General features: G+C 33.1%; 5 protein-coding genes across 6 annotated transcripts in view; 3 read left to right on the top strand and 2 right to left on the bottom strand.

The window, feature by feature from the left end:
• The first annotated feature begins 20,057 nt into the window (after positions 1–20,057).
• Positions 20,058–23,456, top strand: LOC130811279 (protein NETWORKED 2A-like). The gene is made up of 2 exons (XM_057677509.1): positions 20,058–20,349; positions 20,483–23,456. The coding sequence occupies exon 2, from the start codon at positions 20,485–20,487 to the stop codon at positions 23,245–23,247; it is 2,763 nt and encodes a 920-aa protein (XP_057533492.1). The 5' UTR covers positions 20,058–20,349; positions 20,483–20,484; the 3' UTR covers positions 23,248–23,456.
• Positions 23,457–32,469: 9,013 nt separating this feature from the next.
• LOC130809904 (NADPH--cytochrome P450 reductase) lies at positions 32,470–44,691 on the bottom strand. Its single transcript, XM_057675760.1, is given in 19 exon segments — positions 32,470–32,924; positions 33,800–33,913; positions 33,997–34,119; positions 34,195–34,272; positions 34,365–34,514; positions 34,661–34,757; positions 34,848–34,909; positions 34,911–35,000; positions 35,121–35,204; positions 35,293–35,518; positions 35,975–36,067; positions 36,494–36,688; positions 36,792–36,861; positions 38,729–38,765; positions 38,845–38,928; positions 39,047–39,104; positions 39,200–39,276; positions 39,395–39,454; positions 44,122–44,691. Coding segments are annotated over 19 exon segments (2,076 nt in total). The 5' UTR covers positions 44,419–44,691; the 3' UTR covers positions 32,470–32,843.
• Positions 44,692–46,563: 1,872 nt separating this feature from the next.
• Positions 46,564–49,593, top strand: LOC130811410 (protein MAIN-LIKE 1-like). The gene is made up of 4 exons (XM_057677708.1): positions 46,564–46,788; positions 47,364–48,737; positions 48,825–49,244; positions 49,321–49,593. Exons 2-4 carry the CDS (start codon positions 47,367–47,369, stop codon positions 49,477–49,479), a joined length of 1,950 nt encoding a protein of 649 aa, XP_057533691.1. The 5' UTR covers positions 46,564–46,788; positions 47,364–47,366; the 3' UTR covers positions 49,480–49,593.
• On the bottom strand, positions 49,578–51,289 carry LOC130810874 (uncharacterized). The gene is made up of 4 exons (XM_057676999.1): positions 51,030–51,289; positions 50,061–50,675; positions 49,818–49,839; positions 49,578–49,690 (listed from the first exon to the last, which is right to left on the bottom strand). Exons 1-4 carry the CDS (start codon positions 51,060–51,062, stop codon positions 49,578–49,580), a joined length of 783 nt encoding a protein of 260 aa, XP_057532982.1. The 5' UTR covers positions 51,063–51,289.
• Positions 51,290–64,254: 12,965 nt separating this feature from the next.
• LOC130810626 (glutamate receptor 2.8-like) overlaps positions 64,255–66,873 on the top strand; it is a 9,997-nt gene continuing 7,378 nt past the window's right edge. For both annotated transcript variants that reach the window (XM_057676759.1, XM_057676758.1), the window contains exon 1: positions 64,255–64,620. In XM_057676759.1, coding sequence (XP_057532742.1) covers positions 64,350–64,620 — 271 coding nt within the window. In that variant the 5' untranslated portion in view covers positions 64,255–64,349. The remainder of the gene's footprint in view (positions 64,621–66,873) is intronic.

Below are 66,873 nucleotides of genomic sequence, written 5' to 3'. Positions count from 1 at the left end.
AGCAGTTAACTCGAGGGAGGCAGCACAGGCGTCGGATGTGGTCATAGGTACGTTTTGTATTAATACAAAATCCGTTAAAGTACTTTTTGATTATGGTGCATCGTGCTCATTTGTTTCAAAGTCTAGAGTTAAGGACTTAGAATTGGAAAACCCCGAGGAAACATCTTTTTCAGTCGCTACTCCTTCTGGGGAGATTTTTCATTGTAATACGTTGTTCCGTGAAGTGCCGGTTAAGATAGGGAAATTAGAATTTCCAAGTGACTTATTTTCTCTAGAAATGGATGATTTAAATGTAATTCTTGGGATGGATTGGCTAAGTAGATATAAAGCAATAATAGATTGTGAAGAACAGTCGGTGACTTTAAGTGGATCCAGGGGGGAGAAGGTTAAATATAGGAGTCTTCCTAAGGGACCGAGGATAAAAATCGTATCGTCATTGAAGGTTAGGAAGTTAATCAAGCAAGGGAAACCGTGGTTTCTGTGTAGTATAAGTAAGGTGGAGGAGCGGGAGCTGCGGCTTGAGAACATTCCGATGGTCTGTGATTTTAGAGATGTTTTTCCAGAAGAACTTCCTGGTATGCAGCCAAGAAGGGACGTGGACTTCTCGATTGACTTAATCCCTGGGACATGGCCAATTTCAAAAGCCCCTTACCGAATGTCCCCAAAGGAGATGGAAGAATCGAAAGTCCAATTGGAGGAGTTGTTAGAGAAGGGTTATATAAGACCCAGTGTGTCGCCTTGGGGAGCTCCGGTGTTGTTTGTAAGGGAAAAGGACGGAACGATACGTCTCTGCATTGATTACAGAGAACTCAATAAGGTCACTGTTAAGAATAGGTGTAACACCCCGTAATTTATCGGGTTTAAGAAATAATATAATAAAATAAAATAAATACGTATTATTAAATTATATTATTCCACATAGATAATTTTAAGAAATAAAGTGAGTTAAATTTTAACGGTAACGAGTTTTATCGCGTACAAGGCTATCGCGTAACGGTTCTTTCTATTTTAACAATAATATAATAATGACTTAATTAATTAATTAAATTAAATAAAAAAAAATAAAAATTGAGAGGGGAGTGAAGGGGTGGCCGGTTGTGGTGAGGAGGAATGGGAGGAGTTTGTAACTCCTCTCATAAGTGAGTATTATGGCACATTAAGCTCACCTCTTAAGTGCCTATTAATCCTTAAGCATCATTTGAGTTTCCTCACTTTTCCTAAGCTTTCAAAGTGAACAAAATTCAGAAAAATTTCCTCTTTTCTTGCTCTTGTTTCGGTATTCAAGAAAAAAAAAAAAAAAAACTTTGTTCAATCCAATCTTCAAATCAAAGGGTAAGTAAGTTGAGTTGTTATTTATAAATTTTATTTATAAGAAATTCTAGTATGAGATTATCAAATATTTCTTTCAATATGATGATATCCTATGACTTATTAGGAGGATTGAGTATTTTATATAAGTTTTCTTTAATAATCCTTTGATAAAATTGATTTGTTAAAAGGGTTAAATCATATTTCTGTTATGCAAAATTTTCCTTGATTTACATTCTTTAACAAAGTTTAAATTTGTTATAAGAATAAAGTCTATTCAAATGTTAAATTGAATTTATTTTACGATTTATATTTCTCTAACAAGATTTTAGTTTGTTAGATGAAATTTTAAGTGTGTGGATTACGTGATGTAAGTATCCATGAGTTTACAAATCCTTTAACAAAATTTGATTTGTTTAAAGGATTGTCCTTATATATATATGTTCGGTTTAAAATAAAAAAAAAATGTTGGTTTATGATTCTCTATAAAATTTAAATTTGATAAGAGGATCAAATATTTAATTTACTTATCATGGTTATGAAATTTTAAATGTTCTTGAAGATCTTGAGGATGAGTATGACTAAAGTTGTTAGTTTATGTTTTGATGATGGTTTAGATCGTTGATGGGATTTGATGTATTGTTAGATGTGTGGAAATATCAAGTGGATTGTGTGATAGGAGATTTGGTTTTATTTGTTTTATCTTAGTAAAATGTAAATTCGATTTTTGGTTAGGAATATTTTGGTATGGAGATTTAAAAAGGATTAAATAATTTAAATAGAAAAAAATATATATAAAATAAAAATAATTTAAGTAGAAGGAGTTTCGGACAGCAGCTGCTGCCTCGGTAGTGGCGCCCCGATCCGAGTGTTGGGTGTGTTTTGTTGTTGTTTTATCTAATCGATGCGCTTTAAAACTCGTTAAAACGCTTAAAATAATTAAAAATAGTAATCGGATGCTAGAAATTATGAAAATTGGTACCCAAGGTAATTGATGCGTTCCGGACGCAGCGGTGAAGTCGGATTTTTAATTTGAATTTTCTAAACTGTCCGATTTGGCCATAAAAGTTTCTGGTCAGAATGGGAATTTTGGAGCAATCATGAGTTGGATGAAAACATTTGAAATTATCAAGTTTTTGTGATATTTTAGTAGTATGGAGTGGATTGTGTGTGTAAACCCGTTATTAAACGTGGTCGTTTTGTGTGTTTGTTAATTAGGACCTCGATTCATAAGAGGGTGAAATTCCTGTCGTGCTTAAACGTCGTTTGGATTTGCAGTGTTTAAAGGTACACGCTTAGACCATACTGTTTATATGGTTGTGCAAGTAATGTTGTTTTATTCCTAATCAAGGCATTGTAATCACATAAGGATTAGACACCTCAAATAATATGAAATAATTATGTGGAAATTGAGAATTTATGGATATGTTACCCAAAAGGGTTAACAAATAATTTGGAAAACTATCAACTATTTTTCCCATGGCATTCAGGGATCTTTATGGTCACCATGGGGGTATGCATACTTAGCCTTTGGCGACCCGAACAGGACGGGCAACGTCTTAGGTAGGTGGTTGCCTTGGGATTTGCTCTCCCAAGTGTATTCCACCAAAACAAATTTGGAATATGACTTGTACGACCCGAACAGAACGGGCAACGTTACAAGGTTTGGAAATAATGAATAAAGATTACATAATAGAGCCTTTGCATGCTAGGGTAAACACAATGCTTGTATTCAACCTGTTTTGTATATGTATGAAGTCTCTGACGTGTATTGGTTGTTCTTTGGAACCTGCTACGTGTTATCATATGACGTGCAGCAGGTTAACTGCAGGAGGGGGCTGGAGTGAGGATTCAGCTTAGAACCCGTAACTATCAAGTCTAGACTTACTTTGTAATGAGTCTAAATACCTCAGTTTATGTAAACAAAGTTTATGATGCTTTCTTTTTATTTCGTACAACTTTTAGCTAGTCTAGAGGCCGGTGGGCTCTCGAGTTGTATGTAAAGACTTCCGCTGTTTTGTTTGGTTTTGTTTTGTTTGGCGCTGTTTTCTTTGTTGACCATATTCCTTTACCGTTGGAACGTTGACGATCCGAGTAAGGATGTGTTTATTTGTGTCCGTAAGTGAACCGGATTCATGTTTTCACATGATTTTCCGGGTCACTTTAACCGGGCCGTTACAATAGGTACCCATTACCACGGATCGATGATCTTTTTGATCAGTTACAAGGGGCATGAGTCTTTTTCAAGATTGATCTGCGGTCAGGGTATCATCAGTTACGTATTAAGGAGGAGGATATTAGTAAATCAGCTTTTAGAACCAGATATGGACACTTCAAATTCACCGTGATGCCTTTTGGGTTGACCAATGCACCGGCAGCATTTATTGGGTTGATGAATCAGGTTTTTAACGCGTATCTCGATAAGTGTGTGGTGGTGTTCATTGATGATATTTTGGTATATTCTAAGAGCCGGGAAGAGCATCGAGAGCATTTAAGGATAGTCTTGCAGATTCTGCGAGAGAATCAGTTATATGCTAAGTTTTCGAATTGTGAATTTTGGTTAGAGCAAGTGGCTTTTCTAGGTCACATTGTTTCTAAGGAAGGAATTTCTGTTGATCCAGCAAAAGTAGCAGCTGTTCGGGACTGGTCTACACCTCGAAATGTTACAGACTTTCGAATTTTCTTTGGATTAGCAGGGTACTATCATCGTTTTGTGAAGAATTTTTCTCGTATCGCTCGTTCGCTAACATCCTTGATGAAGAAGGAGAAGAAGTTCGAATGGACTGAGGAGTGTGAGAAGGCATTTCAGTTGTTGAAGGAGAAGTTAACTACAGCCCCTTTGTTGACCTTACCTGATCCATCCTTGGAATACTCTGTCTACAGTGACGCTTCCAAACATGGATTAGGTTGTGTTTTAATGCAAGATAGGAAAGTGGTGGTGTACGCTTCGCGTCAAATAAGGACTCATGAGGTGAATTATCCAACACATGACTTGGAATTAGCGGCTGTGGTTTTCGCATTGAAAATCCGGCGACATTATCTTTACGGTGTCAAAGGCAAGGTCTTCACGGATCATAAAAGCTTGCAATTTTTGTTCACTCAATCCGAGTTGAATTCGCGGCAACGACGTTGGTTAGAACTTATCAGTGATTATGATTTGGAGATTTCCTATCACGAAGGCCGTGCGAATGTAGTTGCTGATGCTATGAGTAGGAAATCGAGGCATTCAGTCTCAGCGTTAATAACCTCTGAGGAGTTGTGTAAGGAGTTTGGGAGAATGAACTTAGAGATAATCCAAGAAGGGGAATCGGAAGCCAAGTTGAGTGCATTGTCTATTCAACCTACCTTTTTCGAAGAGATTATGGCTAAGCAACTGGAAGACCCAAAGTTCATTAAACTTCGGGAGCAGATCAGTGAAGGGAGAGCTGAAGGTTTTACAATTCATGAGGACGGTAGTCTGCATTTTAAAGGACGGTGGTGTGTACCGGATGGGTGTGACTCTTTGAAGGAAAAATTATTGAACGAAGCCCATTATTCTAGATACTCGGTTCATCCTGGTGGAGATAAGATGTATCAAGATTTAAAATGCATATTTTGGTGGTCAGGTATGAAAAAGAATATTGCAGATTTTGTTTCCAAGTGTTTAAGGTGTCAAAAGGTTAAGAGTGAACATCGAAGACCAGCTGGGTTACTGCAACCTTTAGAAGTCCCGGTATGGAAATGGGATGACATTTCTATGGACTTCGCGTTAGGTTTGCCACGAACTAAGGCTGGTAATGATACTCTTTGGGTTATTGTGGATAGGCTTACTAAGTCTGCAAGGTTTATTCCGATGAACTGTAAGTGGGATATAGAACAACTTGCTCGTGCTTACATTAGATATGTTGTTCGATATCACGGAATACCTCGTACTATTGTCTCCGATCGTGATACTCGATACTTGTCACATTTTTGGAAATCATTACAGCAGGCTTTGGGAACCACTCCTCTTCATAGTACGTCTTTTCACCCTATGACAAATGGTCAAACTGAACGTGTCAATCAGATACTGAAAGACATGTTGAGAGCAATAGCCATGGAATGGCAAGGTTCATGGGATGAACATTTGGATTTAGTAAAATTCTCTTATAATTACAGTTATCAGGCAACGATTCAAATGGCCTCGTTTGAAGCACTTTATGGTCGTAAGTGCCGTAGTCCTGTATGTTGGGATGATTTTACTGAATCTGTCACCTTAGGACCTGATATGCTTGTGCAAATGACTGAGAAAGTAAAGTTAATTCGCCATAAAATGAAGGCAGCCCAGGATAGACAAAAATCGTACGCCGATCTCCGACGTCGGCCTGATGAGTACGAAGTGGGCGACAAAGTTCTACTCCGTGTGTCTCCGATGAAAGGTGTGGTTCGTTTTGGTGCTCGTGGGAAGTTAAGCCCGCGTTTCATTGGTCCCTATGATATTGTGGAGCGGATTGGGAAGTTAGCTTACCGTTCAGCGTTGCCTAATGCGCTGGGTAAGGTTCATGACATTTTTCATATCTCCCAGTTAAAACGTTATGTTGCGGCTTCTTCGCATGTCTTAGACCCGGAGCCGTTAGAACTTGATGAGAGCCTAACCTATGAAGAGCAACCTGTTCAGATTTTAGATAGAAAGGTTCGCAGTACTCGGCGAAAAGATGTTGCAATGGTTAAGGTTCTATTGTCAAATCATCGGTCACAAGAGGCAACTTGGGAAACAGAAGCTTCCATGCGAGAGAAGTATCCGTACCTTTTCCCTCAGGTTAGTAAGTTACGGGGACGTAACTTTTTAAGGGGGTAGGAAGCGGTAGGATTTTTCGCGCATTGAGTTATTTTGATCTATTTCTTTTGATGTGTGCTTGTTTTGTCGTTTTTGTGTGTGTGATTGTTGTATGTTTTGTGTTTGTACGTTGAGGTTTTGGGGTCAAAACCTTTTTAAGGGGGATAGTCTGTAACACCCCGATATTTTTCCGATATGTTAAATGATTTACTAGTAATATTATTACTATTATTCTTTTTTAGAAGAGTTTTTTTTTTATTTCTTTTGTTATTGGGTTAGATCATGAGATTTCAACTTTTAAGGCAATTAAAACCATTTTAAGCCCAAACCTTTTTCCCTAACCTATCTTTAATAAAAAAAAAAAAGAAAAAAAAAAGAGGGAAGTTGGAGAGTTGGCCGGCCATATGGGGAATGATGGGAGATTTGTAACCCCTTGTAAGAATATTGAAAGATAAAAAATTATTGCCTTAAATAATTGTTTCCTTAATTTCTTTATTTCCTTAATCTTCCTAATTACCTTAGTCTCATCATTAGCATTCTTCTTTCAAAACTCTTAGAAAACTCAAGGAAAAAAAATATTCTTCTTCAAACTCCCTCTACTCACGCCTAGTATCATCATTTTGTTCATCAATTGGTGTTTTGTTCTTGTACAAATTGTGAGTAAATTTTTAACCTAGTTTTATTTTTAAGTTTTAATCTAAATTTCTATGATTTTTTTTTATGTGTGTTATTTTATAATTTATGATTTGTTTATGATTTAAAATTCATGTATGAAAGTATGACGTATTTTTCTATCTAAATTAATGTATGGTTTTAGGGTTTTAGATATGTTTATATGTGTGTAAAGGATTTCTTTGATGGATGATTGAAAAGTATATATATATATATATATATATATATATATATATATATATATATATATATATATATATATATATATATATATATATATATATATATATATATATATATATATATATATATATATATATATATATATATATATATATATATATATATATATAAAGATGCTCATAGAAAAAAAATGTATGTGGTGTTAGAAATTTATTTTTATTGATTAATAGGAGGAATTTATATTGTTGGTAGAGAAATATACATGTATATATGTGATGTGTATGTGTGTGTACATTTGTGTAAAAAGAATTATTTTTGAGGAAAAAAATAATAATAATTAATTAAAATTTATTTTGTAGATGATCATGAAAATTGTGTAAATTTTGTTGTTTAGATTTAATAGGAAATAAAGCATTGAAATTTATATTTTTTGTGATAAAGAAAAATGAAATGACAAAATCCCGTAGGTTTTGAAAATGGTGAAAAAAAAAATGTGTTTTTGGAACATTTTTGGCTTTGAAATTAGGTTAAAAATACTTATACTATGTTATAAATTATGGAAGTTTGTACCCGGGGGTTTTGACGCCTTCCGGACGCAACGGGGAAGTCGAATTTTCAGTTTGACAGTTTTAAATTGTGTTTCTGGACAGATTATGTATGCTGTCCTGTTTTGTGCATTTACCATGTTATAGTATGTGATGGATGTTCATGTTGTGTGTGGTATTCTAGGTATGGGTGTAATTGTATATGTGTGTTATGGATGATTTGAGGAAAATGTGTGTGTGTGTGCTTATTTCCCGAATACGATTGAACCTTGTAGGAAGTCGATTCGTGACCGGAAATTGATTAAGACGCTTGTGAGTTGGATATTTTGCTTAAGGTATGTACACGCAGCGAAGTTCGCATTTAGTCCGATGTATCATATAATAATGGTATACAAAAGTAAAGCATGGATATATATAGTATGAATAATGTTATCTTTCCGAATAAATAATTTTTGATACATTGTTTGATAAGCAGAGGTTGTATGACCTCACTAACCTTAAAAGTGGACGTAGTATGACGTCAATTGGTGGAAATGAAATACTCGCGGTACATGGAGGCATTATGAGCCACCGCGGGGGTATGCATACTTAACCATAGGCACCGAAGTAAGGCGAATGTCTATGGTAGAGACTTGCTTAGGGGTTAGCTCCCCCTAATGTAATGTCTCACTTATGGAGATTGGAGTTGTACCGGCAGTATGGCTGGATAGTACAGCAGTATGGCTGACTAATCTTTATATGAAATAATTATTCTTTACTAGCATGATCGCTGCGTACTTTTTCTGCAAATTGACAGCTTTTAAATTAAAACTTTCTCTTGTTGTTAATATTTATTTGGTATGCGACGTTTGCTGACGTGTACTTTTGGTCTTAATGACCCTACGATGATGTTGATTCCTATCTGGGCAATGACTAGCAGTAAGTTAAGTTGCAGGTCTGGGGAGTGAGGATTGACCCTTGGAGAAATAAATTATTAGGATATAGAAGTCTTGATAAGAACTTCTAATTAAGTTTAAAGAACATTTGGTTTTATGAAGCGATTTTCGTTCTCAAGTTGTAATAAGTAGATTTAACTTTTCGTTCTTATCCGCTGCTAAGAATTTCTTATATCTAGTAGTTCATAATAACACTAATAGAACTCGATCCGCAAGCTTCCCTTAACTTCAAATCCGTTTTAACTGCCTTCTAACATCCCGGTTTGACTCGGATAATATTTATTTCGTTTTTAAAAAGGTCATCTTCTCTTTTCGTACGACCCGAGTTATTCCTAGATGTTACAGTTTACCCACAAAAAAAATCATAGGGCAAAATAGCAGAACCCCAATACACACATGCATACCATAAAAACGCATACACAAAATCATCATAAGTTAAAATGAAAAGATGTATCCATACGAGAGAATGGTCCTGCGACATCAAAATCAGACGCCAAATCATCATCAACTAGTGATTCTTTATCTGAGGAAGGGAATAAGTTTTCAATATAACAATCTTGCGGATCTAGTTGTAAATCAAACAAACCTCCAATTTCTTCATCCTCAGAAGTTAAAATTTCCCCCCAGTTAGGATCCGATTCAACAAAGCTCATAGGAGATAGATGAGCTCGATTGTAGAAGTCAAATCAAGGATTAGGAGGACCAATTAGATCACTGTCTTGGGATAAAGACAACCAAGAAAGACAAGAACTTGGTGACTCTATATTCAAAAACCCAAAAGAATACACAAAAAAACCCAGATTTGAAAAAACCCCAAACATATTAGAGTTTCAATCGAACACCAGAAAAGAGAGAAGAAAGAGAGGGAAAAGGGATATGTTGAAGGAAAATAAAGATGAAGATGAAGGACGATAATTAGTAATAATGGGAATGAAGGAGGACGATGAAAATGAGAAAGAGAGAGAGAGTTAGGGTTTCAGGTAGTGGGTTCAAGATGGGGGAGATTGATTTTAAAAGGGAGAGAATCATTAAGGGTATTAATGAGGGATTATGTAATTAATCAATTTGGGCAACTAGTATAAGTGGAGGTATTTTCGTAATTACGTGTGTGAACTAAGGACATTTAGATAAAAAATTAAGTGTAAAAAAAAGAAATAAGACAATTAGAGTGAATTTACCAAATAAGAAAATGTCCCAAAAAGAATGAGAGAGAGTATTAGTTTCTAAAACGTTGATAAAGTTTTTTAAACTTTCATTCATTTATTAGTAGTTAGTACTGCTGCTTCCAGATGCTTCCTATGCTTCCGTCTCCTCTCCACTTTCAAACCCTAATTTAACACACTAACTAACGGCGCCTTCTCTCTTTTCTTCTCAATTTTCTTTCATCGAACTCTCAAGTTCTAATTCTAGATGGATTCAAGTGTAGAATCTTGTAATTTAAGTATGATACTCTCACTATAGATATTTTCTTCATAAATAGAGATTATTTATTCGAATTTTTGTCTAATTTTTATATCATTGAATTGATTTTTTTGTTTTATTTGATTTGTTCCTTTGGTGTTTGAGTACAAATATTTGTTATTGTTTTTCAGAAATTTAGTTCTTTTTTTTTCGATTTTTTGTTAATTTGATCCTTTGGTTTAAGTTTTTATTTTTTTTTTATATTTTGAATTTTTCTGTTGAATATTTTATTGACTAATTTTTCCAGTAATTTATTGACCGTTGATTTGTTCTTGTAATGTCATTTAATTAGGTTTTTCTTATAATTTGTTGATTGTAAGTTTAGTAGTTCAATAATTTTTGTTTGAATTAATGTGTATGTTTGGAAATTTAACAAATTGCTTTAAAAAAATCGTGGCCGGACCAGACCAGACCGTTCTAGAATGGTTTGGTCCGATTCGTCTAATGTTTTAACTAGTCTGGTCTGGTCTGAAAATTTTCCAAATCAGAATTTTTGATTTTGTTTGATTTTAGTGTAAAATCAAACCAGATCGGATCATGTAGACCCCTATTCTAAGATATAAATTTCATGCCCTACAACCACAAGAAAAGACTAATTCGGGGTGATTTTCCGAAAAGCCCCACAACAAACGCTCAACTCAGTTTGGGAACGATGATAAGAAATTAAACAAAAAATATTTTGTAGAGATGAATTGCATACAAAGTTATTTAAACATTTTAACCTAACAATCTTCTATTACTTTATACAAATTGAACGACCAAAATATGAAGCTTTTCAACATTAAAGTTTTTAAAAACGAAATATTCATCAAGTCATTTGAAAATAGATGTTCTTAAAAGTTTTGTTAGTGGTATTTTCCCTCTTTTATGACCGTTTCTATAAAGTTTTAAATTTACTTATGTTTTTAAGTATAACCTTTTTCAATGAAAAGTAGACCTTTCGAATAAATGTAGTGGCAAAAACCTCATACAATGTTTAGGCTATGTAGACTTGAGCCCACACCATATACAAGTACATTGTTCTACTTGAGTTTAATAATCCTTTCATAGAACATATAAAGTATATTTTCATAAATACAAAGTAAACCTTTTTAAGAACCATTTTTGTAAGCTTTTAATTAATTTACTCATAATTCAAGTGTACCTTTGATGTTCATTAGTAGGGCCCTGTACATGTAAAAGTAAATATTTTAAGGAAATGGTTTTGCAAAAGCTCAACCTTATTTTGGCTATGTGGGATTTGAACCCACACCAGGTATAATGTTATACATTGTTTTATTTATTTTGAGCTAACAACATTTTAAAGAATATATAATGTATACCTTTATAAATAAAAATAAACCTTTATAAACTGAAAGTAGAATTCTACCCACAAAAGCAAATCAAGCATTACTAGTAGCACATAATTTTATTTTTTTTTAGAAAGATTTTCTATTATTCGATGAACAAAATGGAAAACAAACGGGGACATGGATTACTCACTTGAAATTATCAAGAGTAAGCATGCTAATTAAGGGTGAAAGTTATTTGGATAAAATTCAAAAATCAAATCAAACCAAACCGAATAAGAAATTTGGATTGATTTTTTTCAAAAATAATTTAGATTTGAATTGAAAATTCAAAAACGGAATTATTTCGAGTTGGATTTGGTTTTGCACTTGGGAAACCCAAAAAACCGAGCTGCACCAAATTTCAATTAATAATGTCGGCCCATTTAGTATTAAGCCCCAACAAAATAGTCAAGCCTTCAAAAAGGAAAAATTTGAAAAAAAATAAGATTATTTAACAACTTAATTCCAAAAATAAGCTCTGTGAAAACTTATTTCCCAAAATAAGCGTCCGTACATCCAAACCTAGGTTCGGCAAGAGTCGCTGTTAGTAACAGCGAAAGAGAAAAAAAAATTAAAAGCCTAAAGTCGCTGTTACTAACAGCGACTTAAAAAAAATTAAAAGCCCAAAGTCACTAACAGCGACTTAAAAAAAATTATTTATTTATTTTTTTTATTTATTTTTTAAGTCACTGTTAATAACAGCAACATGTCCCATTTGACATGACCAAGTTTGTGCAGCAGCATAACCTACATTTTAGACAATACAAAGGGAAATACTAAGATGGGGCCATTTGTACATGCTTGTATCGGCATGAATGAACTTGTCCAATAGATAGAGTTCCAGGATTGCATATGGAGAGAATGAGATGTATAATCCCTCCTTGAATAAAGTAAAAGGACCAGAGGAATCATAACCTTAGTACTAGAAACTTTTCAAAACTTACCACAATTTTCAATAAGTTTGGAAGTATTTCATCTCTTGGACGACATAGAATTCAATAATCTCTAATAATCTGGAAGCAACGACTGAAAGAACAATAATAAAAAGACATACAAAAAGAATTGTTGTCATCTTGAGGACCAAGTAGCCAATTCATCATAATTTTGCATACGTAAGAAAATCGTGCTTACTAACAATTAAATTCTGTAGCTATTTTAAAGAAATTGACTATAACATAAAACGACATCATACATAGAAAATATGTCATACCTTTGGAATTGAAGAAGTATCTTCAGTCTTGTTAAGCTTCATACCAGCAAAGATTTCATATATCAAACAACCTGAAAGATAAAATGAACAATTTTAGAAATGCAAACACATATAAGTAATAAATTAAAATACAACAAAGAAATGCATGATTTATTAATGTACTAGAACAGTAAACATTTAATAAAAAACCTTAACCACCCAATAACAGCGACTTTGAGATAAACTGAAAACTTAAAACGCATTAAGTCATTGTTACTAACAGCGACCTAAAAATATATATATATATATATATATATATATATATATATATATATATATATATATATATATATATATATATATATATATATATATATATATATTTTGAGTCGCTATTAGTAACAGCGACTTTGGCCTTTTAATTTTTTTTTAATTGCTGTTAGTAACAGCGACTTTGGGCTTTTAATTTTTTTCTTCTCTTTCACTGTTACTAACAGCGACTCTTGCCGAACATAGGCTTGGATGTACGGATGCTTATTTTGGGAAATAAGTTCTCACGGAGCTTATTTTTGGAATCAAGTTGTTAAATAATCTTATTTTTTTCAAATTCTCTCAAAAAGGCTAATGTAATCCTAAACCCTTTTACAATTTTCACGCCTCTCTCCCTCTTCTTTTCTCTGTATTCACTTTCCTTTCCTCCTCAATTAAGTACCTTCCTACTTGATTATATATATATATATATATATATATATATATATATATATATATATATATATATATATATATATATATATATATATATATATATATGATAAACTTCTGGTGAGGTGAGAACCTTGAAACTTAAGTATAACCGTTCCATCATCTTCCAACAATTATCATATAACTCGTCTCTTCCACAGCTATATACAACTTAAGTCATTCGATTAATAATTGAATGATTTAGATTCGATGGGCTATAAAACCTTAGAACTGAAACATAAATCCACTTGTTCGATTTTTCTGTACTTAAAATGAAAAAAATACCTATTATACAATTATTGGTTACAATTTCATCAAATTTTTTATGCTTATTCTTGTTTTGTTTATCATTTGATTTGAAATGAGTTAATTTGCGTGATAGTTTTCATTTACCTTTCATTTGAGGTCACAAAGAGATATATTTTTAGTCTAATACTGTTGAAAAAGAGTGACTCGAACAAGTTACTCCGGGGGACGCGTAGAACTCCGCGGGGCGCGGAGTTGACTCTGCCTCAGGTCCGCGGGGCGCGGAGTTGCTTCTGATCTCACTCTGCGGCTCGCGTAATGGCGGTTTCTTGGCACGTTTTTGGCCGGTTACTCTTAGTATTTGACGATTTTTTGTATTTTCTTAACCTAATTCCTTTTTATTATGAGGTATACTATATAAAGGCCTCATGTAATTAGAATTACGAAGTAGATGCAACGCAAAACACAAAGTGAGGAAAACTAAGAGAAAAACTAATTCATCTTGTAATCTCTCGGTTTATAGTGAAAAGTTTATTCTCGGTGCTGGTGGATGTAGCTATCACGTTGATAGTGAACCACGTTAATTTATCGGTGTGATTTTCTTTATTGTTTGTTTGAATCTTTATTGTTTCATTATTGTTTTTCGATCTTTGCTTCCGCTGTCGCACAACAATTGGCATCAAGAGCTTAGGTTTAATCCTAGGAAGAGTTTTTGAAGGAAACAATGGTAGGAGATTCTACAATAAGGATTGAGAAATTTAATGGGAAGAATAGCTTTGGGCTATGGCAGATTAAGATGAAGGCGTTATTAAAGCAGTTGCAGATTTGGCGTCCGTTGATCCCAAAGAGTGCGGCGTCTACGTCGGGATCTGGAAACGGATGGACTGATGAACAGTTAGTAAAGATGGAAGAGAAGACTCATTCTACCATCTTACTAAGTCTTGATGATCATATCATCACGGAGGTTGCTGATCAGGAGACGGCCGCAAAATTATGGTTAAAATTGGAGTCACTATACATGACAAAATCTTTAACCAACAAATTACTACTGAAACAACGGTTGTTTAGCCTCAGGATGCAGTCAGGTACGCCATTAAGGGATCATCTAGAAAATCTTAATTCTATTTTACTAGATTTGCGTAATTTAGAAGTTAAGATAGATGATGAGGATACAGCTTTAATATTGCTTGTTTCTCTACCGAATAGTTATGAGAACTTTGTGGAGTCTTTTGTGGTTGGCAAAGACTCGTTGACCCTAGAAGAGGTGAAGGCAGCACTTTATACTAGGGAGTTGCGTCAAAAGGCGACAGGTGATAATGAGAATTATGGTAGTGGGTTAGTTGTTAGGTCGGGTAGAAATTCTAAAAAGAATAAGGGGTCTAACAATAGTATCGGTGCTAGGTCGAATACTTGTAATAGTAGAGATGGGTCTAGCAACACTAAGACCATAATATGTTATCACTGTCGGGAACCAGGACATTTTAGGTCTAAATGTCCAGAATTAAAGAATAAATCTCATGCAACAGTAGTTGAAAGTAAACAGAACAAGAGTTGTGATTCGGAGGAAGATTTAGCATTGATTAGTTGTGTTGAATCTAGTGATTTGGTTGATAGCTGGATTCTTGATTCTGGTAGTTCGTTCCATATGAGTCCTCGTCGGGATTGGTTTGATACTTATGAGTCTTGTTTTGGGGCCTCAGTTACGATTGCTAACGGTACTCCATGTGAAGTAGTAGGTATTGGTTCCATGAGACTTCGGACTAGAGATGGGAGAAGGGTTACTTTGACTAAGGTGAGGCATGTTCCTGCATTGGAAAAGAACTTGATATCGCTTGGGACCTTAGATGATTTGGGGCTCAAGGGTGAGTTTGGCAATGGGAAAGTGAGTTTCTTTAAGGGTTTGGATTTGATACTTAAGGGTGTCAAGGTGAAATCCCTGTATGTCTTTCAGGGTATTACGCTGCCTAGTTCTGCAGTTAGTGCTTCTACTTGTCACCAGGAGATGACGATTTATGATAGGCATGGTCATATGGGTGAAAGTAGAGGGCTGGAATTGTCCATTGAGAATCGTCTTACATGTGTCAAGGATGCCTACCTTGAGGAAGACAAGCATTGGGTGTTTGGGTTTAAACACGGGTGTGAGCTTAGCATTGAAGCTCATGATCACTTGTATGGTAAGATGGTTAGTTGGCTACATTTGGATAGTTCGCTTTATGAATTTGTTATGTTCTGTGTTTTAGGCATTTTGTGGCACCATACCTATGGGAAAACACCATTGCATAACGGTGTTACAGGAATAGCAAATTGGACCTTGTTAGGGGGAGTCTTATGCATGCTCTCTGATACTTGGTTGTTGAGTAGATACTGGATTAGTTTGTTCGATCGGGGTTTACACACGGGATTAGAGGTGCCCAGTATGTGTGTGGTGTGGCTCAGTAGGGTATCGTGCTATCTCATATTTGGAGTCTTGTTAGGGCTTTGGTGTGTTGTTGTGTATTTTGCAGCAGCCGGTTATGGTGATAGTGGTACCAAGTTTGAGGTGGAGTATGAGGTTAACTCCTCATCCATCTCTGTTCGACCCCAGATTGATGGTGTTGATGCTACCCCAGGTATCTCTCTGACTGTGATTTCTGGTGCTATCTTTATCTATGTGGATAGTTTAAAGGAGTCAGTACAGGGAACATTCCGCCGATCTAAAGGGTTTCAAGAAAAGCCTATATGTGTTATCGAGAAGTCTAATAGGTTGGCTGTAGGGAGTGTTGTTTTCGTTGCTATAAGTGTGGAAGGTTATGCATTGAACCTTGTGGGATTGGCAAGGTTGGTAGCCATTTTTGTGGAGTCACTTGGACCTCCAACTTATGAGCACATTGTAGAGTATAGTGAGCGGGCGCAGTGGCTTGCTATGACTTTATGTATGAGCAGAGTGTGGGAACTGTTGTATGGACTGGTAGTGTTACTTAGCTCAATTACATCACCTCATTTTGAGACTAAGTCGGTCTACATGTCTAGAGTAATGGTTCGGTGTTTGAAGTATGCGGTGATGTGTACTTGTTTTGCGCATGCCAGAAGTGTCATCTGCAGGTTTGTGACTCAACCTTGGTGGGGGCACTGGCAGGTAGAGATTTGTTCTCTCTACGGTTTGCTTGGATCAGCTGTTGTGTTTCTTATGTACGGGAATGATATTAAGTGCTTTGTTACATCGGTTGAAGCTTAGGTTGTGTTCGCTGAGTTTGGTTATGTCTTGATCTCGGTGATGGTTCTTTGTGATCAACCTTGTATGGCTTTTGTGTACTACGATTGTGTGTTTAGTGATCAGGTACTTGATGTTCGGGAGAAGCACAGTGTGGTCAGATTTCATTCGGAATGCACGTACATGAAGATAGAGGTAAAGAAGGTAGGATGGTCTGACAGTCCTAGTAGATTCTTTACTATGCTGGATTCATTAGCATAGGCCCTTAGGGGCGGTGTGAGGGAGCTCACAGGTGGAGGTGTGCACAACCTCAAGGTGGAGCTTGTCTCGTGTACTCGTGATGCAGGTGGAGCATTATGAGTGAACTTGTGATGCTAGTTGAGCGTTATGAGTTGTTATACTTGGAAACGAGTATGTGATGGGTCTTAGTTGAAGACTTATCGGGATGGGTCTTGGTTGGAGACTTGTCAGGATGTATGGCTTATGCTTGAGCTTTGCATCGAGTTTTGGCTTGAGAATGGTTTTGCTTCACTATGGTTTGATGAGGTAGTGGTTGACTACATGTTCTCGTCAAGGTGGAGATTGTTGAAAAAGAGTGACTCGAACAAGTTACTCCGCGGGACGCGTAGAACTCCGCGGGGCGCGGAGTTGCTTCTGATCTCACTCTGCGGCTCGCGTAATGGCGGTTTCTTGGCACATTTTTGGCCGGTTACTCTTAGTATTTGACGGTTTTTTGTATTTTCTTAACCTAATTCCTTTTGATTATGAGGTATACTATATAAAGGCCTCATGTAATTAGAATTACGAAGTAGATGCAACGCAAAATGAGGAAAACTAAGAGAGAAAAAGCTTGGAGAGCCATTGGTGTGGTTTCTCGTGTTCATCTTGTAATCTCCCGGTTTATAGTGAAAAGTTTATTCTCGGTGCCGGTGGATGTAGCTATCACGTTGATAGTGAACCACGTTAATTTCTCGGTGTGATTTTCTTTATTGTTTGTTTGAATCTTTATTGTTTCATTATTGTTTTTCGATCTTTGCTTCCGCTGTCGCACAACAAATACAATGTTGTTGTAATTGTTTTGCTAATCTGTAATAATGTTTGTCTCTAATTGACCTATCAGTACAACATGTGATCGATCTTTCTTTGATACAACATTCATATGAAATTTCTTTACACTTTTTTATTCAAATTTCTTTTGAATCTTTTTCAAAGCTGCTATTGAAAGACTCAAAAGCGTCTTTAAGCGTCAACCATTTTCTTCATTCTTTTGCCATTATTGAAGATATTGTTCTTCACAATATAAGCAGCAGGCTTACACTCGATGATTTCACGCGAGTAATCTATGTTTTTGTAGTCATCATTTTGATCAAAGTAGTCAAAATCATCTTCTCTACTATAATAATCCATTATAATCATCTTTTCTTTACCTTTTTCGTTTTTATCAGTAGTTTTATACTTAGTCTTATCCAGATTATGATCAGAAAATATTTTTTAATGGTTTTTTTTATGGTCGTTACACCATTGACAAACTCGGATCAGCAGACTTACGGTTGATGATTTTAAGTCAGTAAGCCTGCTAATTCTGAGTTTGTGAATGGTGTGGCGATTGTGAACAAACCATTAACAATATCTTTTTATCATAATTTAAATAAGACTATGAATAAAACTGCTGATATAAAAGGAGAAGGTAAAGAAAAAATAATTATAATAGATTATTCTTGGGTTAGTTAAAATCTCAAATTAGCCATGAAACATCAGTGATCCTACTTATCAACACAATGAAAATAAAAATAGTTGTTTTTTTTCTATTTATACAAGATAAATTTGCCAAAATAAAGCACTTTTACAGCAATTTATACCAGAAATTTTCTGTTAAAAGATCATTATAAAGACGAGAAAAAGGGGGCTAAAATTTGTGCCAATCATAATCCTGTGGCAATTGCAAAAGTGAGTTCCTAAAAATAAGGTGACGATCTAGAATCATGTAAAATAAACAAAAGCAAAAAAATTTGTGCATTTCTTTCCTTTATGTGTTAGAAATATAATTTTTAATTTCTATGAAATACCAAAAAAAATAAAAAAATTGTCTATGTTAATATTATGTGAAAAGGAATTATGTATTATTGATCATCAATATTTGCATGAAGAATAATTATAGGATTTTGATTGATTCGTACAAATATTAGACTATTTATATATAAGAAATTAAGGTGGGAAAAATGCTGCATAGAGCAGCAACAAGTGCATATTCATGGTGGTGGGCAAGCCATATCAGAACCAAACAATCAAAATGGCTCGAGCAGAACCTCCAAGGTTTGCTTCTTTTTATATACTTCTCCGTTTTTCGAAATTTTAGATTATTTGACATTCTTGAGGAATATTTGATCTAATTGTCAGATAAATAAGTAATATACCATCTTTCATTTCAATAATTTGATTTGGTGGTAAAAATTAATTAAGCATGTGTTTTGACGGAGTATTGGAGAATTGGTAAGAAGAATAAATGGTTGAAACTTGGAAGAGGAAGACCGAAGATAATCTAGACAGCAGGAAATAAAATGGAACACCAAAATGAATGTAAAAAGAGAATCCATATATTATGGAATGTGAACAATATATCGGTTCCGTTGAAAGTTAGAGTTATGACTCAAAAAGTCTTTTCTTTGTGTTCCACATTGAACATGACTACATGAGGAAGGTGAAAGATCATGTTTATATTCTTCACGTTTTCATATATTGTTAATGTTGGTGTTAAGAGGAGTTTTATGGAGATTCTTGAGAACGGGTTGGGACCATATGTGGTCACCCATCTGGCCTAGGCTTGGGGAATAGAGTGGAGTTGATATGAGTCAGGTATGGATATGAATTTGTTGAGTAATAGATGAATATGGGTATGAAAATTCTTATATATCATGGAGAAGTGAGTAGGTGATGGGTATAAGATCTTACCTACCTCAGATTCACCAGACTTGCCCCATAACCACTCAACACCCCTCATATCTATGATGAGCAACTTTATATTAATTTTGTATATTTCAATAAAAACTATTGTAAGGATATTAATTTTATCTTATTACATTGGATAATTTAAATAAATCAGATTTACAATTAAATTTGTAAGGAATTGCGATAGTATGTAACACATATAACGTGAACATCGAGCGAATGTGAGCTACGTATAAGGTGGGAATATCTAGTTGGCCATAGTAGGTGCAGATAAGTTTGAATGCATCCCCAGGTGGATCGACATGAATATGAAAATTTTACCCACTATGAATGACGGGTAGACGATGGTATGAAAATTTTAAGCGGGTATGTGGTAATGGGTATGGGTATGGGTATGGGTATGAGTATGGGTATAGGAGAGGGCAATACCACATTTCTACCTAGACTTAGTAAACGGTTGTAACCCTAGACCCACTCTTGGTTAACAGAGTAAGAACCATTCTTCTGCCATCAGTTACAACCGTCCACTGGTTTCATTCCTCTATTAGAGGCCTCAAGTTCTCCAAAACAGATCTCTCTCTCCCTCTCTCTCTCAATATTCCTCTTATGTTTCTGTTCTTTCTCTTTGTTTTACCTGGATTCTGTGCGTTAATCTCCAAGTGTCAAATACTTATGGTGGTATTCGACATTATTGTGTTAAACCTTAGGAACAAATCGACCGATAACCACCGGTGTCAGGTAGTTATTTGATTTCAGATCAACGGTCACCATAGCACAGTGATGAGTCTGTCCTTCTCAAATAAAGAGGTTGTTGTAGGGATTAAGGCTCTGACATATTATTGATTCATTAGTTATTAGTTATTTAATATTTGTAATTCGCAAAACATTATCGAATAATTTGATGTCATTATGGATACAGTAATTTGTCTCTCAATTTCAGATATGGAAGAAAAGGTAAAGTTCATGTTGAGGATCATAGAGCAAGAAGGAGACTCATTTGCAAAAAGGGCAGAAATGTATTACAAGAGAAGGCCAGAGTTAATTACCTCAGTAGAAGAATCCTACAGAGCATATAGAGCTTTAGCAGAGAGGTTTGATCACTTGTCTAAGGATCTACAATCTGCCAACAGAACAATTGCTACTGTTTTCCCAGAACAAGTTCAATTATCTCTTGATCAAAGTGATGATGAAGACAACTTTTCGGCCTCTAGCTCGGCTCCTTCACCCGATCGCTTATCAAACAGAGGTTCATCACCTCTCAATAAAAATTTTCCGAAAGCTCCGAAACTTCCTGCACCTAGGACATCAAATGTGAAAGCACAGACAATGTTAGCCTCAAAGAGAGATCAACTAAGGAGAAATCTCACTACATATGGAACTGTACAAACTCCAAATTCAGGGCTAAGCAAAGATGAAGCAATGAAACAAATCGATAACTACGAAAAAGAGATTTTAAGCATGCAAACAGAGAAGGAGTTCATGAAGAGCGCATATGAGAATGCACTAGCAAAGTTCTTAGAGCTTGAAAGCAAGATCACCGAATCACAAACCAAAGTCTGTTCTTTGCAGGATGAGTTTGGGGTTGGTGCAGTTATTGAGGATCACGAAGCGCGTAGTTTAATGGCAGGGTCTGCCCTAAGTTCATGTGCCGAGGCTTTAGCCAAGTTACAAGAGGAACAAACTAGGTCGATGACCGAGGTGAAAGCAGAGTATGAGAGAATCAAAGAAGCCCATGAAAAGATTGAGGCTCTGAAGAAATTTAGTGGGCTAACAGAAGAAATATCTAAAGAAGGTTCAGTTATGGAATCAAGTTTTAAAGAAATACTTACTAGTATTGAGATGGATAAGGGAGCAGAGAATGCGGATGAATTGAGGGAGAAAATAAAAGAGGAATTGAAAATAAATTCAAGCTCGGTTTTCACTGAGCCGGAGATGGCTGAGAAGATTGATGATCTAGTAGAGAAAGTAGTTAGACTGGAGACTACAGTTTGTTCGCAAAATTCTCTTGTGAAGAGGTTGAGACAAGAGATAGATGGACTATTAGGGCATATCAAGATCTTGGAAGAACAAAAACAAAAGCTACTAGAAGATTCAGCTATGAAAAAAAGTTTGAGAGAACTTGAAGAGGAGCTTATCAAAGTCAAAAGGCTAAATAAAGAATTTTTCGAAAAAAAGAACAGCATTGATGTCGAAATCACAGGGGCTAGTTGCAAAGTAGACCACCTCCAGGAAAAACTGATTGATGTTAAGCCTTATGAAAGGCTTGAGGACTCAACCAAAGAAGATAAAGCTGACCAAGAAGTGGCGGAAGCAGCACAGAATGAGGAGAACAAAGTAAAATATTCAGAAAAGGAGAATTATGGAAGTGATTTTGAGCAACAAAGTGAGGTGAAAGAGGTGGAAGGAAGGGAAGAGGAAGAGGAGAAGCAAGACATGTCAAGAACAGCCGAAAGTAACATTGAAAGCGACTTACAACTAGGCGATGAAGAAGGCATTAATTGGAGGAAACTCTACATGAACAATATGGAGGAAAGAGAGAGAATTTTGGTAGAGGAATACACTATAATCCTTAGGGATTACAAAGACATGAAGATGAACCTTAGTGACAAGGAGAAAAAGTATAGGGATGATATTTTTGAATTGGCAAATCATGTAAGGGAATTAAGGAACACAAGTGCTGCTAAGGATGAGGAAATTCAAATGCTAAGGCAAAAGCTTAGCTCTGTTCAAGGAAATGGAGGTGGAAAGGTGGATTCACCATTGGAAGAAAACAATGTGGAAGATAAGATTGACAACAAGGAGATCGTCAGTTTGGGTTCAGGTTCTCAGAGCAGTGATCTAGATAGAAAGCCTCTTTTCCAACATTTGTATGATCGAGATGTTGTAATAAAACTAACTGAAGAAGATGAAAATGACAATGAGAAAGCAGCTTCGAGTAGTGAAGGCAGTGCAAGAAGGGTTAAGATAAACACTATCGCGAAAACTAGGCCAGTTTCAAGAACTGAAGGAAGATACCGTGCAGAGCTTGATAATTTACTTGAGGCAAACCTTGATTTTTGGTTAAGGTTTAGCACAGCATTTCACCAGATTCAAAAGTTTCAAACGTCGATCAAAGACCTGCAAGCAGAGCTAGGAAAGTTAAAGCAGCAATCTCAGATGAAAGGAGGAAACGTAGAAATGCAACAAAATCAAGTAAAATCAGATACGAGACCTTTATACAAGCATTTGAGAGAAATAGAAACTGAACTTATCCTATGGCTAGAACATAGTGCAGTATTTCAAGACGAATTAAGAAGTAGATTCACTTCATTGAATAACATCAAAGATGAGATCACAAAAATATATAGCAACAAAACCATAGAACAGAGTGAGTTAAGTGATTACCAAGCAGCCAAGTTCCAGGGAGAGATTCTTAACATGAAGCACGAGAACAGCAAAGTTGCCGAGGAACTCCAAGCCGGTGTTAGCCGTGTTAAGGCACTTAAGATTGAAATAGGGAAGGCACTCATAAAGTTGGACAAAGAGTTCAGTTTTTCTGAATCAAAAAGAAGTGTGAAGAACCCTTTGATGAAGCCTAGAATTCCTCTACACACTTTTTTATTTGGAATGAAGCTCAAAAGGCACAAGAGGCAACCATCACAAACAATATTATCTTGTGTCACTCCTGCATTGTCTAAGGATCATCATAGTCCGTTGCCAGATTAGCCACATTTTTTTCTCTTTGTGATTTTGAATTTGTTCTTCTATTATTTTATGGACGATGAGTCTTACATCTTTAGAAATTCTTACCATGTAATGTGATTGTGCTTAAGTTATTCTCGCTAGCACTAACAAGTTAAGAAGATACTAAAGGATGAGAAAGCTCAGTTGAAATACGTTCATTCTTCCACGAACACCATTGTATATGAAGCAGCCTGCGTAAGCTACTGCACTAACAAACCAATGGAGAGAAAGTTAAAATAAGAACAAAAATACATGGCCAGATACATCATTTCATTAATACAAGTGTGCCTATTTTATAACATAGCCAAACATATGTCTAAAAGTAATGTTCATACAGAAGCTTGTGTTAATACTGGGCTACTGGCAGAACATTAATTTTCGTAAAAAGTTTTCTACTTCAAAAAACACAATTTTAAAATTCAACGAATTCCCAGTATCAGTTTCTAAAGTCTATTGATTTTTTTTCATAATCAATTCCCCAATCAGCTCCAAAAATGAAAATAAAGAGGTAAAATACACATAAAAACAAAATTCTCTTTTAAAAGCGGGTCAATGGGTACCCGCTAAGATTAATTTTTGGCCCATAACTCGACTCGGTTAAAGCGGGTCGGGTACCCAACACGTAGTTTATAAATTTTTAAAAAATTTGACCCGCCATTTATAATGCGGGTCAACGGGTTGGGTCAAACGGGTCGAGTTTTTTTTAACGGCCCTGGATTTCACCCATTGGTTCCTAATTTCCTATGGTTATACCAACTTTGGATTCATCCAAGAATACCAATACAGCGGATATGAAGAAAACGAAACAAACGAACAATCATAGATTATTTATATTTACTCTAGTAACAGGGTCAAAAGGGCAACCACCCAAGGCCTAATGTTAAAAAGCAGTAAAAATGTATTTTACCTTCTCTCCTTTCCTTATTACTAGTTTTTATTTTATTTATAAACAGCTAATTTATCTTTTCCGTGCAGCTACTTTGCATTATCTTTCTCGAGGCTAGGGATTACTTTGGCGGCGCTCTTCTTTATGGGTATGAGTTGCCGACGTCCTTCCCTCCCCAGATCCTGTCCATAGTTTTTCTATAAGCGGGATACACCGAGTAGGATGATGATGATGATGATTAAGAACAATGTGAGTAGACATTTAAGATATTGAAAATAGGCATTAAGAATACGGTAAGTAGATATTAATCTTTAATAGGTTGGAATTAAGATAGGTCTCTCAAGAGACTAGTTGTCGTAAAAAAGATTGAAATATGTATAAAGACGGCCCCAAAGCCCCAAAGAATTAATCGTAATTGCACTTTTTTTGCTGTGCATTACACTTTAATAATAATAATAATTGTATGTTTAAACTTTCAAGAAAAATAACCTTTAATCAGTTCATTTTCATTGTTCTTATTTTATTTTCTTTTCATTATTCATTATTAACCTGCTTAAATGGTTTACCATCTTCTACTTTACCCTTTTATTCAGCACTTTTCTAATTCAGAGTTTGATTTGATTGAGGTTCTTAAGTTGTAGCCATTGTAGGTTCAAGTGTAAAAAGCACTGAAGAGATACTTGGTATGAGAAAATATTCATGGTTGAAGACTTCAAGTTCAGAAACAGCAGTAGAACACACGTTTAGAAACTACAGTAGGAAATCCGATTATTACAATTTACAAACTACAAAAAAATTGATTCTATTATATTCGTTACTATTTATAAGGATTAAGAAAATCATAAGGTGCATAATCTAAACAAATAGTAAAGATTTAGAAAATGGGTGTATCCTGGAACATAGAAAGCTAATCAATTTTTTTCATTAAGTTTTTGTTTATTTTAAATGTTTTAAATGTTTTTTTTTTGTTTATTTTTCTTCATTATTTTTTTGTTTTACTTATTCTGTTAATTAGTGTTTTATTATTTTGTTCCAGGATAATTTAATTTAATTTAGTTTAGTTTTAGCATGTTTTAATATTGTTTTGATTAGTCTATCTTTTTATTTTGTTGGTTATTTTATATTTAATTATTATCTTAATGTTGTCTAAAAAAATGTATTTTGACATGATAAAGAAATTTATCATTACGAATTTTAATCAAATTACTTTGATAAAATATTTTTTCAAAATAGTATTCTCTTTTATTCGGCCCAACTGTTCCATTTGACTTTTCACACTTGCCGAGATAATATTTTAACCCTTAAAATCTCAAATTATTCTTAATTAAAAATTAAAAAAAGTTTATATATAATACTTGTATTGAGACGAATCAAACAAGATTACACATGACTATGTTTTAACTTATAGATTAAGAATAAAATACAAATTAAAAATAATAATTAAATAGTACAAAAAAAAGGACAATTAGACTGAATAGGAGGTAATATAATTTTAGGGGCCCCAACTTGAAAATTTGAAATGAATAAGATAAATTATCAACAAAATGAACGAAATAAAATAAGTTTCAACTTATTTCCAAAAATAAGTGACATTCCCAAACCTGTAGTTTGGGGCTTTGCAATTAGTAAAAAAAACAAACTAGTTGTTCCCAGTTAATAACTGGGAACAACTTTGACTTTTTTTTGACCTGTGCGTATTTGTGGAGCATGTTGTTCACAGTTACTAACTGCGAACAAGTCAAAAAAAAGTCAAAGTTGTTCGTAGTTAGTAACTGGGAACAGCTAGTTTGTTTATTTTTTTTGACCTGTTCGCAGTTACGAACTGCGAACAGCTCTAAACCACAAGTTTAAAAATTTCACGCTTACTTTTGGAAATAAGTTAAAACTTATTTTATTTCATTTATTTTGTTGTTAATTTGTCTTAATCATTTCAAATTTTCCCGTAACTTAATATTTTACCTGGGGCCCTCAAAATATCAGGACCAGGACCGGGCCTGTCTATTAATACCAAGATTTTTTTGGAACATTTAAAAAATTAGGATCCCAAAATCAAGCACGCAAAAATAGTATAAGAAATTTTGGTGCATACAAAAAATTAAGGAAAAATTAAGAATAATAATACAATATTTTATTTATTTTCCTATAATAATATAATTTTTGATTAACCATAAATAATACCAATTTAAATGTATTCCCCGAAAATATTCCTAATATGTTTAAAAATCAAACTGACACAATAAAGAAGAGAAATTAAGAAAGTAAATCAAAAAAATTACCAGAGGTTGATCATCAGCACTTCAGCAGCAACATTCTCAATGAAGGGTTACGCCAAATGACGCCATAGTTAGAAAGTAATAAAGTCAAAGATATAAATAATAATAATAATAATAATAATAATAATAATAATAATAATAATAATAATATTGAGTTTTTGAAGGAAAATTTTTTTTTAATGACATAAAAAGCAATATTTAAGTGATAATATCGACAATGTTTTGTTTTGCTAATAGTTATATAGAATAGATTAAGTAAATCAATCATCAACTCAAAAAAATACAAAAATTAATCATATCATCATATCAAATCTTATTATATCATATAATCATATCACATCATAATTCAATATTATAAATATGTCAAAAAATTAAAAGTGTCATCCTCTAAGAAGGCATGACAAATAAAAAAATATTATTGGATGGAAAGTGACTACATGGCATATTGATTTATTTAGTAATAGTATTATTAAAAATGGTAAATGAATGAATTGAAACATATAACAATAACTGAGGAAATAAATTATATAGTAAACATTTTGACTTAATTTTTTGTGTTAGGATGGTAAATAAGATTAAAAGATTATGTACACAGATTTTTCGCGAATTTTAGATTTGTTTTTTTTTTTTCGAATCACAACATCGAAAGTATTAAAGTTTACATCATTCAAGCCAAACTATTGACCAACCCATATGACCTTTGACCAACCTAAATAACCGTTGACCTTTAGTAATTATCTTTGACTTTTGTTGAACACTTCTAATCACTTTTGACTTTCCTAATTATCAAATGTACCCTTGTGTTTTAGCACTTTGACATCGTTTTTAACCATCATAAAGATATTCTTTTAACAAAGGACATCGCGATTACCCTTATGGGATAACTTTTTTCGGAAATCCGGTCGAAACAAGTACTTATTCGCCTATTTCCCGATACGTAAAGCGAAAAAGATATTTAACGTCATTTTTACCTATCATAAAAATATTTTTTCAAAAAAAGGACGTCGCGATTACCCTTATGGGATATCTCTTTCAAAAATTCGGTAAAAACATGTACTTATTGGCTTATTTTCCGACATGTAATCCAAAAAAGATATTGAACATCATTTTTACTCTTCATAATGATATTTTTTCAAAAAACGGACATTGAGATTATCCTTATGGGGTAACTCTTTCGAATATACGTACTTATTTCGACCAAATTTTCGAAAAAGTTACCCTATAAGAGTAATTGCGACTTCCGTTTTTTGAAAAATCGTCATTATGATGGGTAAAAATGACGTTAAATATCTTTTTCGGTTTACGTGTCAAGAAATAGGCGAATAAGTACTTATTTCGACCGGATTTCCGAAAAAGTTACCCCAAAAGGATAATTAGTAATGTTCAACGGTTATTTAAACTGGTCAAAGGTCATATGGGTTGGTCAACGATCAATTGGCTTGAATGGTATACACTTTGATACTTTCGAGGCTGTAATTCACAAAAAAAAAAAAAACATCAAAGCTATAATTTGCAAAAGCCCTAAACTTAAAGGCAGTAATTCGCAATTAATTCTAAATTTATATTATTAATTAGTATATAATACAAAATTAGTAAATTAAGTAATAAAAATGACAATTTGAATTAATAAAATGAAATCAATCACCAACTCAAAAAATACGAAAATTAATCAAAAATTAATTCATTCATGTTTGAGTTTATAATTGATTTGATATAATAATTAAGGAAGTTGAGATATGTATTTTATTTTTAAAAGTTAATTAATAATTTAAAATAAAAAATGTGAACAACATTCATGATATCAACTTACTTAATATCAATAATTAGATGATTAAAATTATTTTTTTGATATCTAAATTGTTAGTGTAATTATGACATATGTTATTTTAGCATATTGAAGATATATATTAGTAATCAGATAATTTAAATTCAATACCATTTAGTAGTAATTAAAAAATTAGATTAGTATCTTATAATTTTATTGATTTATAATTATAATTGAGATATATAAAACAAACATTGATTAAATTTTTTTAGAATGATTTTATATTGAGATTGATGCATAGGGTATTGATCTTTTTATATTAAGATTTTGACTAACAAAGATAAATTAAAATCAGTGATTGATACATATTAAAATAAAATAATAACGTATTAATATTTTTACATATTACATCTAATTTTATACGGAATTAAATTTTAAAATAAGATTAATTTTTTGATGCTAAGTATAAATACTATCTATGTACTGTTTATCTCAAAACAAATACTATTTTCTTTTTTTTATTTGGTAAAATTAAAGTGAAAGAAATAAGTATATCAAAAACAATATCAATCGGGTAACTAAGAAATAAATTATTTTAACACATTATTTAGATAAATGAAAATGAACATTAAATCGAATTAGTTTTTATCAAAATGAATTTAAATGGAAAGTTCAAATGTATACTTTATTATGTGTTTAATTAATAACTATGTATAATCATCTAATTATTTTGCTTTGATAAAAATAACCTATTTATGTATTGTTTTTATCTTTTGAAATCAAATTGATTTGAACTAATATTGTTTTTATCTTTTGAAATCAGGCCAATTTGAAACCAATATTTTAAATCCAACCAATTACCAACCCAATAGTCATTAAAATCAATTTAACCCGAATTCGATCTGAAATTTAACAATCCAATCTCGTATGCGAGTACATCCACTGCGGAATTCTAGTAATTATTTAGTTGGCCTAATTGAGTAACTTGATGCATTGTTCGTGCACAATGCGAAATGCTCTCTATTCTCTACTGTTCTTCTCGTGTGGATATTCCATCTTAAAGAGATTGAAATTTTATTAATACTTTAGAAACTATGCAGAAAGTAGAGGTGTTTATTCGAGTCATCATATCGATTTCGGACGGGTATAATTCAGCTCGGTCGGATTTCGAATCGGTAAATTTTCGGTTGTATGCAACAACGGGTCATACTCGGGTCAGATCGGTTAGTTACGGGTCGGTTTAACAACGGTTGTTTGCATTATCGGGTTCAAACTGGTTTGTTATCGGTTGAAATTCGAGTTGCGTGTCAATCGAGCTCGGGTTGTCATCGGTCTAACATTAGTTCGGTTTTTTCGGGCACAAATCGGGTTCGAGCTTTATTTTTTGAGTAGTTATCGGTTACGGACAACTATTGATCGGGTCAATATCGAAATAAGTTAATAGTCGGTTTTTTAATTGATGTATGCAGTATGCTCATTCACTTACAAAAAATAATTACCGATTGTTTTATCTAATATGGCAGAACAATTTATTTCAATTAGTTTATATATATATATATATATATATATATATATATATATATATATATATATATATATATATATATATATATATATATATATATATATATATATATATATATATATATATATATATATATATATATATATATATATATATATATATATATATATATATATATATATATATATATATACATGAGACTATTATTTAACAATGCATCATGTTGCTACTTTTGATAATTGATTGAATATTAAAACTCGATAATCGAAACTCGATTTGTTTGAATGAATAAGAATAATCTAAACTATCTTATAGGCTATTACATACTTAGACAATAATGTTATTGAGTACTCTAAACTAATAGTCCCTCAAATTCTGAGTAATTTTCTTCTGTATGCAATCTTGAATATATATTAGTGTATGATTTTTGTATCTTTCTTATAAGAATGAATTACTTTCTTTTAATACTTTTTTTGTTTGTTTTTGTTCAAGATTGAAATATGTTACCACAAGCCAAGCAGCAGTACGTGAGAGATTTTGGTGCTCGTTGTCGACTTTTATGTTTCGTTTTGGAGAAAGTATTTAATGGTGGACATACTCACGTACATTTGATGGATAATACTTTTATGGTGGATATATAACTATATATAATTGATGATTGAATGTTAATTTTTGGGGTTAAAAACTTGATATTTGTATATTTACATTAGGTGGATGTATAAGTGATGGATATAAATTTTTGGGGTAAAAAACTTGATATTTGTATATTTATATTTGGTGGATGTATAAGTGATGGATGTAAATTTTTGGGGTTAAACACTTAATATTTGTATATTTAAATTTGGTGGATGTATAAGTGATGAATGCAAATTTTGGGGGCTTAAAGCTTGAAGAATTGGTGGATTACTAACATGAAACATATAATTATTAATTAGCAATAGAAAGCAAGATAAGTCTAGATTGAAGTGTTGAAGAAACATCTAAATTTTTGTGTTGTTCAACTTCAGTATGTTTCTAAGGTTTTTGTAATGTGCTTATTGGTTTATAATTGATATCAATATCATAGGGAATCTTATTTATTTATATATAATCTTGTTTACAATGTTTCAATATTAGAAATTAGTTTTCAAAATATTCAAAAACTCATAATTAGAAAACTGAAATTGGACCTAATTTGCTGAAATTAGGTGAAAAATTGATTTGGATTTATAACAGTTCGATTAACAATCGGTTCGGGTTTGTATCAGTTTGGGTTAAAAACAATTCGATTAATAATTGATTCGGGTTTGTATCAGTTCGGGTTAAAAACAGTTTGATCTTAATCGGTTTTAGTCATGTTGCATTCAGTTACGTGCCTAATTCAGGTCGGATTTGACTTGGGTCAATCACTGTTGAGTTCGGGTAACATTGGTTAACGTTTATATATCGGTCATAAAATTCGGTTGCAGTTCGAGTTTGATTGTGCCCTTTTCAGTTATCAAACGGTTCGAGTGCAATATCGGTTCGGAAAATTCCGTTTCGGTAAACCTAAAAAATTAATATTTTTTCGGGTCGGATAATTTTCGATTCCGGGTCAGATTTTCGGGTCAGGTTAGATTTGAATAGCTCTAGCAGAAAGTAAACGAGAACAAAAAAAATGGAGGGAGTATTTGCAAGCCAACCCTAATCTGCTTTTGAAGAATTGAAGAAAACAAATCTGAAACTCAAAATTGTTACAAGTTTAGGCTAATAAGTGTCAACAAATAATAATTAATTTTCCCAACTAAAATAATTGAAACAATTCATTGAGTAAAGAGAATTAATGAACTTTAAAATCGATTATCAGCATAATTTGATATTCACACAATCTGTAACCAAAATAACCAAATCAATTAACTGAATCAATTAAGCTTGATTGACACTTGACTCAAACTTCAACAGGTACCAAACTAGTGGAAACCCAATAACTCGAACAACCGATTTTAAACCATCCTTAGCTGGCTAGTTATTTAGATTTCATTTACATCGAGGTGGTACGGTGGTGTATTCAAAAGAAAAGGAATTAGATTGGAGTATTTTCGTGGCTCATGTAAACTGATTTTAGTGGAGGAAATTAGAGAAAGAATGGTTTTTAATGGAGAAGTTGGTAAACTGATTTCAATGAAGAAAATATCAGTGAAGAAGAAGATATAAATGAAGATTGCAAAGTAACAATCGTCTTACCTTCTGCTGCCGGTTCTTTAACCTGCTTGGATGCCACGGAAAACAAGTATCAATAGATAAAATTATTCATGGTTAATCAATACTTGAAATTATTATAGGAAAATCAGACAAAGGTTAAATTATTTTGGACAATTTTTCCAATAATTTTTCATATTCACCTGCTCACCGCACACCGCACACCACACTTATATCTATACCTCCGCAAATAAGGCAAATAAAGGACCCAACCCGTAAATTATACCCACATTTCATCACTGATCCTCAAACACACCGATTTTGACAAACTGGGGATAACACTGGCATTAACTGATTCAAGCGATTTTAGTGTGCCATTATCCAGTGGACCATTATTACTTCTATAAGTTCATTGCAAGAGCAGGATATACAGTTAACTACTGCATTATTGCTCACACGCATTGTACCCATGCAATGAGTACTTTAGTGTGCATGGATTATGATAAATCTACAAAAATGAATATAAATCATCTTATCCATTTTCTTAGAACCCCAAAACAAGGTGGGAAGAAAAAATGCTGAGGAACAATACATCAAATTGTTACAAAAACACAAAATTATAAGGATTATTCATTTTACATGGAACAAATACTATTCATATCAATGAAGCATATCCCTATTACCTACAGGCTATATGGTTTTATCAAGGTATAATCGACAACTTTTGCAACTGCTCACTGCTCTAGATTGTAGAAGCAATAAATGTATAAAGATTCAAGACAATGGTCTGACCTCTGCCTCTAAGTCGGCCCAAAAGGGCGACAATAGATGCAGTACAATGGTGAAAGAAATAACTTACCACCATCCGCTATTATCTCTATTAGTTTGAAGTTCAAGATCAAGGATGAACCAATTAGGTAGAGCTTTTTAATTATTGCTCGCATGAGAAACAATGCAGCTCATGGTAACAGCTCACCACACATCCCGAAGATATCTTCCATCCTTTTGCAGCTCCTTCACAATCGATTCTGCTTCAGAGGAGTCCACCTTCTCCTGAATAACATATAATGCAAAAATGTATTAGTATGACACATGATTTACTTTATACAGCTCAATGGAACAGAAGCCTCAAGTCTCTTAATTTGTTAATTTGTACGATTTCACAATCAAATGATTCTCCTAAGGCAGCTATTTAAATGCTACATTGAAGTTTTACTTTCTACTACCTAAAACGCCCTGTGAGCCTAAGCAAAAGGTTGCCATACTTACTGTTCTGAACTAGAACTAAAACCACTGTCCCTTTCCAAATGTAGTTTCAATCTTATATATGGCTGTGCCAAGAGCATATCAACGAAAGGGATACAGTAGTACAGTATTCCTAATTAAAGTTGACAAATCGACAAAACAAAACAATTCCAAATAATAACTTGGGCAAAAAAAAATGCAGATAAATATTTTAAGTGGTGCACTGAAACTAGCTAGATGATAGTATGACCCAAAAACTAAACTTCTAAATTATTTCTTGTACAATATTGAATCAGTGATACTTGCTGATCACTATTAATCAGGACTTTACACCCTCCATCCCAACAAATTGGCCTCATTTTCCATTTTAGTCAAGTCCAAATTTGGACATCCCTTACCACTTAAACAAACTTTTACTCTCTATATTCTTTCTCTTATTTCTAAATAACTCCACCACTTTAACCCACCAAATCCAACTCCTTTATCTCCGTGTCATTTGCAAATGGAGTAAATGATTGAGGAGGGAGTATATCATGGTCCTGGAAATCTAGAATAAGCAACCCTGCAAATAAAACTTATTCATGAAACGACGAGCATGCCTTTATAATTGCCTAAAAGATAGATAGATAGCCAGGACTTTATACCGTGAAAGAAAGTGAAGAAGGGATCCAAAGAAAGAGTACCTGCTCCTGAACAATATTGTGCAAAGTTCGATGAACGTCTCGAGCCATGCCCTTGGCATCACCACAGACGTACAAGTAACCACCAGAAGAAATCAGACTCCAAAAGTATGAGGCCTGCAGAATATCAATGTTAAGGTCTAAATAAAGTTCAACTAGATTAAAATGGACACTAGCAATTGATGGTGGAAAGTTCATACCTTGTCCATCATCTTATGCTGAACATACTCTTTTTGAGACCCCTCCCTTGAGAATGCAACAATCAGCTCTGAAAGGGCTTCTTCTTGAACAAACTTCTGCAATTCTTCCTCATAGATGAAATCCTACAAAATACGTTTTTTTATCAGCAGAAAGTCAGCAGATCAGCTTCAAGAGAACTTAAGGCAGTTATTAAATACCATTCTACGATTTCTACATCCAAAGAAGAGTATAGCAGAACCAAGTTGGGTGCCTTCCTGTTTCAGCGCAAGCCTTTCCTGCACAACATATTAAGCAATTATATCTTAAAAAATCCACCCATCCAAAAGACCAAATAATACATTTAAATTTAATATAGGGGATGAAAAACCTGTAAAAATCCCCGGAAAGGAGCTAAACCAGTTCCAGGTCCCACCATTATTACTGGAACTGTGGGGTCAGCCGGCAGCTTGAAATTAGATGCTCTGATAAAGATTGGTGCCCAGCTGCAATTCTGGCTTTCCTCAGAAGTTACTGCATTCTGGCAACACAAAAGTAAATTCAGAAAATTCTCATAGACATATAAAGGCATACAAAATACACGATACAAGACATAATTAACAGGATGACAAAACAATGCAACTTTTTGACATTTAACATGTAGGTAAGTCGGTTTGATTTTATCACCTTCATCCATGTTGAACAGACCCCTTTGTGGATTCTACCAGTAGGAGTAGGACCGTAAACTAAGGCGCATGTTACATGAACTCGGTTTGGATACAGTCTGCAAACAAGCATCAAACAACATAAATACTACATATCTTCATGAAAGTTAATAGCACTATAAATTGATATAACCCCAAAGATACAATACCTAGGTGAAGATGAGATAGAATAGTAACGTGGTTGTAACCGAGGGGCCACTGATGCAAAAAAAAACGCCAAGCGGAGGCTTGGCAGATGGAAACTCAGACATGACCTCTATAAGACTCCTTTGGCTAGCAACAACCCAAGCAGAATACTCATCCTGTCAGATAAAATCCAAACAAAATTTAGCATGACAGAGGAAATTTGAGAAATTTAAAGAAAAGGTTACCTTTTCATGGGAAAAAAAAAAAACAAACACATGTCAAAAATATAGGTGAACCTTTCCCTCCGGTGATGCCAAATAGTTCAATCTCTCTGCCTCACTAGGTTCTGATGCATGGGCAGCCAAAGCAAGTAGTGCAGCCTGATTATTAAAGCTCAATTAGAATACACAATGCTGAGTGCCAGGTCAGTAAATCACCTCAGAGCAAGGAAAAAGGAGAAAGAACAACCTTTCTTGGAGAGGTCAAAACATCAGCATACCGTGTCAGAGCATAGCGAATTGTGCACGGGCCAGGAAAAGGTGGTGGCAGCGAACCAACCAAAGGTGTACCATCTTCTGCATCAGCGTGAATCGAGAAAACAAGATCTAGTGGCTGACCCAACAACTTTCCTGCTTCCTCTACTGTTTCATCACAATTCTCTGCGTAGACTCCAACATGATCTCCAGTTTCATAACTGAAAGAAGAGAATAAAATTTTTAGCCTCTTTCAATGCCCTTTTAAACATTAGTATTGAACAAAGTCCACACTTCAGAATAAGCGAGAAAATTGAATCCCAGATTCGAAAATGTTCGTTTGCAATTGCAGGTTTACCAGCTTATTATGCTATTATCAATCAACGGTCCAACTGATGGTTTCAGACAGAAGAACATATTGCAATATTATAGAGCAATGAGAAGTTTAAAGACCCCATAAATATTCCACAAGGCCACCATAAATGAAAATAGACTTCCAATACAAAAGTTGTTTTTCAATGGTCTAATCACCAAAAACTATGACAATGTTCTAGGTTACAAAAGCTGGATGCATAGCAAATGATTATTACTGCATTTTTAGTGTAGATAAGAAGGATGTCTAGCAGTATCCAAAGTAATCAGTACACAGCAAGATTAATGATCGGCTAAAAGCTTACGTTATTCCTGTGCCTGCTACATCAAACTCCAAGTGTATACAAGAACGGTCAGACTCCGATTTATGAAGCTCCCTTTTCACCGCCACATTAGCTCTGTCAAAAGAGAGGAAGGTGACTAATTAGCCAAACAATGCAATAGAGACAGCACACAGGAGTGCTTGTGGTTCACTAAACAAGCTATATGTCCATTGAGGTATACCCTCCGTTCCATTATACAAATCCAGCATTAGGTATACAAGAAACTGAGAAAGTTAAGCACTTAATTTGGAGTATCAGTATCTCATTTCTCAACTTTGAAAAAATTATAATAGAAAAACCAAAGAGACAAAAACATCAGATCTAAGCTACAGAACAGAACGACACTAAACATTCACGTGTTATATTGAAGGCATAAATCCATAAACCACTAAACTCCTATGCATGATAAAGAGGGGGAAGGATAAACCGAACTGTGAAGAACAAGAAGATTTCATCACTGTTTGAGTGAAGTTCATAGACAGTAATGCAGCCAGCACATACCTGCACGGATGATGAATATCAAATGAAGAATTTCCATTAGCCAGATTGTTGTACTGATTCTCAAAGGTTGCGACACCAGATCCATGAATGATAACACGGTATTCGAGAATAGCTGCTGTATAAGGTGTTGACACAGTATTTTTATCATCTTCATCTCTCAGTATTTTGTCTAGCTCGGGCCACAAAGCTTCCCGCCTACAAGGGAGATGCACATGAAATCAATAAGGCAGACTAAAGTACTAAACAATAGGAAAAATTGCAAACTATCCAAATTATTTCAAATCCAAAGAACACCCACCAAGCAGAGAAGTCATCCTCAATACATTGATCATCATCCCCAAGACCAACAGGAACCAGACGCTTTGCACCTGACACATTGAACACACCATCAGCAATTGTAAAAATAATTGCATGTCAACTTTTTTATGATTAACATGTAAAAGACAAATGAGAAGATAGCAATCCACACATAGAAAAGAATTATTTTACAGTTTAACCACATACCAGTAAAACAGAACCTAAAAAATCCTGTTTATGAACATTACTCGATGAGACTAATTGTCAATAAGCAGTTGACAAAAGAAAGTTCTCTAGCTAGATTTAATGAAAACAACATTTAATTTTAGCTAATATGAAGGTTCTCACTAAAGATAGCCTTTTGGCATTAAGTGGAACAGCCTTAATAGCTGTGGACACCCTGTAAAAGCTAGATCACTATTGTAATTTTGTATGGATGAATTTTGGACACCGTAGTATAATAAAGCAAGTAAGACTGAAACAAGTTCAAACCAACATGTTTGCGCATACTTACACGAAGATGTCTTTTAAAGCGAATTAATTTAGAAGTTTCTAGTTTTAGAAAATTTCTATTTTTGCATGTATCTGTTTTTATTTTCGGAGTCATGTAGAGTTACCATAACAAGTTTTATCCACAGAGATTGTCTTTTACTTTTTTTGTGCATTACTGAATTACAAAGGAATGTTAATTAGAAGTAGGTTAGTGAGTTCACACAATTTTTGCACAAACCGTGTATGTTAGCCATGTGTAAATGTAATTTATAGGGTAAGTTAAGAGTTTGTTACTTAAGATATCTTTTAGTATCATAAAGCGGTTAGGATTTAGATTCCTACGAGACTTTGGATTGATTTTTGATTTCAACGCCTATTAAAAGGCCTCACACCCTCCATGGTGATTCACTTCAGAATTTAATCAATAAAAAATTTCAGTTTGCAAATTGTATTCTTTGTGTATTTTATTTGCGTGTGAAGCGAGTGAGAGCCATAAACATATTCAAGAAGATCAAGCAAGTGAAACTTGATTAAAACAAGAGGTCAGAGCATGTGAGTGAAGCAAGGCGTTGTCATCACTAGTCAACTATCAAATGATTGTTTAAGCATCAGTTGCATTGTGGTTGTATTAACTACTTATCCTTCTACACACCAAACTAGGTCTTTTGGGCATATTCTGTGTAAAAACCCTAATGCACCTTTCAAAAAAGTTTCTAACTCATGTTCTCAGCTTACAGCATTAGAAACAATGCCCAAGATTACCCGTTGTTGTAAGTGAGTAACCACCACTGTGCTAATTAACAAATAATACAATGAAGTTGACATTTAACAAATTGGTCCCGAACCTATGTTATTATTACCTTATTAGTCACAGCTAATATGGCCCGAATAACCAATAACACCCCAGCTAAAACTGTAAAATGTCACTAACACTATTATCGTGGAGTCACGATGATTAAATTTCTGAACAAAGGTTCAGCCTATCTGAAAAGGCATTTACTAACCCTAACTCCCTAACCCACTGTTTGGACCTTCAGTCTTTGACTGTCAAAAGATCTCATCCATCAGGAGGACCAGGTTTATAGGCAGATCACAAAGGTGGAAAGTTGAGTGTTGAAAGCTTAAGCCTTGTGATACAAAGCTCAACTAATGATTAGATTGACGAGGTTAATGACCAGAAAATGTGATCTCTTAGAACTTGCTTTGTCATTCAATGATGCTTCAGCCTTAATAACTTAGAAAGCATGATGAAAAGATTCAAGGCCTGAATTCACAGGGTCCAAAACTATACATGCATCCAATTACGCTACTTTGCTATCCTCATACCAGTTGCTAGGGAAGATCAAAGAGGACCTCCTAAAAAACTGCGACGCACTTCACAAGTTCAGTAACTATACAAACTGAGAAGTACAGTTAGAATTTAGAAAGAATGTTGTTTCCTAATACCTTGTTTAGCGAGCTGTTCATCTACAACCTTTCCAATCTGTTACAGAATGGTCATATTAGCTACAACATGAGAAAAGAAATGGTCCGGATCAAAATTTTATTATATTAATTCTTACCTTGTTGAAGTGCTCATATTGACGATTACCAAGGCCAAAAACACCATATGTCAGTTGTTGAAGCCAAGGTTCCCTCTCATTTCCCTATAAAACAAAAACAATCCAGACCCACTTAAAAAGAAAGCTGTAGAAAGAAAGAGAAAAAAAAAAGAAGAAAAAGTAATCTACTACAAAAAGTTTAATTGATGGAAAAAGCCAATACCTCCGTGAACCATTTGTAAAAACGTGCTGCATTATCAGTGGGCTCTCCATCTCCATAACTACGATTGCAAGGTTGACCATTTAGCAATCATCAATATTTATGAAAAAATTAACAATAACAGAAGAATATTCACAAGGAACAAAGTAATCTTACGTGGCAATCATGAAGAATGCTAAAGTTTCTTTTTTTAGTTTTTCTTCATATAGATCATCATCCGCAGCGTAATCATCCTAATTTAATCGATGAACATTTATAGACATGAAAACGGGAGACTACAGATCTGAAAATTTAGAGAGCTAAGATATTAAAAAAAAAATTCAACAATCACGGAGTCGCAGTCTCACTTACCAGGTCAACAACTTTTACTAATGCCTTGTCGTACCTCGCCTTTATCTCTTCTGCTAAAGCCTACATACACAGCAGTAAACAAATTTTAAAGTGACTTCACACAAGAAGCCTGCAACAGAAAGGCACACTCAAGAAATAACAAACAAACAGAAACAAGTTTGATGTTAAAACACTATTTCACCCATGGCACGTCCACTCATTTCTAGATTCAGCTATTACAATTTTCTATCCATCTCAAATTCCCTTTCTAGTAAACTTTATAACAAATATTGCATGTCACTCGCAATAATATTGCATGAGTACCAATCAACTTTACAAAATGAGAAATGTTATCTTCAATTATCCATAGAAATTCTATGACTAAAGACTCTTGAAATGTGTGCATAATTTTAGAAGACAACTATTCTGGAAAGGAAGAAGTACCTAGTAGACCTTTTGTGGATGAATAATGATATCAAAACGACCATTTTATATGATAGCGTGATGATTTCACAAATTCTAGAGCTTACAAGTTTTACATTCATTTAGGAGTTTCCATGTATGTGAATGGCTTTGGAGCACATGCATCGACCTTTCCTACTATGAGGCAATTAGCCCAAGAATTTTCAATCATCTCTCATTCAATTCTTATGTCACAAGTAACAAAGAAATTTACCAATAAGGACACCAAGAAAGCATCAAAGCAAAAAATATAAAAGGCTAACACGGCAGCAAAAACAACTCCCCTAACATCTTGATTAATATCTCTGTTCTTGTGAAAATTTAAGCCAAGGCACTTTAAACACACACTTAGAATGATCTCCTTTCCTATCTAGCTACACCACACCTCTGCATATGTGACCTCTGCGCCAAAATAACATTCAACATACATTGTCTTTTTTTGACTTAGTTTATTTTAAGACTTGCCTCCACAACTCTAGCTTAGCATGCACCTCATCTCTAGTTTAAAACTTCTCCCTATATTAGAGAGCAAAAATGAGTATTTGATCATGATTGCGATAACGTTTATAAAACAAATTTTACCGTCAAACCATGCGAATGGTATTGCATTTAAATATATTTCAGTCACACTAAACTTAAAAACATCACAATTATAATGATGCAAAGATTGTTTTGCACTATGCCCAAAATAGGTATTGTTGTCTCATGTAAAAATAGTTCAAAAAGGGGCTTAATGCAAAGATTGCAAGTCTTTCGTCGGTCCTCCGCATGTCTCATCATTAATAGAATAGCTTTTATGGTTCAAAATAGCATATTTTGGACTACACAAATAATCTAATAAGCATGGGCGAAGCCACCCGGCCCCCGGTCCAAACACATGACGTATTTTATTTTTAACTTCAACCCTTAATATTGTAAATACTCGTATATGATTGTGGGATGATCAAATACCAAAAAATTAAGTAAACATAAGCGGGCAAAATAGTAGAAATAAAACTTAAAGTTAAGCCTTCAACCATTAGGTCAACCCATGATACTCGACTTTTAAATTATTTTTATATAACTATTTTGATAGTGTATCAATCTTTTAACTATATTTTGTTGCTACCGTCAATCATTTGGCAATTAAATTTTGCTAAGTGTTGTTCACCCAATTATAACTTTATTGCAAGTGTATTGATCATTTGATTCCTTAATGGACCATTCTTTTTTTTCTAGCGTATCAGTTATCCAACTATAATTTTTTGTTATTGTATTTTCCCCCGACAACATTTTTGCTTAGAAATTCGTCGTTTGACCATAATTTTTTGCTAGTATATAGAAAAGTTAAAATTCCTAGTTTTACCCCCGCTTACGTGACACCTTTTATCATATAACTCACTAAGGTAATTCTAATGATACTTATAATAGAATTATGAGCAAATCATGTTTCGTTATTAAACATTTTTTAGTATAATTCACTAGGGTAATTCTAATAGTACTTCTAATAAAATTATGTGCAAATCATGCTTCACTATCAGGTAATATTTTATTTGTTGTTGCATCACATGAATAGCTTCTATGGTTCTTGAAATAAAATCAAATTGATTTTTCTCATACGATGATTTTTTACCTTCTCCTTTAGGTTATGGCTCATAAGCACACCAAACTGTAAGAAAAATTTTACAAATATGCAATGCATATTTACTCTCACCTCTTAAACTACAAGAGCATCTCTAGGCATTAAATTATTCCTTATCTTACATGTTTTTTTATAATTGAGAGATAGATGAGAAATATTTTATGCCTACATGTCTTGAAAGAAATCTTTTGAAGTGAAGCAAAATATGCCACAAACCAAGGAAAAGAAACATATATATATAAATAAATATATATATATATATATATATATATATATATATATATATATATATATATATGATCAAATAAAAAGGATTTTAAAATGAGAAGGGTGAGAAAGATTTTTGTTTGATTTTGTTTGGTTACTATATATACAAAAAAGGATACTACGTTATAAATTAAGAACATTTTAAAAATTATTTCAGAGTTACCTTTTTGTGTAACATAGTTACTTATACAATTATGAGTTTTTGGCTCAATCATGACCATAGATTTTTTTTTATTTTAGTGAAATCAAGGGTGTAGAGTCCTTATCCTTCTCATTTTCAACCCCTTCTCAATGGATCCCTCCCCTATATATATATATATATATATATATATATATATATATATATATATATATATATATATATATTGATGGGGTATATAGTCAGGATTATGTCCTTTAGTGGAGTAAATAAAATTTTTATTATAGGAGAGAGAAATAAATTGTAGGTTTTAATGCGGTATTATAGGTAGGGTCATGTACAAGAGGTAATTCGGCAGACCAAGTGGGACAAACCTAAACAGTATATGGAGCAAAATCAAGGAGACGGAGTGAGTATAGATTACAATACTAGCCGTGTCATTCCACCTTTTTAGCCACTTAGAAGCAAATAAAGCAGCATGGAAGCTTAAATTATATACCACACTTGCATCCTGAGCATACTCCAGCATACTCCTTATATTGACGGTTTATATGGCATAAGTTTCGGGACAAAGAGTCGAAATGAAGGTTTTCAGTAACTACAACACCAGTTGTTCATAAATGGCTATGAGGGGTGAAATCGAAATTAAATAAATAATACTTGGTATTTAATTAGTTGGGGGAATAACATGTAGGGAAAAATAGTATAAATAGGAGGAGAAGGGAAGGGAAGGTCATTCATTCATATTGTAATAGAATTGAGATGAATTAATGACTTATTTAGGGAGACCTCAAGCTTCTCGAATTGCTTGACTACTATCTTATTGTAATCGTTCTTAGGTTACAATCAATCCACGATATACATTTACAATTACATTTCACATTCATACAATAAGTCATCTACATTTTACATAAAAATTGATATATTCATGCACAATTCTCTTCTGCATAGATTAATATCTTCTTCCTAGATATGTCGATCCACAACAGCAGTTAAGGCTGCCAGCAGTTTTAAGTCGCATTATTACCCACCTATAAGTTGTATAATCCAAATGCATGAGTTCAAGATCCAATCAAAAATTGTGGTAATTTTGCCTCTATACCATTTGTATCCAAAAAAAGCAAAGGCTCTTGCCCCTTTAGGTACCAATGAAGCACAAAAGGCTCATCTCATTCCTAGCATCTTTTGTACTACTAAGTTTTTGTTTCCCAACGATTTTATCTATTTTCTTACTCTGCTTAAAACATTCAAATTTCCATCTACAAAAATTCTCATTTTCACGTACAAGAAAGGACCAAAAATGTTCCTCCTACTTACCAAGGGGACAAGAAGCCTCACAAAAATCTTATCTTTTCCTTAATTATGATTAAACCTTTTCCATGTTTCCATGAACTTCAAAGTCTCAATTAACTATGGCATCATAAAAATACCAAAATCAAAATCATTCTATTCAAGTTCCTTTAGACAATCCTGATGAGACATTCAAACCAAGCAAAAATTTGCCTAGGCTCCTCTGCAAGTTCCTTTATCAATACTTCTGAAATTTAATACAGGAAAGTAGCTTTTTCAACGTAATAGCATTAGAAGGCATCTTTTTTACACTAAGGTTCAAGCATCAGAGTGTTAATCAAACAACTTTTCTGAAGCTAATGAAGGAGGCTAGTTGACAACTTGACACGGTATTGCAGAAATGTACTTCCCAAATAAATTTAATGGTTCGTGCTAGTAAGCATTTAATACAGTCTTCAAGTAACAAATAGAAAAACAAAGCAACAAAAGGGAGAGAAATTAACTAATGTGCCGGTCCTCAAGCATCCATTAACTTAACATTTCTCCTCATACCCACAAAATATCATCCTATTTAACATAATCACAACAAGATAAGCTCAATCAAGCACTTCTAAATCACATGCTACACCAATCAATTACACCCTGCCAAAAAACCTCAGCTAAAAGTTTAAAATTAGAAACTCATTTTCAATAGTCGTACATTTTACATACTTTCTCAGTTCCCAAGTAATCACAATATTCTCCATCCACGGTAAAAGATTTTGAGAGGAAATGATATGATTGATTGGAGACGGAAAATTGCCAGTAGCTTTACTAATACTAGCATAGGAGCACTTTTCATGTGATAGTTGACTAATAGAAAGAATACATGATTTCAAATTCTCAACAAAATTCAGTTCAACAGTAGAATAAAATCAACAAACTAAACACCAAAACAAAATCAAATCAATCACAAAAACAAAAACATACCTTAGCAAAACCCTCAGCGGTTCCGGTCTGAGTACCAAAAAAGATGGTAACCTTAGTTTTACCAGCAGCAATTTCAAGCTCATCTTCTTCAGGTTCAATCTTTAAAGGTTTAGGAGCAACCACAACTCTAGCATCTTTACTCTGATCACTCGATCTTCTCCAAAGAACAAGTAATAATCCAACGATCACAGCAATAGAAGTCGTCAAAATCAAAATTCCACTAGAAGCTGGATCCAGTGACACTCCAAGCACCGACTCAATGGATCGGATCAAATCAGAGCTCGTAGAAGACGCCATTAATAGAGATGATCTTGAGTTTTTCTCTCTTTCTCTCTCCTCGGGTTTTCCGGATAGTCAGGAACCCTAGAGAAGAAAGAAGATTTGCGGTGGTTGGTTTGGTGAATGAATATTTCAGCGCAATTTATTTTGTGAAATTTATGAAGAGAGATGAAATTTGAAAGGATTTTAATTTTTTTTTTTTCTGATAGTTTATAAAAGTTGAACTTTTTAAGGCACTCTGTACAACTTAGGAAGTGATGGGCGTTGGAGAGATGGAGTGTGTGAAAAAGGATCCATCCTTTTCTCTCTAATTTCTTTTTCTCTTTTTTCTTTTTTTTCAAGATCAGGTATTATGGATTAAAGGTGTGAAGTTATATATTAGGGTTTTTATTAGTTAAATAATAATTGTCATTATCAACCCAATGTCCCGCTTTGAAGTAGAATTTGGGTGAGGAAAGGTGACGGACAATTCATACCCGTACTCCCTTCACAAGAAAGACTAGAGAGAAGCGATCAATTTTAGTATTTTACCCCAAACACGTAAAAGTCCTGCATAAAAAGGATATGGGTGACTACATTTTCACAAAGGAACAACTACTTTAAAAAAAAGAAAATAAGAGGTAAGAAGCAACAAGAAGACAACTAAGGAAACTATCAGTAATCTAAAATATAGATCTACGTCTCCAACTATTCTTATCCCTAATCATGTCCACGGAACGGTGTAGCTCACTTAAGTGGCTATTTATTTTCTCAACCCACGTTTTCTTAGGTCTTCCTCGATTTATCTTACTCTCCACTATGATGCTTTCTATCCTTCTGACGGGGCTGCCCACGGTCATTTTTGTACATGCTCAAATCATTTTAACTTATATTCACGCATTTTAATAGATAATAAGGCAACACCTAACTTCTCTCTAAACTCTTGATTTTTTATTTTGTCCATTATTGCCACCTTAGCATTTTGTCCATTATTATTATTATTAGTTAAATAATAATAATAATCAATAGAAATTTTCCTATGCGGCGGTCATACTTATGCAATTAGTCTGGTGTGAGCCGAACTTCACTTTAAAACATAAAAAATGATTAAGAGTTTCTTATAATTTTGTATAATCGAAAAAAGAGTCACAACTACATATGCTATGATATCCATGATTAAATTCATTGAAACCTAGAATTTCATCTACATTAAATTCATCAAATAATAGTGTACTTTCACTTATTGAAACCTAGAAATCACAAAGCATTATTCTATAATTCAATCTAATATTACATCAAAGACAGATTCAAACATCAATGTCTCATCTAATCAAGATATTTAACTGAAAATTTTCAATTTCAATTTTTTTATATTTTTAGTGAATTTGATATTCAATTGATCGAATTATTAATAAATTATGATTATGTTTTCATTTATAGATTGATTATGATTAAGTTTTGAATGAGGTTTGATATTCTATTGAAATTTTCAATTTCAAGTTTTCTTTATTTCTTTTTTTTTTTAAGTGATTTTAATTTGCTATTTAATTGATCAAAATATCAATTGATTATAATTATGTTTTGAGTGAAGGTTTTTCAATTGATAATGTGTAATTGTAATGTCAAAAGTCACAAAAATATATTTGAAGTTATAACAATATTTATGACACAATTATAATCAATTTCATTTAGAGGTCACCAAATAGCCTTCCTAAGCGATAAACACAAATGATGTAGGGGTAAACAATTAACCATAGGTGTTTGTTTGATTCTTAAAATCACAATGTATGACACAATTTTATTAAATGCGGTTAGGGATCACTTGTTAGTTTAACTACACGGAACTACAACTAAATATAGGTAACTGTAGGTGAATGATTCTTAAAATTCTAATGTATAATATAATTTTAATCAAACTGAGTATATGATTATTTAAGATTTTAATTTTAAGTAAGGGTGGAGTAACTAAACTTGAATATAGGAAAACTTTATATGTTTAATTCTTAAAAACTTTGTATGTAATATTTTTCACAAATTTTTACAAGAGACAGTCTTATCATGAAATATGTCTCATATATGGGTTAAATTAATCAAAAAAACTTTTAGTCTCTTTTGTTTTGAAGTTGTCTCACCGTAAGACGGTCTCATTCAAAACAGACTACACATTTTTTTACCCATTTCTTATTTGTCGCCACCAATTTCATTTTATCGCCACCCCCCCTTGAATGAAATTACGATTTTACCCCTGAAACTTAAAAAATTACGAAAATGCCACTAAGCTTATAATTTATATAAAAACACTTCAAATCCACTCAATAACACTTTCATCACTTCCATAAAATCAAATTCTTCACATAAAATTAAGCGGAGCTAAAACTTTGGAATCGAAATCGTCAACAAAAATTCGAGGTAAGTTTTTTTTAAATGAATCGAAGGGAAAAAAAAAAAAAAAAAAATTCGATTCGGCCCAGTCGCACAAAACGTGCGACTGTACAGTCGCACGTTTTGTGCGACTGGGCCGAAACCAAAATTTTTTTTTTTTTTTTTATTTTTTTTTAAATTTTTGAAAGAGTTCGTTGTTAGTTAATGTTATTTAGTAAATGTTGTAATAATATGTATTATGATAATGTTGTTGTAAGAAGTAGTTATTGATTTACGTATTCGAAAAAGAAAAAAAAAAAAATATATATAACCGGTCGCACGAACCGGTCGCACGAACCGGTCGCACAAAACGTGCGACTGTACAGTCGCACGTTTTGTGCGACCGGTTCGTGCGACCGGTTTTAATTTTTTTTTTTTTTTTTATTGTAATGAATTTGTTTAGTGTAATTAATTTATTAAATTTGAGTTGTTTAAATATTTATGAATATAATAATTGTTTAATTATTTGTAAATGTGAAATATTTTACGTGTTGCTTGTTTTTAATTTATTTGATTTTAAGTAATTTAAAATGTTGTCTTAATTTAAATTATGAAAATTCTAGTAAATGGCTGGAAATCAAGGTAAAGGAAAAGGGTTTTTTAGAGGTTTATTAAGCGGCAATAGATCTAGGCCTACTTTACTGAGAGGTGATCCCCATGAGAGGGGGGTTACGGGATCTGCAAGGCGAGCAAGGCAAGAACAAGCGGCCATACATAGTCAGGCCCAACGTTCAAGTACCCTAGAGCAAGTGCGTAGTCGCTTTGAGCGCCAAAGTAGCCTACATAGTCATACGGTCGGCTCAGGTGACGATGATACTGATTACGACGAGTCTCTTAGTCGGGAAGAGTCTCTTGGTCAGGATGAGTCTGCATGTCATCCTGTTGATTGGACGATCGTAAGAGGCCATGCTGTTAAGTTCAAGAGTAGAGGGCAGGGCTCGAGTGGCACTTCTGATCAGGCAGGAGTAAGCCAGGCTGAGGATGCGGCTCCACGGGGGAGGAGGCGATCGCAGTCCGCGGACACGGACTGGTTAATCACATCAGCCCAGCCCGGGGGCCCTGTTGATACTACTTTAATACCCAGCTACGGTGGGCACGTAGCAAAGGCTATATTTGAGGGATCGGAGCGCACCCCTCCGATTTTGGAATGTCGTGCTCGGAAGAAAACGTTGGATTCAATCATTAGACTTCAGGACATGTCTGATGAATTGTACAGAGTGTTACCTGGTACTCCCCTTGGTCGGCTGCCGTATATAATGCACCAGCACATCGACAGTGCTCTCATTACGGCATTTGTGGAAAGGTGGCAGCCTGACACGAACACCTTCCACATGCCGTGGGGGGAGATGACCATAATGTTGCACGACGTGCAACGCATCTTGGGAATTGGCATTGACGGTTCACTTCCCGTGCAACCGTCTGATAATGAATGGCAGCTTGGCCTGGCCGGCCTTTTTGGTATGCCATTGTCGGAGCTGCGTGCGAAGGGGCACTTCACAAGCGGCAGCATTAATGTTGGTGCACTGTTGCAGCTATGCCACCGTTCTCAGTCTATGGATACTCAACGTACCGCCTACTACATGGCTATAGTAGGTTCCACGTTGCTCGTGGATAAGACTAGAGTCGGGATGCGTCCTCACCCTGTTGTTACTGTTACCGCTGATGAGGCTGATATTGCTTGGGGTGCAGTGACGCTTGCTCACATGTATCGCCAACTGGGTATGGCGACAAGGACTGGGTGCAAGACTATTGCTGGTTGCCTGACACTGTTGCAGACATGGATTTACGAGTACTTCCCAGCCTTCCGCCCCCATCCGCGTCAAGCTGACATGCCGAACAAGACAAGGGCAGAGATGTGGTCCCCGCCGAAGCCAATCCGCGAGCTGAGCAGACTGATAGACTGTAGGAGCATACTGGATGCCATGACAGAGGCACAGGTTTTGTACATGACTTCAAACTTAATTGTTTAACTTGTCAAGGGCAGAGATGTTATGTTGATTATGTATTATATTCATTGTGAGCAGGTGGAGTGGACTCCGTACTTGACTTATGATAGGTCTTTATTGAACGAGCACCCACGTACCTCGTATATCGGTGGTATCACCTGTTTCGATATCGTGGAGGTCTATTTGCCTGAGAGGACAGTGAGGCAGCTCGGTTTTGCACAGGAGATTCCCCCGGCTCCGCTGAGACCTACCCAAGCTCTGCGACCAGCACAGGGCTCCTACTCAGTTACATTCGCTTCTTCCTGTATGTTTACGGAGATGTGGAGTAGGTTCCCTTACTGTGCCCGCGTAGTGGAGCAGGCACAGCGTCGCGCATCGGTTCCATCAGAGGCTGCCCCGGATTACGTGGACTGGTTTAGAGTGTCTTCCCACTGTTTTCTTATCCCAGGTGAAGGACCTGCTGCTGCGTTTGGTGCTGCTGATAACAGAGTCGAATATGTTAGTATTCCTAATTATATATTTTATTTTTATGTTTCATAACATGTATTGACTTTGCAATTGTCTGGTTTTACAGTTTGCTGCTGAATTTCCAACTCGACTTGCACCATTGCTCAGGATGCCAGCTATTGCTCAAATGACGCCTCGGGAAAGAGATGCTGCTGATATGTATTTAGAGGATCTTAGAGAGTTGTTTTCCGAATGGCAAGAGTGTAGAGGGCGCAGCCCCTTATAGACATTTACCTGTTTTGTAATGCATGAACAATTGTTGTATTTAATCTTTATGTATGAACAACTTTTTAATCGTTTGAACAATTGAATTATATATAAACACTATGGAGAATCTAAATTCACCGCGTCTCCAGCGGTGTTATTATGCTGTTGTCGTTGTATGTTGCACATTCTACTCCAAAGTGATATCATATTACGATATTGTCTTTCTAAATCTGCACATGAATTGTTAGCTGCTCTCCAATTTTGTTGGACTGGCGGCACTGGAGATGAATCATCGTTCATTAAAAGCTGAACATAATGATTCCCGTTTACCCAAAGAATATGTATAAGTTTATTTACGCCATGCATTCCCCCTGTTCTTCTTAAAGGAAGCACTAAACAATTGTACATTGGATGACCATCCGCAGAGCCATAATACGCAATTGCTATGTTTAAAAATGTTGCTGCAGAATACAGTGTTGTCGTTTTGTACGTTGTGTCTATCAACACAACATGGGGCCACGAACGTAGCATCTGGATAGAAGTTGGATTCGCAATCAATAATCTAGTCAACTGATCCTCACTATCCAAGTCCCTCCAAACTACATAATTATGCTCCGTGGCCATATACAAACAGTGTTGAAGAGGAGTCCTACCATCCATCTCTTCTCTCCTCATTGACTGTCTCTCATTGTAAATTTGATTCATACTAGCATAAAAACGAGGAAAATTTCTTCTAATTGAAGACATTATAAATGCTGGTTGCATGCCAGTTGCACTTAGATCTCGTATGTGCTGCCTGATATCCACAGTCATCCTATTTACTCTTATTTGACCATCTACGTACATGAAGAACGGATGGTTATGTATTCCTTTTTCACCAGGAAACACTCTAACCGTCCAAGGTCTTTCCTTTGGGTTACGACTAGTTCCTAAAATCATAAATTTACACCCACAACCCCTACTTTTGGAACCTGGTCGGGGAGCATTGTCTAAGTTATGCAAATCAACACTTCTTTTATCGTAACGGTGACATCTTAAGTACAGACTCACTCTAGAACGCCCTTCTTTTTTTTTATATGAAGCACGTGTAAATTGAAATCCAATTGTTAGTGCTATCTCATTAGCCCAAGTATGTAAATCATCTACAGAATCAAATTCTCTATCGGTAACAAATCTATCAGAATAATCTATATTATCTCCTAAATTTTCAAAGTCCTGCAAATAATAATTATAATAACATTATCATAATATATCAAAATAATATTAACTTAAAAAATAATTATTTCTACAAAATAATTATAATAAAATACCATTATTATAGCACAACAATAGATTAAAATAAATTAATTTAATTAAACAAAATAAATTTTATAATTCGAAGTTAAAAAAAATAAATAAATAGAAGTCGCACAAAATGTCAAATAAAAAAAAAAAAAAAAAAAAAAAAAAAAAAAAAAAAATTTGAAGCAGTCGCACGAACCAGTCGCACAAAACGTGCGACTGGTTTGTGCGACTACGTTCCTATTTTTTTTTTTTTTTTTGCAAAAATCGAACCGATTAATTACTTACCGGATCGTTATCATGCACGTCTTGGTATGCCATTGATGTTCGATCTAGAGTACTAGCTTGTTTAACTTTACGTATTGTTTCTAGAGAGTTTTTAGAGAGAAGGTATCGTGTTTGAATTCGAATATACTACCATAAAGCCTCTGAAAATTCAATATATATATAATTCCGATAATAATGTCATTAAGCGATAACAATGTTATTAAGTGCCATTTACATTTCTTAAACATTTTTTAACTTAAGTGGCATTTTTGTAATTTTTTTAAATCTAGGGGTAATATGGTAATTTTGTTAGAAGGGGGGGTGGCGATAAAATGAAACAGGTGGCGACAAATAATAATTCCCTTTTTTTAAGCAAATTATTTAGGAGTCACTAGAAAATTTATCTAATTAAAGGCTAACGTGTAAGATAATTAGATGTGGTCCATGTGGACATGTCTAGGACTTTGATTACAAATAAAAGAAGAAATTTAATGTCCACATCTAATTATTAATTAAGGTATTATTTAATGTTTCTTTTCAAATACTTTGACAAAGGATGCAAGAAAAGATACTCTTCACTAATCCATTTTCAATTTCCAAAATATATGAATTTTTTAAGTTCGTCAAGAATTATAAATATCACTAGTATAATACCTTGTAATACACGAAATTGTCACCATATATATATATATATATATATATATATATATATATATATATATATATATATATATATATATATATATATATATATATATATGACATGCAATTTTTATGATTTTTATTGATGTATTTTCAAAAATTACTAATCTGATAAACAGATTTTAAAAGGCAATATTAAGATTTTTATTTACTGAAATGAACACAATTTGCAAAAAATATTGTCCATATAATTTAGAAAAATTATTTTCCAACCAAAGATACTATTAATTAGGTATATTATTTGCAAAAAAGTTTTGAAATAAATTAACATAATAATAGTGATATAGCATCATTCTAATTAGATATGTTTAATTTAAAAAAATCCATTAATCATGAATCATATGATTTATCAAGTCAAAAATTATGTTTTGATATTTATTAGAAGTATATGAATAAAATTGAGGCTAACATATTTCGCAATAAATTTTAAAATAAATTACCATTTTAGATGTAATTTAAAATAAGGATCCACATCAAAATTTAACATCTAATAATTTTGATTCATTTGGTAAATGGCTATAAGAGTATCATTTGTCATTTTACAACAAAATTATTAAATTGTATTATATGTGAAAGGATGGATGACATTATCCTAAGGTTTTGACCTGTAAATTTTTGTTAAGAAAGTGACACCTTATTAGTTGATGAGTTGGATATTTTAAGTGTATTTGATTATAATAATAGTTAAGGTAAATATGGTAATCTATTTTATATATGGAAATAGTAAAATAAAGTGAAATATATTTTTAATTGAAACGGTTTTAAGTGCATTAATCTGTTGAAATTCATCAATCTATTTTAGGCAATTGTCACAAAAAATTAAATTATTGCCCTAAAAAAAGAAATAAATCTATAAACATGTATTTCTATTTTAAGGTACTTTCTCACCTCTTCCCTTCCTTTCATCCTCTTTACACCACCCAAAAAAATATAAACATGTATTTTTATTTTTTAAGTGACAATAAAAAATTGCTATTTTATTTTTATCAATTAAGGTATTATATGTTCAATTAATTTTAATTATAGAAGAAAATACAATAAATTAATAATTACACTACTTTTTGATAGAAATAATATAATTGCTTCGCTATTTAGATTGAATGATTATCAACTTAAAAAAAAAAAAAACAAAACAAATAAACAACAAATACTAGCCAGAAACTTAAAATTATACTTTTGTCTAATTGAACTTGGGAAAACATATGTATAATTAAATAGTGATTGTTGAGAAAGATGGTTATATTCTTCACATTAATCCATTAGAATTTGTAAACATGAAAATGTTCAGCAAAAACTACTTAACGCCCACATGAAAGAAACCAACTCTTATGAAGTATGTTTCTTAATACACTGTACATGATAGTTGATATGAATTGCTTTAGAAGAACAATGTGTGATACATCGGAAATTTTGATTAATTAACATTATAAAAAAAAAATCAAATTTGGCGACAAAGATCTTTGTCGCCATGACGATAAAGATGGCGAAAAAAGATTTGTTGCCAGAGTTGGCGACAAAGGCTATTTGTCATCAACACTGTTACCAATTGCATGGACGAGAAAAATAAAACAATTTCAAATTTCATAGGAGTTGTTACATTGTTTGTCGCCAAATTATAGGAAGCGAGCTGGAAAAAAAAAATCAAATACAAAATTCTGTAGAAGAGAAATTTCAGTTATAAATAGGGATGGAATCCAATCGAAACAAACACAAATTCTTCTCAAATTTTATTATTTTGAATTTTTTTTCCTCAAAAATTAATATCTTTTATGTAAGGAGAAAAATTCTTTAAAAATATAAGGTATTTTATAAATTTATTATTTCTATGTTTTTTTATTTATGTATGATTATTATATGTGTTTAATTTATATATAAAAATTTATTGTATCTATAATTTTTTAGTGAAATTTATATGTCCTTATTTTATATGTAAAAACATTGTATTTAAAAGACCAAGTGAAGTGAGGAATCATTTAATACGGAAGAGTTTCGTGAAAGATTATACGATTAGAGGTATCATTACGATAACGTCGTTTCTAGTGAAAGCAGCAACAATCATGCATTTGTTTGAGAAGAAGTGCGTATACCTCCCCCCCACACGAAACAATAAGGAAAATCAATACATTTGTATGGTGCAGGATGCTGCTACAAGTAAATTCCCAAACATGTACCACAACTTCTTTCGACAAAACAATTCACCCTATGCGGAAAAGCATTTGCCTGTAGATTTATTACCAGAAGATTCAAACCCTCAAGCTAAACAATCACAGCAAATATAAAGCAATATGGCGACAAAGGGTTTTTGTCGCTTACTTTGTGACAAAACACATTTGGCGACAAAACGCTTTGTCGCTAAAAACTTTGTCGCCAGAAAAAAAAAACTTGTCGCCTAATTTGTCGCTAACATTGATTACAGGTCAAAAAAATTGAATATTTTTCATTATCATTAAATAATAATAGTAGTAATTACTATTATTATTTAACAATAACAACAAATATTCAATTTTTTTTAACAAATATACATTATTAAAGTAATAGTTACACAACAAAACTGAATTAAATAAAAGTTAATGAGTAAATTAAATTTTAGCTAAAAAATAATTAGTAAATTGTTAATATAATGGTTCTTTATTAGATTAATGATTTTTCCTAAAAAAATTAATTATCCTTTCCACATTCTGAAAAATAGATAAAATTCTAAAAATTCATAAATGGTCCAATAATATGGAAGAACAAAAATAACCCAGAATTGAAAAATAAATGAAGAACTTAAATAAAAACAAAAAGACCCAACACCTTAAAAATGAAAAATAAATGAAGAACAAGAAAAAAAATGAAGAACAAAAAACCAAATTGAAGAACAAAAATTTGAACAACAAAAACAAACAAAACCAAAAACCCAATAACTTAAAATGAAAAAAAAACAAAGAACAAAAACTTGAAAAAAAATGAAGAATAAAATCGAAGAACAACGACACTAAATCGAAGAAAAAAAACGAAGAACAACAACCCAAAACCGAAGAACAAAAAACGAAGAACAACACAAAATCAAAGAACAAAATCAAACAACACAAAAACGAAGAACAAAAGCAAACCCAGAATCCACATGAACAAGAACAAAAATATAAATACAACTCAGATCCAAAAATACAACCCGGATCGAAGCATTCAAAACTCAATATTAGGAAGATCTTTCAAAAGGTTTAAGATTAGAGAGAAGAAAAGTATTCTTTTCAAAGGAAGGAGAACGAAGGGTAGTAGCTTCCATTAATAAAGTAATTAAGCTTCTTGTAGAGATAAGTTTATGGGGGTTTAGGAAAGAGAAGAAATGTAGGAATATGACAGAGAAGGAAGATGGGAGATGGAGAGAGATATGGCACAATACTTAGCTTATTAAAAAAATAAATATGTTTTGTCAACAAAGTAGGCGACAAAGAGTTTATCGCAAAAAAGTTTTTACTGTTCAATCAAACTTGTCCCGCCCAATTACTAAAAAAATAAACTGTTTAAAAATTTTGAACAACAATATTGGTGACAAAAAATGCCTCTTTGTCGCTAGTTTTGTCGCCAGACTTAGAGACAAAAGCTTTTTTTTGTCACCAAACTTTTTTTTGTAGTGAATTTTTCAGCATGCTAAGTGCTGCAAATAATCCACTGTATTCCGAGTGCAAAACTTACTCTCAGATGTCAATTATAAAGAGAATGATGAAAATAAAGAGAAAGCACAAATGTTCAGAAAGGCTTATTACGAGTTTTGCACTATGATGTAGAAGGCTTTACAAAAACCTAACTCGATGAGATTTGGGTTATAAGATACAAACAAAAAAACAATAGTGGGGCTTGAATTGCCATTAGAAAGGATTGATTGTTGCATTAACGGAAACATGATATACTAGGGTTTTATTGCGAATGTTAGACGCTGTAGAACATTTTCGACAACAAGGTTGGTTAGAGACGATAATGGAAATAAATGTATTCCAAGGAAACAATTTATCAACCTTCCCATAGGTTCAAGATTGCAACAATTGTACGCCTCTCAAGTTACTATCAGTGAAAATAGATGGCATGCTGAGCACCAGTACAAAGAAGAGAGGGAAATGTGTCACCCATCAAACTCGAAGACTTAATTAATTTTTTAACGCAATACATCCAGAGTTTGCCAATGAGATGAGAAATGTGAGGCTCAGTTTGTACAGAAGGAATCAACCCATTTGAAAACTTGGGAAGAAAGTATTCTTCATGGCTTGTGATTCTGACACCTCCCTACTGTGGATGTGCATGAAGACACAGTGCATATTCTTGATAGTGATTGCGATAGGGCCTAATAATCCAAAGCAAAACATCAACATTTAGATGGAGCCTTTAATAATAATAATAATAATAATAATAATAATAATAATAATAATAATAATAATAATAATAATAATAATAATAATAATAATAATAATGACAGTAATAGTAATAATAATTATAATAATTATAATAATAATAATAATAATAATAATAATAATAAAAATAATAATAATAATAATAATAATAATAATAATGATGATGATGATGATGATGATGATGATAGCAATAACAAGTATAAAACCCGTGAAAACCCTAAATGTTCAATGTAGCTGTCATTCCTCTCTTCTCCTCCTTCCCTCCTTCTTCTCCTTTCTCTCCCCTCTCCCTCGCTACTGAGCAGCCGCCACCCCAGGAGCAGTAGCGGGTAGCCTCCCACAACCACCACAAGTAGCACCCGACCCTCCTCCTCACGTACAGCCCCAACAGCAGGCGCCTGCGGGTTGGCTTCCCCATCGGCTCCACGCAGCCCTCCTCCACCACCAACACCTTGAGTCACGCCACCACCACAAGAACCACCAACCTCTTGACCCATTTTCTAGTTTCACCCATTGTAAGCCATTTCTCACTTTTCAAATTGATTAATTTACTATTTCTAACTAGAATCTACCATGTTTATGAGTTGTGTGTTGATTGTGTATTAGTTTCATTGAATTCTAGTATGGGTAATAGTTAAAAGAATTATCCTTGAACATGAAAAGATTAGGGTTTTATTTAGAGATGTGATTACTAGTAGTGTGTGTGTTTATATGCTACTTTGGTGGTGTGATGATTTATTCAATAATTTTATAAGTAGTTTTAAGACTTGATTGATTATTGTTGTGGCAATTAGTAATGATTTTGATTATAGTTGACTATAGAAATGGTTTTGGTTGTTAATTGGGAGTAGTAGTTGCTAATTGTTAGTGATTTAATTGTGAGAGTTACTAATATCTCATTTGGTTGTTATTGAAATCATAAATACATAATTGTAATAAGCCATGAACATAGTGTCAACTGTTGAGAATTATTAAAGTTACTTGTATGACGTCTTGATTTTAGTTCTTTCTAACCTTGGAGAATATAATAAATGATATTGCGATGTGATAACTTTAAGATTCGTCCTATTCGTCATATTAGCATTACATCAACATTAAGTGTGAATCGTCGCTTTATAATAAGATGATGTGAACCGTTATAACTCAAAATTAGTTGGTGTAATGAAGCAGTCGACATAATACTTTTATTCTTTGCCGATGGAAAAACTTGTGTTATTGTTGAATTGACGATTATGCTTGGTGTTGAATGAGATGCGTACGTGCTAGAAGTAATTGAAAACTTGTCGTGAATGGATGATAGTGGTTACCTTGGTTTCTAGCTGGTATAACAAAGTAGTTAAGAGAACTTATAAGTTCTATTCCTAACTTGTATAGGTTCCCAGTTTATAAGAGGAAAGTAGACCCTTAGTTGGGTGATTTTTGTAACTTGTGGTCGTGCAGTGACGCTTGCAAGTACGTACACGCAGTAATTTATTATCATTTTTATCGTTACAAAGTATTATCAATATTTCATGATTATATACATCGTATTAGAATTATAGAGCACCAGAAAGTAAACTATGCTAGCGTATAGTCATAATAGTGATATAGGCAAGTAGAATGAAAACATTAGGAGACTATGAGAACAGATTTCTAAATAGTAGAGAACGCACCATGGTTGTGTGTGGTATCGAAGTGATTTCCTACTTATTGAGCCTTGATGTATGATTAGTTGGCATGACTCAACTGGAATATGTCCGGTTGATTTAATAGTCCCCTAGGCTTGGTTCGACGGGACCACCGTAAGGGGGGGTATGAGTATGCTTGGGTCACTGGGCCCCGGATGGCCGATACCGCCCCTTGACCGAGGTGATACCATGCGGGCCTTGCAAATCCCAATATGGTGGCCTCTTCACTGGTTTAGTACCCCAATGTGTTAGCTGGAGGGGGCATGAGCTCATACTTTGCCATGGGCGTCAGATGGCCGATAACGCCCTTAGCCGTGTCACTATGCCATGAATAGAGAAAGGATCCACTACCTTTGAATATACTTAGGAGATTCGTAGTTTGAAAAGAGAAATTATGAGTAAATAGAGGTGTTTAGACAGATGAGTAGACTCGTTATTTCCATACTATATCGTTGTCTATAGTTTTATTCAATGACTTCAATTGTTATAAGTTCATTAATTACTGACATGTATGTGTTTGTTGTTGTTTGCTCATGACTCTCTATGATGTTCCTGCTATTACACATCTGACTATGGTCATTATGTTGAGCAGCAGGAGGATCATAGCTTGACATGACAGGTATAGGAGCTTCTTTTGCTTTGCATTGGGGGAAAGAGCGGAGTACGGTCGTAACAATTGTGTACAGATTGTCTAATGCTTGTAGCTTCTATATTACTTGTAAAGTTTTCTTTTGGTATTGTATAATTTCTTTCGTATGGAGCCATGTGACTCCTTGTATGATCTATAGTTCCGCTGCGTAGTTTTTGGATGTACATTAGTGAGAATACTCCTTTAGTATCCGTCAGATCGATGCGTTAACATTGGAACCACGATCCTCATTAGAGTTGATGATTTGAGAAGCCGACGATGATTCTTTCCGTCGTGACGTATTCTTGAAGGCATTAAAGGCCTTAGATTATTTTAGTTATGCTATCCATTTATATATTCTTGTCACATCCTCAGTTTTCGGCAGAGATGCTGCCGAAATTTCCACTACTCACCTTTTCGATTAATCTTTAGCGTTTGTTTTAATTTTTTTCCCTTTTCTTTCTATGTAACACCCCTGAATTTCCAACCCCTTAAACGAAACCACAGGGGTTTTACAGCAAGACTCTAAGAGCTGCTTCCCAATGCTCAAGATGAGGTTCTTGCATGAATTGTGACAAAATATGAAAGCAGTACGCCAAATCTGGACGTGTGACAGTAAGATATATGTGTAACACCCCGGCCCCTCGGACCGCTGGTGACTACTCTTGGAGACTGTAGACTAGCCCCACAAACCAACACAAGTCTTTCCAGCGCACTTTGGCCTCACTCGTGCGCATCCGGGAAAACTTCCCAGGAGGTCACCCATCCTAAGATTACTCTCCACCAAGCACGCTTAACTGTGGAGTTCTTAGCAAATGGGCTCCTTAGAAAAGAAGATGCACCTTGTTTATATGAGTAGTCTATCAATCCTTTTTCAAGCTAAATCTGGGGTATTACACTCACCTCCACTTAAGAATACAACGTCCTCGGTGGACCGTAACTTCAGGATCTTTTCCCCCCGCTAGGTGCACTGAACACTATCAGCCACGATCACAGGGTTGCTCTGATACTATTTGTAACACCCCGGCCCCTCGGACCGCTGGTGACTACTCACGGAGACTGTAGACTAGCCCCACAAACCAATTCAAGTCTTTCCAGCGCACTTTGGCCTCACTCGTGCGCACCCGGGAAAACTTCCCAGGAGGTCACCCATCCTAAGATTACTCTCCACCAAGCAGCTTAACTGTGGAGTTCTTAGCAAATGGGCTCCCTAGAAAAGAAGATGCACCTTGTTTATATAAGTAGTCTATCAATCCTTTTTCAAGCTAAATCTGGGGTATTACACTCCCGTTCCAATCAGCTCCTTCATGTGGTCCCGTATAGCACACATATAAGAGTTAAATTGGACAATAGTAGTCAACTGATCATTTAGTTGTGACACAGAAATCAAATTGCAATGCAAATTTGGGACAAGACAACATATGAACCCAGAAGCAGCAAGTGAAGATCTGGTGTGAAGATCTGTCCAGAAGCAGCAAGTGAAGTGCTGGTTGTTGACGAAGTGGTGGCTGCTGCAGCATATGAACCCACTGGTGCACTGTTGGTCAAGACAACATTTGTGCGTGCTCCACCACGGCCATGCCCAGCTAAGGATCCCTTCTTGCCTTCAAACCAACCATCGGGATAGCCAACAAGTTCATAGCAGCGACTTACATCATGCCCATTCTTTTTACAATGACTACACACCAAAAGAAAATAACAGTTGGAAGTTTCATGGCCTGGTTTCTTGCAATGATTACATACTAGTTTGTCTGATAATCCACTCCCTCTACCTGTTCTGGTATGAACATCAAAACTAACCACTTGTGGTGGTGCAGACTTCTTGCGATCAAGCCCCCTCACAAGTTCATCTTGAGACACTTGTTGATAGGCTTTATTCAAAGTAGGTAGAGGGTCTTTAGACAGAATATTGGACCTTATTTGAGCATAATATTCAGAGCAAAGACCAAGCAAGAACTGTTGTATTCTATCATCCTCACGTCGCTTCTCATGTTGACGACCAACATTACAAGTGCATTTTCCACATTTACAAGTAATTAAAGGTTCAAGATCAGCAAGATCATCCCACAAAACTTTCAATTTACCAAAATATAGAGCAACCAACATATTTTTTGTTTGCTCACAATTATTAATTTGTGCTTTCAAATGTCGAATACAAGGACCATTTACTACACAAAATCTTTCATGCTAGTCATCCCATAATCACTTAGCATTATCATAATTAGAAAGCAAAGATTTTACCTCCGAATCGATCGTATTCATTAGCCGTGAAACAAGCATACACTGTATCGCAGCCCAATCGTCCTTTGTTGCAGGCGGTACAAAACTTGTAATAGTACCATCGACGGGCATGAGCCCATGTATCAAAATTATCAAGTTTGAGACGCACCGGTGTAATAAAGTCACCGCCGGGCCTATCATTAGCTCCAAGAAAAAATGGTGAATTGATTTCAATTTTTGGCGGTGGAGGAGGTGTTTCTCCTTCAAGTCTTCAACCATGATGATTTTTTTTTATAATGGTAAAGAAGCTCTGATACCAATACCATGATAAAGTATGAAACAGAGAGTACTTTGTTGTGTCTTATTTCATGAAATATTCAAGGTATATATTACAAGACAAAGTTTTCAAATAAGAGGAAACTACCTAAAATATACACCTAAATACATAGAAAAATCTCAAATATTCTCAATCAAATATTTATAGCTAAGAAAGCTCTTAACTGTGCCTAATATATCGCAATAAATACTTTCTCTGGATTTTAATAATTGTTACAGTTTCTGTAGCAACTACTATTCATCAACTGAATTTGTTTGACATATATTTTTCTGTGTATAATGCAAAATAGTCTAGTGAGATCTTATTTGATTCATTTTAATGTATATTTTCATAATGTTAGATTTTAGAATTTATTTTATATATGAAATTAATAAAGATTTTAAAGATTAAAAGTATACATTGATTAGCATAAAAACAATAAATGTAACAACAACTCCTTCCGTTCTCTAATGTTTTTCCCATTTGAATATTCCACCTTAAGGAAAGAAAATTTAATTAATATTTTGAGACATATTTAAAAGATAAAATATATCCATATGAGATATTTAAATTTATACTTTGTTATTATGTATTTTTTATATTTTTTATTACATATATATTTAAAGATATTTAAATTTAGAATTTGCTTTAAAACTATAAAAATGTAAACGACAACAAAAAAAATATTAAAAACAAAATGAAGATAAACGACAAAAATACAACGACATTAGTGATGTGGAGCAATAACAAAAAACTACTATTAGCAATTTACACCAAGTAAGCTCTCCGTTGACTTTTTGAGTCGAACTTGCTAGCGAAACGCAAGCAATGATTTCACAAGTCTTTACGTTTTACGGTACGGTGGAGTGTATTTTCTTCCTTTCAAAATACTCGTAATATTTATTTATTTACTCAATTTAATATAATAATTTTATCCTTATAAAAATTTAATATTAATAATCTTTATATTGAAATAAATCAAATAAAATTCTATCTAACTATATTACAATTTATAAATTAAAAATTAATCACAAATTAATAGTGATGAGTGAATAGTATAATATTTCTAATGTTACAAATAATTTGAAACAGAAGAAGTATACAAGGATATAAAAGTATCATTGAAATGTTGAATATTGTCTATTATTATAATTTCTTAAGAATGTTGCTTCTAAAATTTGATTCAATTTCAAGAGTAAGTCAAACAAAATAGTACTTCCTCGCTTTTTTAAAGCTTTTTAAATTTGTTCATTTAGATCTTTTCATTTGTTATTTTCCTATATAATCTTTTTATTTATATAATAAATTTTGGACATAATTACCTGTATTCATCCTCAAATGCATATGATCTCAAACTATTTTTCACTACTTCGTTTTAACATTTTTATATTGTTTATGGTTCCCACATATTGTTCACTAATTTTATGTAAACTTTTTTAATAGTTGTGGTGTTTATATTTTTTCCTACTAACTTTTTTTTATGTTTTTAAAATTTTTATATTCTTACTTTTCCTCCATTAAATTTATTATTTAATAAAATAATATATTTATCATTTAAAAAATTAAATTTTTCTTAATTTTCATAAATATTCGTTGAGAAGAACTTAGTAGTACTACATTAAAAAGCACACTTCTTATCCTTGTAGTTTCCGAGGTAACACTTGGTTGACCACAACCAATCAACCATAAACTAGTATTGGTATAAAGTTTGAAATTCAAGGCAAAATCAAAGCTACTTTGTAGTTTTGCTTAAAAATCAAGATAATTTGTAGAATAGTATAACATAACTTGATCGATATCATCCACACACTACAAAGTCATTATTTAATATTGAAAGAAATTAGAGGTATTCAAAATGAATCTGATAATTTTATATTTTTCTAATTTTATAATCGAATTTGATTTAATCCGACTTAAAAAAAAATTTACAATTATGTAAAAATCAGTATAGACATAAAATCTGATTTTGAACCGACCCGAAATTAATACGACGACCTAAATGAACACCTCTAAAACAAATCAAGAGTTTTAAATAAGTATAGTCGTATAGATAATAAAAATTTTGACTTTGACTTATTCATACTTCACCTTTGTAAGTTATACATTACTTAAACAATAATCATTTAAATTTTAAAGTAACTAGACTTGCCAAAATACAAAGATAATTATTATGAATAATAGATTTTTATTTCAGTTGAAAAAAATATCATCTTTTAAGAAACATCTCATTTAATTTTAACTTAGATTTTTCTTCCCTCATTGTACTCTATAATCGACAAAAAAAGAATTATTGTTTGTCTGGTGGCTACGTGTTCTTTCTCTTGTAACAAAGGTTGATTTAGGTCACATAAGAAAAAATTAATACCCTCTTTTTTTTTGTTACTTGTAAGAATTTTCTAGGTTATTCCCTAATTTTCAGAAAAAACAGAAGTACTTTGAGTTTAGGCTCTACGTGAGATTTCAATAAAGCAAGCCGAAGTTACCTAGACTCAACTCAATAATTTTATGAATTGATGCTTTAAGTCCTCATAATACAATTATTGTATGTGTTTAAGTTAAAAATACTACTAAAAGAAATAAAATTTTAAATAGAAAATGCGAATTCTTAAATGAGACAGTCGGGTGAGACTATTTCTATTCGTTGACCTCATATATATTTAGTGTGTTAAAGTGATCATTTATATTTTAAGTGATCAAGTAAAGAAATAAATTAATTATACAAATCATAATGAACTAGTTTCATAGTGAGACAGTCTCGTATAATACGAGCTAAATAAAAAAATAAAACACTTGTAGAAAAAATGGAGACATCTACTCTAAAATCGACGAGTGAGTAGATTTTTCTTTATAAAATAAAATAGATGCATGTGGCACATGCATTGTAGTGAAGTAGTACTCCTTCTAATCCACCCTAGGTTTTTTCAATTTGACATATATAGCAATATAATTATGTAAATCTAATATTTTTAATTTAACATAATTAAAAATTATTTATAAAAGTTAACATTGATAATTTTAGCAAGACAATTAAATAAAATTTCATTTAACTATAAATTAAATTTTATTTTTAAATTAAGAGTAAAATATCAATTAAAATAATTAATAAATAGTTTTAGAAAAATAAAAAATAAAAAAGGAACTTAGACCTAAAGGAGGAGGGAGTATATATTACTACAAGATAGAGATAGAAGTCTAACTCTGAACAAGTCATAGTCAACTTTTCTTAGTTTTTATTCATTTTAATTTTTTTTAAAAAATATTTCTCCCCCATATTCAATATATAATACAGAAAATACCATTTAAATATTTCTATATAATGTAGAATCTCAAAATCAGAAAATAAACATTCGATAAAAAAAATTTTAAAAAAAAAAAAAAAAAAGTGTAGGCAATTTTACTTATTTTTAAAAAACTATAGTTATGCTTATGCATTGTGTATTTTACATACTGTTTACAATATTGGTGATATTGCCAAGCACAAATGGCAGTGTGAGTTTAAGAAACAATTGCTCAAAAAATATAAATAATGGCAGCAGTGTCGGTGTGTTAATCAATCAGAATACCCGCGTAGGAAAAGAGCTAAAAATAGCAATGAAGATTGCAGTTCGTGATATTTATAGAAATAGTTGTAATCTCATTACTCTTCATTTTCCTGCTTCCTCTGAAAGCTTTATGCAGACCATTTCCTCTGGTAAGAATTCGAATGATTAATGAACAACCTTTTGTTTTTTATTTAATTTGTCCTGCATCACTGTTGGTTATAATTGTAAAATTAGAAATTAATATAAAAATCCATCTCGGAGTTATGAGTATGAAGATATATAAATAAAATTTTTAAAGATATGTAATATTTAAATTAATTTAATCATCTTTTTATTACTCCTGATTGTATGATATGATTTAAAAGTTTAATTATGTAAGTCAAGTTAATTTAACTGTTTTGTTTTCTATGTTACGTAAATTTTAATAAATGTATAACTCATCTTATTTTTAACTTGAAAATTTTCTAGTTGATTAGTTTTATTAAAGTATTCAGATTATTTACTTTATAAAGATGGTAAATATACTGTATATGATAAAATCAAATCAATAATTTATCTAATATAGCTCAATGCAAGCTATAATCAATCAATTTACTCTATTTTTTAAAAAAGTAAATTACTCAATTTAATTAATTTTTGAAATAGCTAAAGATGACAATTTGATTAATTTTACTTGTCACATAACTCAACTTCAACCAATAAAATCCTTCCTTCTTGGGTAGCTCCGTGAAAATGACACGTGAAATTTTCAGTCTTAATTAGATAGTATATATGATGATTGGTTAATAATTATTCAAAAATTCTTAATCAATCTGTAAATCACCATAAAAAGACAAAAAGAATAATAATAAAATAAATAAAACCAAAAAAGGATAAATTTAAATTACAAAGCTCTCATCCTATTATATTCTATTATATAAAAATGACTTATTAACTTCACAAATCACCGTTATTTACTAAGACCTTCTAAATTTCTAATAATTATTGGCCATTTATTACATACAAAGTAAGTCAAAAAGTGAATAAAACTACTCACAACAATTTATTATTTTGGAAAAATTACTTAGAATAATCTAACTTTTTTATAATTTTCCTATAATCATCTCTCCTATTGATTAACCATGAATAATCTCAACTCTAGAGAATATTTTCCTACAGTAAACCCGGTAATTGTTATATTAAGTTTATTTTTTAAAAAAAAGATAATTAAAATGAAATGTAGAAAATAATGTAAAAAATTATAAAAAAAATTTCTGATTTATTTACTTACTCAGAATTTTTTATGTGAATTTTCTAATTTTTCTCTAATTTACATTAATTTTTAATTTACTTTTTTGGTGAATCACTTACTATAGCAGATCACCGGTTACCCAAGCTTACTCTAAGCAAATACATCCTAAAGTTGAAATTATTTACGATTAATCAATAGTTGGGATTATTGTAGAATAATCATAAAAAAATTGAATTATTTTAGGTAATTTTTTCTTTTTTTTTTGATATTTAAACACTTTTGTTTGGTGTTTAACTTACTAATTTAAGAAGACAAAACCCAATATTCAACAACAAAAAATAGGCCAAAAAGCTATTTGCATTGCAAAATACCCTAAATATTAATAACTATCTCATCTTTTGTTTTTGGTTGTTTTAAAAGCAACATTAAAAAATTTAATCACAACGATGTATGGATAAACAATATAAATAATAGGAAATGAATTTGAAAGATTGTCACTAAAAATGATTGTACTTGTAGACTTGTAGTATTATATTGTTGTAAATCTCATACAAATTTATCGTAGTATTTATGATGGAGTCCATTGTCAATGAAGTTAATAATTTGATGTTTGGTCTCCCAATTATAATGAAGTACATTAAATACAGTATTTTTTTTTTTATTCATATGAAGTTCTAGATAATAATTTTTTATCTAAGGATAAAAAATACAATAAATTATTTCTTTTAGAATTTTGAAGAATAACGTGTACATAGATCTTTCAAAAAGCACCTACGCGGGAGCTTGGATGATTACAGCTACTAAATAACATTAGAATATTAGAATGCACTGAGTATTCTTATGTTTCTGAGAGATCGTCATACTTATTGCAATTTGTTCATTGTATTTTGTTACAATCTCATTTTATGGAAATGACTCCACCTCTTTCTTTTATTCTTATTTACACATTTCAACTCTCCTTTAATATCATCTACGTATTAGATTGAATCAATCTAAAAAATAGTAATTTTAAAGGAAAGCACAAGAATTTATGAAAATGTGACATTAAATAAATAGAGAAAATAAAATGTATAGATAATATGAAAAGAGAATTCAAATTTGTTATTAAAAGTAAAAAAGATGGAAGATCTATATCTTACTAAGAAATAATGTAAAATGAATAAGACAAATT

The sequence above is a fragment of the Amaranthus tricolor genome, chromosome 4, assembly GCF_026212465.1.
Source record: "Amaranthus tricolor cultivar Red isolate AtriRed21 chromosome 4, ASM2621246v1, whole genome shotgun sequence".
In the NCBI taxonomy this organism is placed as follows: Eukaryota; Viridiplantae; Streptophyta; class Magnoliopsida; order Caryophyllales; family Amaranthaceae; genus Amaranthus; species Amaranthus tricolor.
This window is presented reverse-complemented; position numbering and strand designations above follow the sequence as displayed.

Bases quoted from the DNA above. Each gene is read 5' to 3' on its own strand.
- LOC130810874 (XM_057676999.1), bottom strand. From the start codon at position 51,062: ATGGCATACCAAGACGTGCATGATAACGATCCG. The intron at 50,676-51,029 runs GTAAGTAATTAA...TATTATTTGCAG, and splicing joins ACGTGCATGATAACGATCCG to GACTTTGAAAATTTAGGAGA. The intron at 49,840-50,060 runs GTTTGGAGGGAC...GCTTCCTTTAAG, and splicing joins CCACGGAGCATAATTATGTA to AAGAACAGGGGGAATGCATG.
- LOC130811279 (XM_057677509.1), top strand. From the start codon at position 20,485: ATGGAAGAAAAGGTAAAGTTCATGTTGAGGATCATAGAGCAAGAAGGA.
- LOC130811410 (XM_057677708.1), top strand. From the start codon at position 47,367: ATGGCTGGAAATCAAGGTAAAGGAAAAGGGTTTTTTAGAGGTTTATTA. The intron at 48,738-48,824 runs GTTTTGTACATG...CATTGTGAGCAG, and splicing joins ATGCCATGACAGAGGCACAG to GTGGAGTGGACTCCGTACTT. The intron at 49,245-49,320 runs GTTAGTATTCCT...CTGGTTTTACAG, and splicing joins CTGATAACAGAGTCGAATAT to TTTGCTGCTGAATTTCCAAC.